The sequence below is a fragment of the Saimiri boliviensis genome, chromosome 1 (assembly GCF_048565385.1).
Source record: "Saimiri boliviensis isolate mSaiBol1 chromosome 1, mSaiBol1.pri, whole genome shotgun sequence".
Taxonomy (NCBI): Eukaryota; Metazoa; Chordata; class Mammalia; order Primates; family Cebidae; genus Saimiri; species Saimiri boliviensis.
The window spans coordinates 294,042,332-294,096,987 of record NC_133449.1 but is presented as its reverse complement, the minus strand read 5'-3'; the positions used below and the strand labels follow the sequence as shown (position 1 = coordinate 294,096,987).

The 54,656-nt window shown below is 39.4% G+C and overlaps 2 protein-coding genes across 3 annotated transcripts; one reads left to right on the top strand and one right to left on the bottom strand.

Moving 5' to 3' along the window:
- Nucleotides 1-5,620: 5,620 nt before the first annotated feature.
- FASTKD3 (FAST kinase domains 3) lies at nt 5,621-15,747 on the bottom strand. 2 transcript variants are annotated; one of them, XR_745441.3, is made up of 7 exons: nt 15,527-15,747; nt 13,117-14,576; nt 12,382-12,467; nt 9,499-9,673; nt 8,297-8,487; nt 7,872-7,986; nt 5,621-5,996 (listed from the first exon to the last, which is right to left on the bottom strand). XR_745441.3 is itself a non-coding variant. In XM_003932503.4 (7 exons), the coding sequence occupies exons 2-7, from the start codon at nt 14,552-14,554 to the stop codon at nt 5,901-5,903; spliced, it is 1,980 nt and encodes a 659-aa protein (XP_003932552.2). In that variant the 5' UTR covers nt 14,555-14,576; nt 15,527-15,747; the 3' UTR covers nt 5,621-5,900. The 2 variants fall into 2 exon arrangements, 1 of the variants encoding a protein (XP_003932552.2); XM_003932503.4 differs by having other exon boundaries at nt 8,297-8,366.
- A 44-nt stretch (nt 15,748-15,791) lies between these two features.
- On the top strand, nt 15,792-50,450 carry MTRR (5-methyltetrahydrofolate-homocysteine methyltransferase reductase). Its single transcript, XM_074387339.1, has 15 exons — nt 15,792-15,875; nt 17,883-18,036; nt 21,361-21,514; nt 23,051-23,168; nt 25,762-26,128; nt 29,507-29,626; nt 32,122-32,275; nt 33,029-33,117; nt 35,383-35,563; nt 37,659-37,701; nt 38,717-38,903; nt 41,694-41,812; nt 42,812-42,904; nt 43,013-43,195; nt 43,953-50,450. The coding sequence occupies exons 2-15, from the start codon at nt 17,908-17,910 to the stop codon at nt 44,095-44,097; spliced, it is 2,082 nt and encodes a 693-aa protein (XP_074243440.1). The 5' UTR covers nt 15,792-15,875; nt 17,883-17,907; the 3' UTR covers nt 44,098-50,450.
- Nucleotides 50,451-54,656: the final 4,206 nt, after the last annotated feature.

Genomic DNA, 54,656 nt, shown 5'->3' with positions numbered 1-54,656 from the left:
CTGTTCTGCAAAGAAAATAGCAAAAACTAACATGACAAGGTCAAGAGGACAAAAGGGACAACCTGAAGGGTATCCCACTGTGTCCTAAAACGGAACAATCTAAGCATCAGGAAGAAGACTGCAGAGGATTGATGCATGGCAAATCCACAGAAGTTCCTGAGTTCACAAACATCCTAGAACAAACACAAAGCTGACTAGACCACTGACCCCTTATTCTAAAAATACATACAAAGAAGGAAACCTTTTTTCCGAATAAACTTTGATTTCAGGGTACACAAATAGTTAAAAGGAGAAATTCCTTCTCTGTAGAAGACTACAAGCTAATACAAGTAGAATAACAGAATTAGGAAATGGTTTTGTTTTGCTTTTTTTTGTTTGTTTCATTTTGCAGCACCTAGTCAAATAATGGATCTTGACCACAAATGTCAGGAGAGAGGCTGTGGGGACCACACAGTGGAGGGATCAGGCTGACAACACAGGAACTCACTCGTGCATCCTAAAGACCATCACTAACAAGAAACGATGGCAATGCAGAGGGAATACAGCGCACCCCTCTCAAGCATCATTCCCAAGTCATTCAAGCTGAATTGAAGCAAGTCTCCAGATCTGCCCTTTGGTTTAATAGGAAATACAGCAGATAGATGGAGAAACAAGTTAGACAACACCAAATGTGTTGGTGGGACATTCTACAGGGCAATTGATCTAATTTCTCCAATAACTTAATGGCATGAAAACTAGGTGAGAAAGAGTGGCAGTTACAGAGATAAGATACTAAATTTAGTGGTAGAATCTCTGAAAGTCACATGTGGACTTTGGATCCTGATTCAGAGACATCAACAGTTAAAAACTATTTTTTAGACAGTACAGGAAATTTAGAATATAGACTAGACACTAAATATTGACAGGGAATAGTTATTAATTCTGTCTTTGTAACAATGGCTGAATGATTCGCTAAAAAAAGAAAAAATGCTTATCAGTTATAGATGAATACTGAAGTACTTAGGATAAAATCATATGATAGATTGGATTTCTCTAGAAACATTTCATTAAAAAAAAGAAAAAGCTATAGACTAGATGAAACATGATTGGAAAATCATGATAATTTTTCATGCTGAATAGGGGGATTTGTGAACTTATTATGCTTTTTGTTGTTCTTGTTGTTGTTTTATGAGATAGGGTTTTTCTCTGTTGCTCAGGCTGGAGAGCAGTGGTATTATCTTAGCCCTTGGCCTCAAGTAATCCTGCCTTGGCCTCCCAAAGCACTGGGAATATAGGCATGAGCCACTGAACGAGCTTTTCTTTCAATTCTTATACTTTTCTTTCAATTCTTATGTGTGTTCAAAATTTCCTGTAATGCAAGCAAAAACAGTAGGGTTATTAAAAGAGATTGTTTCTTGTAAACATTAGAACCCAAAATATCAGCTTAGCCCACACACTGTGAGCACTCTGTATTGGAGACTGTGGGAGTGAGAGGGAGATGTGGGCTTTTTTCTGAGATGGGATTACAAGTACTGGATGAAGGTAAAATTTCTTTTGACGGAGCCCAACAGGGGGAGGACATTAACATGAAGTCAGGTTTCCTGACTGGTGCAGCAAGGGAGACTGCACACCCCAGGAGCCAAGAGACATGGAGCCAAACACAGGACCAGACAGGGCTGCTATGGGGAGGGGTGAATTTAGGTAAAACTTAATGAAGCTGGGCTGGAGAGACTCTAGCACAGCCAGTTTGTATGCCAAAGAGTTAGCAGTAAGCTTGGCCTAAGAAGCTGATTCAGGTCCCTCAAAGGGAAGACAAATGTAGAATGCTGTTGCAAAATTCCCACATCTAGAGCTCTGCAATTGAGGGGGATATTGAAGTTACTTCTCCATTGGTCAGATTGGGCCATGTGGTTCAGTTCATATAGACAATAGTTTGATGTTCCATTTTTATCGACCTGATTTCAAATGACAAAGGCTTTAGAGAAGAAAGTTTCTTAGCACTATGTCCTTGATAATTAACAAAAGCAGTTGTCAAAGACTCACAGTGGCACTCCTGAAGTCCTGATCAACAACTCAGCCATGTTTCTTCTTACAGACTGTACCTTACATGAACTCTCACCATGAGCTGTATGATAAAGTTTAACTGAGAATGAATGAATACACATGTACCAATAACAATAATTGCACTCAATGTTCACTGTTTATTATTTTCCAGGAACTAGGCTAAACAGCTTACAAGATGTATCTCACATCACTCTCCACACCAAGTAATGGAGCTGGGTATAATCCCAGTTTAGGAGATCTCAGCCCTAAGGGGATAATTTGCCTGCTTCTTCACTGGGCCAAGATTCCTCTCTGGATTTGCACACAACATCTTCTAGTAGGTATACCTTTGTTAGAAGGAACTGACTGTTTCCCTGTTTCCCCAGAATTCTATCAAATTGAGAATTTTGCTCCTTCCTGTATTTTCCTCCATGTAACAAATACTAAGTGTACACATCTACCCAAGAGAAGCACATTCGTAACCTAGAGGAAGGTACAGAAAGGTAAAGAAGACTGGCTGTGTCGTTGAGGCAGAACTGTGAGCATGCTCTTCCACAGCTCCTGCCTGCTCGCCATCTACACACAGTCAAAAAGGATCCTCTTTTTCCTCCAGAGATGATCCAGTGTCAGCAGCAGCAGCGCAATCCAAGTCCCGAACTTTGCTGCCCCCTATTGATAGGTCCAAAGAATATCACTGTTGCTGCAAGACATGCTAGCAAGTAAAACAATTTTCCACTCACTTTTCTTGCTTTGCTTTACTTTTGAAAACAAGTTTATATAGCAAGTTCATGCAATTATTAAAAATACTGTCAAATATATAGTTGCAAGAGCCGTCATATTGGATGTGTAATTGCAATGACATATTCACACCAGTTTTGCTTGTACAGGGACAGACATACAAATTCTTCAGCATGAGAATTCAGTTTAAAAGGACTTGACTTTATGATCTGACAAAGCTTTTCAAAAAAAATTTGCTTGTTAGTGAAGCCAGCAACCTTATATCCATTAGCCTAAACTATTTTCATGTACTTTGTCAGGATTAAAATTTGAACGGGGCCAGAGGCAGGTCTAGCTTCCCTCCACGGCCAACCTTGTATGCTTTGCACTGGGTGTTCCAGCCATGGCAATTGCACCCCCAGACCCTCTTCTATTCCTTCTAAAACTCAGCTTACAAATCACTCTGAGGCTGTCACTGCCCAGGGGGGCCTGGTCTTTGCTTTCCCAGAGCCTTGTCTGTGAGTCAGGTGTGCCGGAGGCGTCACTACTCCCATTGCCTGCTCACGAATCTGTTAATCTCACCCATTTCAAGCCCTCCCCCACCACCCCCAGGGCCGGGACTCTTTCCTACTTGGCTCTGGAGCTGGAGTATTGAGTGTGCCCAGCATGCTCAGAGCTGTGAGTGTCTGCTGAATGCATACGTAAAGAGGTTTGGGGAGAGTCAAATGAGACAGGCTCAGCAGAGGCTGTAAGTGAAAACTGCAGAAGGAAGAGCATCTGATTCTGAGCAGGAAAAGGGTTGCAATGGACAACATGGACTTAGGTCAACAGCACACGTGAAGAAATCTTCGGGCTGTATTTTTCTTCATAGCATTTATAACAGACCGTCATTACCTCTTCGTGTGGCTAAGTTGGTTAAGTCCCTCTCTGCTCTTTTAACTGTATGCTTTTAACCTCACACCACATTTCTGGGTTGAGTTTCACACCAGGAATTAGCTGAGTCATGGGGAGAGGGTACAGCACAGTGAGGGTGGACCAGAGGCCAGGGAGGCCAGGGAGGGAACCTGAGTTCACAAAAGGCAGAAGACGACCCAGGAATGGAGACTAGCTGCAAGGAGGTGTGAAAGGGGTTTCTGAGGCCTAATGTGATCTGGAACAGATCTTAGGCTCAGTGTCAGGAACACCTGCTTTAAGTCATCTAACAGGCGTGAAAAAGTGTCAATCAGCTAATAACCTAGTTTCAGAGAGGTGTGACAATCCTTCCAAGCCAGGTCCCAAATGAGCAGCAAGGTCACCTAGGTATATGAATATATCAGAACCTACCTACCTATCTCTCGTTCAATCTCCATTGTGTCAAGCTTTGTCATTGGAGACAAAAAGTAATCTTAGCTCATCTAGTCTCCATTTTCTATTATAATAGGCCCCCAAAGCTAAAGTGAAGTAAGAAGTATGATGGGGTGGACATTCAGACTAGTACTAGCTAACTGGCACTGTGCTTGCTCTGCAGAAGGCACTTTGCTAAGTGTCTTATGTAATTTTCATCTCAGCAAGTTACAGGTTCAGCATGATTGTGTCCCTTGTCCCTCCTTCAAAAAAGACATGGCAGTTCTGAAGTTCTGACCCAGTATGTGAGAATGCCACCTTATTTGGACATAGGGACCTTAGAGATGTAATGAAGATAAGGCCACTAGAGTAAGCCTTCATCCAACATGGCTAGCATCCCTGTAAAAGGGAAATTTGGACACAGCCAAACCAGAACACCATGTGAAGAGAGAGACATGCACATTAACTGCCATGTGAAGACACAGGGCCACACACACACACAAAGGGAAGACGGCGCGTGAAGATGGAAGACGGTTATGTTGCCACAAACTAAGGAATGTCTGTTGTCACCAGATGCTGGAAGAAGCAAGAAAGGCTCTCCCCTCGAGGTTTCATGGGGAGCATGACCCTACTGACACCTTGATTTTGGCTTTTTCAGCCTCCAGCAATGTGAGAGAGTAAATCTCGGTTGTTTTAAAACACTCAGTTTGTGCCTTGCTACAGAAGCCATAGGGCTGTGACAGAAATTCCATTCTAATGTTAAGAGTAGCTCTCAGGAAACTGAAGCTCGAGGTCACAGTTAGCAGACGATGAAGCTGAAACTCAAACTCAAGCTGTAGGATTCCTGAACTTGAATTTTTAGCACTGTTTTACTGCTTCTTAGGGACAGATTCAAATCTGACATTCATCACTCATGATGAATGATCAGGTAGAACATTCACCCTCTCTAAGCTGGCCCACTACTCTGTAAAGTAGGAACAGTACCTAAATTAGAAGGCATGTGAGAGTCACACAAACATCATGCTGAAGTGCTCAGCATGCACTCAGCATAGTCGGTGAACGCTACACAGCAGCTGCCCGGTCCGAGGTCACAGCATGGCTTGTGGTGAAGCCTGAGTGTCCAACCCCAAAGCTCTGCTGCTCCAGTCAGCCTCATTATCCTCTTCTCCCCTGAAACTGTAACCTGACTGTAAGGAGGCAATGAAGTCTATGCAATGAATTACAATTTAATTCATTCTTGATCTAAAATTTAGAAGATCCTTCCTACAATCAAACACCTCCCCAAAAAATCTACCTAGATTGCTTTTCCACTTTTCTATATGTTTATTATAAAAAGTTCTCACACTAATATATCGTATTAACTAAAGGATTGTTTCTGTGTAATTCCATAGTATTTATATCCGAAGCACTGTACTCTATTTCACTGCTCCCTTTCCTTACGGTACATCTCACCTCCACTCACAGAATACAGAGATAAAATTTCTTCCTTACGTCTGCTAGAAAATAAAAGGTCTATAAAGAGCAAACTATTTTCATTTAGCAGATAACTATGACAAAAGATTTTAAAATAAAATTTATTCACTGAATTCCTTTATCGTACATGGTCAATTGTTTGATGTATATAAAGTATCTATGACACTAGCATTAAATTAAAATTAAAATTTTACCACAACAAATGTACATATAGTATAAGGAAAACTACAGATCCTTCCAGAACACCATTTAGAACACATTCTGCAAAGTGGCTAATTCACATTATATTCTTTTTTTAATATTGAGTTCCATAAAAATGCAAGTCCTTTCACCGTTTTGAGTTCTGAAGCCAGTATTACTTCTTGTCACCAATGAACAGTGTTTTGAGAAAACAGTTTTCTTTGTAAATATTCCACCACTTCGAGTCTTGTTGTTAGCATCTCCATCTCATGATAGGGCATCTGTCAAGGTAGAAAAGTAAAACTGGTCAAGATCTTTCAAATCTGAGGTTATTCTGGCTGTTGACTACCTTGTTTCCTACATGCTTCCCCACAGCAGAACGTAAGCTCCTGGAAGGCAAATTTCCCAAGCAGCTTCTTCATCCTGTATCCCCAGTGTCTGGAACAGTGCCTGGCACCAAGAAGGGGCTTGGTGAATATCTGCTGAATTAACATGTAGCATATGTAAATCAGAATGAAACATGATCCCTTGTTCTCCAGGAGCTTACAACTGAGGTGGCAAGTTACATTACACAATAAATATGAAAAACAAGCTGTAGGTTGGTGATCTAGTGCTGACAGGGAGCGGGCATTTCATTGATGAGGGGGGATGCTGATGAACTGCTGGAAAGCAGGTATTCAGAGAGCTGGAGGATGCAGCAGGGGCAAAGAGGGAACGAACAGAGAGAGCAGGAGGCTCAGTAAAGAAGAGAGCTACTCAGCTGGGAGCAGAGAGGCCGGCGAGCAACCACATGTCAGGGGCCTGGCTGCAGGCTGGCCACGGAGGGTTTTGAATGTTAAAATGTAGAGAAGTTTTTACTTGATTCTGTAAGCAGTAAAGAAACAATGAAGGCTTCTGAGCACACACTGGCATGATTAGTTTTATGAATACTCAGCTGGGGAGGTGCAAGATGGAGAAAACAGTCAGCAGATAGGAAATCAGAGTGCTGCCCAGTATTGAGAGCTCTCATTCACATGCACTGTTGAGCCTTCACATAAGACCTTATTACATTATCCACAGTGAAAACACTGAAAAGGTCTTAAATAGGAAGTGTTGGTGAAGCTCCTCGTTATAATGGATTATCTTGTCCATTATTATTTATTAAATCAAGGAGAAATTAAAACAGAATACATATTCCAACAATTGAGTAATTCTAAAAGCAGAGTTAAGCATATAATGAATATAGGTATGCCCCACTTTTGACAAATCAAAAATACAGCTCTGAAAATGCTGTATTTCAAAATATAAGACAAGAGATTTAAGCTGAATTAACAACGTTGCTATTTAAACTAGACATAAGATTGGTGGTCCACTGGGCTGGCAGGCCAGTTAGGACTGTTAAAGTAAATTAAAATAGAGCCTGTGCCTGAAAAATGTCTGAGCAGACCAAGCCAGTTAGGCCTTGAAAATAAACTTCATATTGCTTAAGAGCAAATGTTAAGCACAATTTAATTTGGGATATTTGTTGTAAAAGCTTCTACTAGAGAAAAACAGAACTTATGCTCAACCAATCAGAAGCATCTCACAAACTCATAATTACATAACTACAAACTGTCTATAGAATAATTCAAACAAAGCAACAAGAATATATAACTGTAACCAATCAAGTCTATTCTTTGGGTCCTTGTGTTCTTCCTATAAAAGCCTCCCTCATGTGTTCGCAAGCCATTTCTGTGCTGTCCAATTCATTAACTGCTGTTTCATCAAATTCTTTAAAATGTTATTGTGCCTCAGTTTCCTTTTTTTTTGAGATGAGTCTCACACTCTGTCGCCAGGCTGGAGTGCAGTGGCACAATCTTGCCTCACTGCAACCTCCGCCTCTCAGGTTCAAGCAATTCTCCTGCCTCTGCCTTTCGAGTAGCTGCGACTACAGATGCATGCCACCACGCCCAGTTAATTTTTGTATTGTTAGTAGAGGCAGGGTTTCACCATGTTGGCCGTGATGGTCTCAATCTCTTGACCTCGTGATCTGCCCGACTCGGCCACCCAAAGTGTTGGGATTACAAGCATGAGCCACTGCACTCAGCCTGTTTACTTTTTAACAGTCACCTGGAAAAAACAAATTTTAATGAGGATTTCCTTTTAGAAAAAAAAAAAAAAAATAGGTGAAATCATACCTGAACAACTTGATAACCGAGTAACCGTAGGTGTCTTTGTTTAATAGCCTCTTTTCCCAGTAAGTGTTTGCTATTAGAGCAAAATCTTTGTGGACCATCAATACACAGTGCTATCCTGAAAAATCAAAAAGAATAAAGAAACTTAATTTTTAAAATAATCCAAAATATTTACTATATATTTTAGTTAGCAAAGTTTATTTGGGATTTGGCTCTTACTATGTGACAACATTATTTTCAAATACCTGATGAATTTGATCTTATTAATTTTTATAAAATATTACAAGGAATTTCCAAAAATGACATTCTGAAAAGTAGTATTTTAATTTCCAGAATATCTATTTTTTTCACCTTCTTGAGAAAAAGATACCACTGCTTATTAGCCTCAATAAGACTTGTAATGTGAAAAGCACAACATTTTTCTGTACCTTTTATGGACATCTTCATTAACTGTGAATGGCAATACAAATCCTTCTTCATCTAATTTAATTTCAACATCTGGTGAGAGAAGAAAGGAAAAATTCCTCTTGTGATACCCTCACAAACACTATCTTCCTTTATTCATTTCTTTGCTCTGTTTTGATTCCTTCCACATTGTATTGGTCAATGGGACTGAAGGCTGCAAAGTAATGACCACAACCAAACAACGGTGAGAACTGTAATTTAATTGGCTTTTATGATCAATCAAGTCAGCCTTAAATTAAGAAGGCTCAACAACGATAAACCACAGAATGTGTTCTGAAGTTATCTGGGGTATGACAAGAACCATGCATGCTTTATCTTTCCCCTTATAACAGGTGGCAGAGATCCTTTAATCCAGACTGTGAAGAAAACCCTTAAGCCGTTAGACATCTATGCAACTCGGAACTTCCATCATTCCAAATCAAAGTGCCTCCACGGTTGGTAAGTGTGCTGCACCTGGACACCTGGTCTTCGAGCATGGAGGGCTTCCCTGTCCTTCCCCTCCGGTAAACTGCTGTTCTCTTTGTAAAGAGAAGTGACCATCTGAAGCCTGTGAACTGATGTCCTTTATGAGATGGCTTTCTTCTACCCATCGATTTAGGAGAATTGTAAGGACAGAGAACTGGGAGTGCTGTCCAGGAGAAATTTCTGGGATGTGGAAATCTTTACAATGGCACTGTCCAATCTGGCAGCCATGAGCCACATATGGCTACTGAGCACTTGAAATGTAACTGAGGAATGTTTTTAAACTTTTACTAATTTAAATAGCCACATAGTCTAGTGGCTACTATAGTTGGACAGTGCAGGCCTAGGTTTTAGTAGTAGCTAACAATCAGTGAGCATTTCCTATGTTCCAGGTGCTATTTTATTTAGTCTTTAAATAAGACTTTGAAGTCACTATTACTCTCATTTTACAGAGGAAGAAGCAAGCAGAAAAAGGTTAAATATTCTGCCCAGGACATTCTGCTACGTGGCTAACATGTGAGACTTAAACCCAGACAGTCTTGACTCTACGGTTCTGCTGCTAACCATCTGCTTCAAATTGCCTTCAGGGAGGGGACCATTCCATTTTACATTTCCAGAGACCTTCTATTGCTTCTAGGTCCCATATATCTTCAAAATCGAACAGAATGCTTAGGTTTAAAACAAAATTCCTTATATTACTTACCTATTGTATAACAATAGGGTGTCAACACTTTTGAAGCAAAATATAATCTTTCTCCTAAAAGGTCAATCAGCCCAATCTTCACAGAGTTATAAAGATGAAAATCCACAGGGGTCTCCATGGAACAGCATGGGGTAAGAAATGATTTCACTTGATATTTAGGAAGGAGTTTTGGACCCTAAAAATCATATGTGCAAACATGAGAAAGAAAAATGAGATATAAAACCAGAGAATAAACTGAAGGTTACCCAGGTAGAAAAGTTTGATATAACATTACCTTACAGGCATGATACTTTTCCAGGAACTGGGACAAGCATCTCTCTCAAAATGACGACGCAAACTTCTATTGTTACAGTTCAAGTCTAATAGTTCAAAATATCTTTTTTATGTGTTTTTAGTCACCATAAATAGAAAGTAAAGAAGGAAGGTAAAAAGGAATGGGGAGGGAGCAAGAATAAACTGGATTTCAAATTTTTGAATTAGGGATGCTGAACTGGTAAATATAATGACAATATTTTAAAATATGAAAAAAGCTGAAAGCTGAAACACTTCTGGTTCCAAGCATTTTAGATGAGGGATACTCAATCTGTAGTGGAAAAATGTGATAAAAGTGACATTCTAACTTAGAAAGAAAAGGACAGCAATATAATAAATGATGCTGGAAAATTGGTTATCTATTTGGAAAACAGATTTGGAAAATAACTAAATTAAAATTCTGTCATACATTACAGACTCTAATAAATTCCAGATGGTACAACATGCTGACTACAGTTAATAAGAATGTATTGTGTTCTTGAAAATGGCTGAGTACTTTCTTTTTTTCTTTAGTTTTAGATGGCGTTTCACTCTTGTTGCCCAGGCTAGAGTGCAATGGCATGACTTCAGCTCACTGCAACCTCTGCCTTCTAGGTTCAAGCGATTCTCCTGCCTCAGCTTCCAGAGTAGTTGGGACTATAGGCACGTGTCACCATGCCCAGCTAATTTTTTGTATTTTCGTAGACATGAGGTTTTACCATGTTGGTAAGGCTTGTCTGGAACTCCTGACCTTGGCCTCCTAAAGTGCTGAGATTACAGGCATGACCCACCATGCCCAGTGAGAGTACATTTTAAATATTCTCATCACGAAATAAAATGATAGGTATGGGGGTGATGCACATGTTAAGTGGTTTGATACAGCCATTCTACAATGTATACATATTTCAAAACATGAACACAATAAGTATATACAACTTTATTTTACTTGTTAATTAGAATACGTATATAAAAATAACAGTAAAAATAAATTTGTTTTAGATCAAAGGTCTAAATAAAATTTAAATATATTATTTTTAAAAATGTTGTAAAATATTCATGCTCTTAAGTGAGACAGGAAACTCAGAAGTCCTAAAAGACAGATTCGACTACAGAACATTCAAAAATATATCAAGAAATATTAAAAAGTAATATGAGTACAAATTAGGGGAAAATAAGTACAACATTCATAATAGTTAATATCTGTTTTACAATGAGTCCTTAAAAAAAGACAAATCATCCAACAGAAATAAATTAAGGTGTAGAAAGGCAATTCAAAAGAATTGTAAATGGCCAACATATATTTGAAAATATGCTAAACTTCATTAATGCTCATTAAAATGCAACTTACATATATGGTACGATACCCTCTTTCATTTAGTCGAGGAACGCAAACGGAAGAGACTACTAACACACTGTAATAGAAGTGGCGGAGACATGGCCACCTTCGTTCATTGCTGAGGAAATGCGACATCTGTAACTATTAAGGAAGAAAAATCTGCCAGTATCTATCAAAAATTAATCCAGTAATCCCATCTTTAGGAATCTAGTTTACATATGAGAAAAACCAAAAAGGCTCCAGTATGACAGGATTTGCAAGAATGTTTATTACAGCATTCCTGATGTAGACAAAAGTTGGAAAAAAACCTCAAAGTGCATCAATAGTGGAATAGTGAAATAAACACCATGAAATCTCATGGCTTTCTAAAAAGAATGCATGTGACCTGTGTGTAGTGGTCTCAAGGAATGTCCATGATATACTGGGCACAAAAGCAAACTGTACTTTGATTAGTCAGTCTCATTCCTTGACAAGAGAAAAAATAGACAGTGTTTATGTACCTGTATATATTTTGTAATAGAAACTGCTTCTAATATGGTTTGTTTAGTGATGGAAAGAGACTGGGGTTAATTATTATTTACCTTTATATAACTTAGGACTGTCTAAGCTATTTAAAAAGGGGGTATTTTTCCATTCTTACACCTTATTTCAAAAATCAGATACTCTATGATTCAGAATCAAGCATAGAGAAGCAGAGAAAGAAAGACATAGTCTGGTGTGCTATTTCTGATCCCACATAAGAAATGTGACAGATAATTGAATGAATCTTTATAGTACTTTATGGGAAGAGCAAACTCTAGGTAAGCTAAACTCTATTAGATAAAAGTGAAACTTCTGGCTTGGCTTAAAAATGTACTGCACTCGCAAATAATTTAGGTATTTGTTTAGTCCAGACATTCACACTTTGATAACAAACAGCTATGAGAAAGCTAGTACTAAACCTAGTACTAAAACCCTATAAAACCTTCAGAGAGACTGGAGAAATACTCTAACACACGTGCCTGCAGCACCTGATACAACCTCCTAAGAAATCTTACACAGAGAAAGTTGTTCCTTCCAGAACAAGAACACAAAAGTGGGGTCAATTTATCAAAGAAAAGCCTATCTGAGGGCAACTAACTCCAAGTAAATGAAATTCTGCTTTTTCATGAGGTTATTGAGACAGATTAAAGTAAAGGAACTTAAAAAGTTTCAGGGCAGACAAAAGGAAACTGCACCCATAAAGAAATAAAGCCACACACAGTTCATGCTTTTACCTTATAGAAAGGGCATTCTAGGACTGAGGTTAAAAAAAGTTGGGTCAGTTGTGCCCGACTCAATCTGTCCAAATGAGATTCTTCACCTGAAACAGAAAGCATCCCAGTCATAGTTATGTCAGAATTTTAAACATGTATGCAAACATCATGAACATTGAACATTGCCTTACACATGCTAGACAGAATTACTGTACTTTTAAATGACACTATGAAATTAACTTGTTAGAATTAACTATGCCCCTGCTCCTGCCACAGATGAAACTGACTTCCAAGAACCCAAGTTTCTAGCTACGGATAAAATTAAAAGAGATGAAAAATCTTCAGAGAATTAGTGGAAATTTCCTTTAACTATGGAGTTCCGGAAATTTGACATACTTGGGTGGCCTTGAATTCAGATGAGCAATACCATCCTCTCTCTCTCAAAAAAGATACAGTTGCTCATTCACCAAAAGTTCTAACATGTTAATGTGGCTAGTTCCACTGCCATCAGCTCACCGTATCTCATAAGAATGCTGCAATTTCTCAGCTAAGGCAAAAGTCACTTTATCTGAGACAGCTTTCCTCCCTCTATGCAACATCCTAGCATGCTGTTTTTATGCCAGCATCTGTTAACCTCAGATCTTATCACTATGGAAGAAAAAATAAAAGCAAGGCATTGCCTTTTTAAGTGACTTGAAACCACCACCAGTACAAAGGTTAATTTTTTCTAACTGTCAGAAGTTATAATCAACTCACCTTGCAGCCGCTGAAGGAAAAAAGGGTGGAATATTTTTGCCATAAAGTTGACTGGATGGCATTCAATAAGTGAACATGAATGAAGAAGTTTCAATAGTGCTTTGGGCGGAAAATAATTGAAATGAGTGAATATCATATTTTCCAGCTTTCGAAATAAAGCAGAGGCATTTGGTGGCAAATAATTGAGCTTTCCAAATGCTTCCATTAATATAGAAATCTGACTAGGTGAAAATTTTTCTGATTGGCAAACAAAAGTTTCTGCCCCTGCACTGAGGATGGGTTTTGAAAGAATCAGTTTTCTACTGCAGTACTCCATGATTCTGCTGACAACTTCAGGATCCAGCGTGAGATGGAGTGCAGCTACATGCTGCTCTAGGGCTTTTGTCAAAAATCTGTCATGGTGCCCAAAATATATGAACGCCTCCAAGACTCTCCCAAGCTCCTTGTGAGTGAAATGTGGGATATGCCTCACGACATATTTGCCCAGTTTTATAATCAGAGGAAGTGCTTGACTTTGATCAAGAACCACCAGGGCAGTGAGCATTTGGCTCATCAATTTAGGACTCAGGTTGGAAACTATTGAAAGGGAAAAGTTGTTTATCTTATTTAAAAATGGCTGGTGTTCATCCACTTTTTCGGCACATGCCTGCAAGATTCTATAAAGGGCCACAATATCCTCTGGGGTAAATGTTTCCAATTTTTCACCTTGCAGCTGACTTATAATCAGTTCTAGTGTCACACAACCCGGACTGTACAGTCTAATCAGACTTTCCCCAAGGATACAAAGATTGTGAACTTCCAGGCCACCTTTTTTGAGACGATTCTGGCATTCTGCCACCAGGTTCAGTAACAGGCTACTTTGAGGATCCACATGTAACAGAATCAGAGCTTGCAAAGCAGTCACCAAACTAGTGTTTGACAGCTCTGAGGGTTCCTGTTCTAATTGAAAGCATAAAGCTTGAAAGATGCTATTCTCCAGTATTTCTTTTGGCAGCCCTTGATCACCATCCTTTTTTTCCACTTCACAGATTCGTTGTAAAGCTCCTGCTGCCACAGTGTCAGGCAAGGTTTCCATCGTGCTTATAAAACTTAACACTTCTTTCGATGAAGTCAAGTTGCTTAATCTCTTGTAAAACCTCTGACTGTCCTCATTTTTAACGTTTTGGTCAAGCCCGTCCCAGTCAGATACTTGAGAGAATACCGGCCCACTGAGTGGATGAAGGTCATTTCCATTATCCAAATGAAACTTTTTACAACAGGCATGATGGAACCTGACCTTGAAAGGCTCAGGTTGTCGTGAACAGAACCAAGGGCACAGACGGTCCTCGACTACCTTGTGAACATGAGTTGGAGGTTGATTTTTTAAAGTAGCGAGAGTTCCATGCATTCGAAAATCAGATAAACGATAAAGGTTCTTCCTCAAGGTGATTAAAGCCATGCCATCAGATTCTGTTTGATAACTAAACAATTTAAAAAGACATGGTTAAATACATTGAGAACATGATTGACCCAACATCAATGTTTATGAAACTACAAAAGAGTACCCGAAAAAAAAAGTGGATAGATAAAAAAGGATAGATAACATGAATACCAGAGGAGCAAGGTCTCTGCATCCAAGTTAAAAAAGTGGCTGACATCTAACAATAACAATCACTACCACTTGCTAAGCACTGTTGCAGGTATTCTATGAACCTACACAGATTAAGTACCTTCACCATCTTTTTACTCAAGGAAGAAGTTGAAGCACAAAGTCACTTTGCTCAGTTTATGCAGGTGGTTAAGTGGCAGAGCCAGGGTTCAAACTCAGGCAGTGCAACTCTTAATGGTGGCTCTTAAACGTTGGTTGAAGGAAGGAATTGCATTTCGATAAAAATCAAATAAACCAAGAACAGGTAAAGTAGGCAAAATGAGGAGAGGCTAGGGCAGGGCAAGGGTTAAAACGCGTGGACTGGCCAACGTGGTGAAACCTAGTCTCTACTAAAAATAACAAATGAGCCGGATGTGGTGGCATCGCCTGTCGTCCCAGCTACTCGGGAGGCTAAAGTAGGAACATCGCTTGAACCCAGGAGGCGGAGGCGGACGTGAGCGGAGACTGCGCCGCCGCACTCCAGCCTGGGCGACAGGGCGAGGCTCCGTCTCCAAACCCACCCGCCGGACAGGCCCTAAGCTGTCGGTTTCCGCTCGGTGATCGGAGACGGTTTACTCAATCGAGAAACGATAGGAAAAGAAAAAGCCAAACAGAGATCTATGAAGGGAGAAGGTGGGGCGGCCAGTCCAGACCTAAAGACGCCGCGGGGGATCTGGGAACCCGAGCGTGCAGGACAGACAGGTGGGGAGCCCCGCGGCGCGTCCTCCCAGAACTGAAAGGGATTCGCGGGCCGAGCACACCCAGACCCAGCGCCCCGGGTACCTGAGCTGAGGCACTGGCCAGGCGGCGCAGCCCGAGAAAGCCAGCGAGGTCTGGGACACCCAGCCTGGCCAACCGCGCCGAGAGCCCGCGTGGACGCCTACCGCGCCCCGTCCGCCGATCACTCAAGGGGGTCGCAGAGGCGCCAGGACCTCGTGGGCCTCCGTAGCAAACGCGGGGCGAGGCGGAAGCACGGCTCCTGGCTCACGGCGGAGCAGTATGATTGGCCCAGGTCCCCTGCGGAACTTCCTATTGGTCCTAGGTACCGGGCGGGGCGCTACGTCCGTGTGCTCGGGCTCAAGGTTGGTGGAAGTCGCGCTTCGCTGGTTAGTCCTAGGCTGGCGCGGCGCAGGTGAGCTCTTTGGCGGCTGCAGTTCTCGGATTCCGGCCGCCGGCCAGCCCTGCACTCACCCCGAGAGAGAGGCGGTCCGGGGTGGGGAGCGTGCGCCCGTGGTTCCCACGCCCCTCGGGTTCTGGGGATCGCCGCAGACGCGGGCTCGGGCTTGGCCCTGGTGCCCCCGGGATCGCGTGCCTGGCCCCCGCGTCCGCCTCTGCTCGGGGAGGTCCTTGGGGGGTGTGGGGCCCGCCGCGTGTTCTGCCTTTGGTTCTAGGCGCTCTGCAGGCCTAGAGAAACCGCACTCGGTGACGTGGGGAGGCAGGGGCGTGCCGGGGAGGGGTGAGCACGGGGGACGTTCCGAGCGCCCACCCTGCCGGACGCGGCTGTGAGCTCCGCCCACCGCCTCTGCGCCGCCCCTGGGCTTGCTGGGACTCCGGCCTCCGCTGAGAGTCGTGGGAAGGTGGTTCCATGCTGTGGGCCAGTAGCAGGGGTGAGGGGTTGATTGATCCTGGGAAACCCTCAGGATGTGTGTGTTTCATGGGAGGTGATAGAAATTTTAGCTGTAGTAAGGTTTTCATGATCGTTTCCACCATTTTCTGTAAGCTGTAAATGTGTAGTGTTTTTATATTGTTTATTCACTCATTCAGATAACTTACCGAGTACCTGTTTTATGGCCGGTGCTGTTCTGGGCGGTTCATACACCAAAAACCAAGATTTTGGTTTTGTTTTCAGTTTAAATCTGACTTTACAAATTGACAGCCCTCCAGTTTTAGCCGTTAGATGAGTATGGAAAAAAAAAATCTGTGTTGTTTTACTACTGTTAATCTCTTCAGGAAAAACATGTGTTAGTAAAATGTTTAAGTGGATTGGAAATATTTATTCTTTATGTGCGCTTGTATGTGTATTGTACTGGAGCGAGCATAGAAAGTCAACACCAAAACAAAAGTATGCCAAATTGCAGGATCTTTATTGCTGCACAGAAGGCCTCCTGTCTCTCCAACCTGTGGCCCCCGAAGGAGGGTGTCAAGACCTTTTACACCCGTAAACCACCTCAGGGGTGGGGGTGAGGGGCTTCAGATATTCCGAGGGACAGTGGATTCTGTAGATCACCTCCTGGGCGGAGGTGACGGTGAGGGGCTCCGGACATTCTGAGGGCCAGGGGACTCAGGACATTTCGATTGTTACTTAAGTGGTTCACAGAAGCCAAGATACGAGTTAGTTTACACATTGCCTGGGTAGGGTGGAAATTACAAACCTTAGTTGCTTATTACAAGCCGCAGGGGGCCAAGATAGCGTGGATTTGGACTGCTTGCCTGTCACATCAGGGTTACAGAGAGCAGCTTCAATGGAAAGCCGAGGTATGGTTGAGGTATGCAGTTTTATGGGTCTTTTACCATGTCGCATTTGTACGTCCATACACTCACATGTTTTCGATTTGCATTAAGTAACAAAGGAAAATACGTGCTTCAGTTACCTTTAGTACTTTGATTAGTTTAATGTTAGGATCAAATAGGAACCAAGAATCCTATCATTTGAATATAATTTTTACTTTTTTTTTCTTTTAAAAAAAAGAGGCAACAGATATTTAACACTGGTGAGTGATACTGTGGCCTAAGCTTTTTTCAGGTTCTTGGCCTGTGTTGCATGCATCCTTTCTCAGGTAGATGGTAATAGTCCCATTTTTTGGGTAAAGGGGCTGTGGTAAAGATCATTTGGGGAGCTTGCCTTAATGGGTTGCACTTAACGAACCACAGATTCAAGCCCAAGTAATTCCGAGCTAGCAATCTGATTTAGAGCCATGGAATTAAGAGTTTCATTCCTATACTCCTTAATTTGATGAATTCTTATTTAGGCTCATTTAAGATTCATGCTAAAAACAAATTTAGAAAAGACTGTTTCATACCCGTATGTGTATATATTGTTGCAGTTTCTTAAAGATTGAGGGAGAATTAATACCTTCAGGTTGTTACTACTTCATTAAAAAGGCGATCTCTTTTTTTTTTTTTTTTTCCCATTTTTCAGTTTCTCTGTTACATGTCTTGGAGTTATGAGGAGGTTTCTGTTATTATATGCTACACAGCAGGGACAGGCAAAGGCCATAGCAGAAGAAATATGTGAGCAAGCAGTGGCACATGGATTTTCTGCAGATCTTCACTGCATTAGTGAGTCCAACAAGGTGAGAGCCGTTACTCTGTGGGTTTTACTGTTTTGTGCTTTGAAGAATTTTGGTTGGGAAGTGATGGTTAAGAAAAGGACACTAAATACCACCAGATAATCTTTGTTTTTTTGTTTTTTTTTTTTAACAGAAATTTATTTGTTCGATAGTATGGTAAGATTTCAGCAGCTTTTTTTTTTTTTTTTTTTAAATTTAGAAGTGTGCAATTGAATTAAACTAAATGGCCTCAAAAATTGAAGCAAGTAGCAACTCCTTAACTATAAATGGCAGAAGTAGCATATGCCTTGTTTATTTCACAGGGTGGCTGTTGAGAACAAGTGAGATGTGTGAGTGCCCAGGTGTGCTTTCTGCCTCATGAATCTCAGTACCCTACTTTTTTCCCCAAAAGAAAGGCCTTGCCATTCCTGTTAGAGTTCCTCCTAATGAAAGACTGCCTAGATTCTTTCGTAAAATAGAATTTAAAGTAGTAGTGTTGGGATCTAGACGAAACTCTTCTTCAGGGACTGGTTATTTAAATTCAGTCTCTGCAGAAGTTCCTACCTTGGGGTATATGCAACTTTACAGTCCTGTGTTCTTTTATTTAGATTGTCACTTCCCAGATTACACTATTTCAGACGATTCAGGTGTTAACAGTTGGCAGGGGCTTTATACCACAAGGTGATGTGCCAACCATTAAGCCGTTCAGATCACTTCAATACTTAAGAGATGTTGGGTACCAGCCCCAACCCCGTAGGTGGGTGCCCTTAGTCTCTGTGGTGAGGAGGGATTGAGGAAATACAGACATAAGAGTAGAATTTACAGCATGGGTCCAGGGGATCAGTCCAACAGTGGGAAATGCCTTGGCCCCAGCTCTGGGCTCCAAACACTTTTATTATGGGCATAATCTAATTGATCTAATGGGCATAGAAGGGGAGTGTGAAGGGGTAGGTAAGCACTTGTGATCCTTCTAAGATATGCTAAACTAGTGCTCTGAGCATTTAACAGCACTTGAGATTCTTGTAAGACTTGATAAACTAGTACTTTGAGTTTATCACTGATCATTACCGGGGTGCATCTACATCAGAAGTAGCCTTTGAGGAGCCGCCCAGTCTGACCACACCTGATGCATCAGGGGGCTTTTATCTCCGTAGCTTTGAGGACATAGAGCAATTAAAGTCACTCCCTATTCCCAGAACCTAGGCAGAGCCTGAGGCGTTCCATGATCTCTGCCCTGCAGGGCTTTTCTCCTCCTTGCCAGTTACCATCTGCAAAGACCCTCCCAGATCTTGTGAGCAGATGTTGCCTCCCTTCTCAGAGATCTTTGCATAAGCCCTCTTTATGAGACTCTCATGCAGTCTTCATGTTGAGAAGGCATTCATGGGACCAGAGCAGTATTGCCTGTTCTGCAACCACCCTGCAGTGTTCCCCGATGTTACTGCGCTCTCGGATGGTCTTCACCTTAGGCCTTCTGTTACTGCTTGATTTCTAATTAACTGCACCAATAATATAGTTTAGTTTGGTATATAAACTTCAGTGTACTCTGAACCAAGCAAGCTTATAATTTAGCTAGAATTAATATAGGTCTCCCCCTGGCCATCTTGACCCACAGGAGACTGCCCTGCCAGTATTCTCTCACTCATGTACACAACCCCCTCTGGCCTTTCCTGAAACTCTAGTTCAGAATGCTAGACTGTGTGCAGCTGAAGTGAATTATAAACCCAGCTCATAGGAGGCTCACGTAGTTCCTTTATGCAGCTCTGCCATGGTGACTCTGGAGGTAGACACTGGAGAAAAGGGAACTTCCCGCTCAGCAGGCCCTGTCATTCTATAGTAACTTAAATTCACATCGCAGTGTCACATGGTGAAATGTAATCTGAATCTATTACTTTGGACAGAACCAAAGTCATCAGTATCAAAACTAGCCCTGATTCGGCCCCTTTTGGACAGAACCAAAGTCATCAGTATCAAAACTAGCCCTGATTCGGCCCTTTGTGGTTGACCTCGGTAAGTTGATCAGCAGGTGTTTGACGGTCAGATGAACGGTGAATTTTTTTTTTTTAACACCAAGTTAGTCAGTCATGCTGTTTGTTCTCCCTGACTGAATGGTTTCTCTAGCTGTTTATGATCTAATCTCCTTCCTAGTTCACATAGTCCTTTTTAAAGGGACTGACATTACTTATACAAACTCTGCATACGGAGTTTAACACACAACTGTGTAGACTCTTGGAAGCATTAAATGTCTTGGTGAAAAGTTAGCGCAAGTCGTTAACTCTATAACCAGCATGAAAAATAAAGCGAATTATTTGGAGCCAAATTAGATGGCGTTCACAGGCAGCAGAGCTTGTGAAGTCTTTGTAAGTAGGACAGGGAAGTGCTTTATTTGAAATATTTAAACTTAACATAAAAATAAAGAAACATGATTTGTAAGAGTTTATAACTAGACTTATAGCTAATTATATTCTCAGCTCTCTCGAAACCCGAGGGAATAAGGAGCGGTTCTTAATAGCCAAGTCCCTGATGTAGAAGGGGTAACACTTTCAAGTTCCTAGCTTTAAAATGCCCCCTTGTCCCTCTGCCTTATTGTCACATGCAGTACACATGGCTGGTTTTATGTTTTGCTGAAGATTTCAGAGCTGGTGTGTTTTTATTGCTGTCATTCTTTACCACTGTATTCTGCTTGTTACTTCCATGTCTTGCCATGTTAACCCTGAATGCTTATGTATCTGTTCTGTTTATGTCTGAGTGTCCCCATCCCCATTTTAACATCTCTTTTCTTGCTTTTTTTTTGTTGTTTTTTTTGCTTTCTTATGAAAAGACGTTTCTACTCTGTTAGCTGCTGCTCCTCCTTAGCAGCTCATCACAGTGCGTAGCTGCCTGATAATTGGCTCTTAGCAGGGCTGGTTTGCCTTGCATATTAGAGCTCATGTTAATATTTGGCGCATGACTTAGTTGCAAAGAGTTGACTATATCCTGTTTCCTCTGATATTTCTAAAAATGAAAGACTCGACTAGATGGAAACCTGGGATGGGTCCTGTCTCTGCCTTTCTCGTCTCTGCCTCTAGTACACCACATAAGAGAAAGATATGTTAATCCTCCCAACCTCTTGATGATTGAGCATCAACAAATCAGATGCATGGTTTCCTTGAATGAAATCCTGCATTAGGAAACTTGATTAAGCTGAGAGCACCTAGTCATTGGGTTGGTCACTCTGGCATACATCTCAAAAAACTGGCAAGGAGGAAAATTGAGATACAAGACAGGAAACTAAGGTAGTTGCTTTGCTGCTGTGTTAAATCAAAAACGCCTGTAGTGTTAGGTCCTTGACTTGATGTCCTTGTTTTGTAGTATGACCTAAAAACCGAAACAGCTCCTCTTGTTGTTGTGGTTTCCACCACGGGCACCGGAGACCCACCAGACACAGCCCGCAAGTTTGTTAAGGAAATACAGAACAAAACACTGCCGGTTGATTTCTTTGCTCACCTGCGGTATGGGTTATTGGGTAATGGACTCTCTCTTCTGTTCTTACTATACTATTATTATCTCTGGTATCTGGATTATTTTTGAAAACTATGAAGTGTGATTATATAGGTTTTCTTTTTAATGTAAATATTGTATATATAGTATATATAAATGCATATAATGTGCTACCTTTTATGACTCTTTCCCCAGAGCCACACCTCTGCAGACCCTCTTGAGCAGCATTTTAATTACAGCACTTCAGATGCAGCCATGAAACGTTTTCAGAATAGTAGTGGCTGGGCCTTATCCTACTCCTACTAAAACAGTCTGTGAAGGAGCAACCCCTCATGCCACTTCTTTGTTTAGAAAAACAAAACAAAACAAAAAACTCCCAAGTGATTTTGATAATTTCTTTAAGAACCTAGAATGGTGATTTTCATCCCCCAGCTACGCATCAGGATTAGCTAGGGAAGTTTTTATTAAATTCTGTTACTTAGGCCCACCTCCAGTGATTCTGATGTCATTATTTCAAGGTAGTGGCCTGGCATCGTTATTTTTAAAAGCTCCCAGGTGATTCTAACATGTATCCCAGGTTAAGAAAAACTGACCTAGGACTCTTTGAAGCACAGTTTAAAAATCTTAAAGGATCAAAGGGATCAGATCAGTACAATACGATAGCAGAGGGGAATTGAGGGTCCACATTCCTGACTTGTGACCTGTATTGGCCTATCTTTGAGGATTATTTTTTGAAGAGGGTAAGAGAGAATGCATACTTGTTTGAAAATCTCTCAAAAAAAGTGTAAAGAAGGGACAGAAACCTATCCCACTGTTCTAGTCATTGTTAGGCCCATGTATGGAACCACTCATTTCTCACCCTGTTGTAGAGAAAGAACATGGAGATGACTAAACAACTGAGGAATTTAAGTTTATTTTTTACCATGAGACATAGAAGCAATTCTTAATTTCCCCAACACAGAAACATTTATAGCACATTGTTATTATGATTATTTATATGACAGGTGTACCTCTCTGTATCAGGAGTCAGTAAACTCTATAAAGGGCCAGATAGTAAATATTTTAGGCTTTGCAGGCCTGCTCAACTCTGCTGTTATAATTAATATGTACTCAAATGGACTTGACTGTCTTTTAATAAACCTTTATTTACAAAGAAAGGCAGTGGGTGAGATTTGTCCCAGAAGCTGTGGTTGGCAGACCCCTGCTCAGTATCAGAAAAATGCACACATAACAGATATTGTGGTTTTGCAACCTGTCCAATCCTGGTTTTAAGATTTCGATATTTTTACACATTGTCATGGAGATGAAAATGGGAAGTCTTTTCTTCCAACAGTGGCCAATAAGTATTTTGTTTCATTATGTCTGGTACTTTTATGTTTTAAAATAAAAGAAAATTGTCTGCATGCATGGTATTATTCAAGGAGAATAAAAGTGAAGCCGTACGTTATTAACTCCATCCATAAGAACATGGAATAATATTATTTTAGATGTTTTATTTACCTATTCTTTATGTCCTTAAATTTAAACCTTATTGTGCAGTAATTATGTATTTGTACTCTAGGTCTGGGGAATTCAGAATACACCTACTTTTGCAATGGGGGAAAAATAATTGATAAACGATTTCAAGAGCTTGGAGCCCGACATTTCTATGACACTGGACATGCAGATGACTGTGTAGGGTAAGGGCTGTGTTCTCTGTTTCTTCCAGTAAACCATCTACACGATGAAAGTTTGTTAATTTATAAAACATGTTGGCTTTTCATTTAACACTGAAATTTTCCTCATGTTTTACTATTGTTAGCTGTTTTAGCTTTAGGACCGGTGAGAGTCAGCCAGAGCTTGATTTAACTATTTTGCTGATTTTCTTTTGTGTCTGTTTCATCCTTCTCAGTATATGCTAATGGCAAGAGTTAGAAAAGGTGCTAGTACAGTTATCTTTAAACAGTGTAGGTATTTGCAAAAATCACCACATTTTTTAGGGACTTTAATAGTGCATGCACTTCTCTCTGCTGTGCACACGGAGCCATTAGATTGGTCTCTTCACATGAAGGGAGCCTGGCGAGCCTCTCTTCGCTGTTAGAGAACACGGGTCTATGGGCCTTCGCTGCAGACTGCATTGCTTGGCGCACTCCAACCCTCTGAATGGCCATTTGCCATCATGCCAGTCAGACATATACAGACATTTACTTTGTCTTTTCATTACTTTTGTTACTGTTTTTACAATTCAGTATTTCACCTGGTGTGCCACCTTTCAAATCATCCTGATGTGTTTATTCTGTGGTCTTACAGATACTGTCCTATAACATATTTAGCCTTTAACTATTTTAGCCAGATAACAGCACACACCCTTGAATTTTTTTCCACTAGGTGCATGGATTAATTTTCACTCACCGTGTTGAATAATCTGTTTATGAGAAAATGACAAATTCAGCAAATGTCCTGCTTTTTGGCATGCTGTATTTCCACTGAACTTACCCCGTGCCCACTAGTTCCATCTTGCCCTTCAGCTGTAATGCTTCGGGTTTTTTCCATATCCCCAGCACACGTATTCTTGATTGTGACAAAACTCTGTGACATTTCCTTGTAAATTCACTTTTAACTTTGTACCTTTATATTGAGCTTTTTTCTTCTGCCAGAAGCTCAGTGACATTAAATGCTTAGTCTTGAACAAGCTATCTTTAACTGTTAATGTAATGCTTATGCCATCCGTTAGGTCCATCCCTCATTTATATTTCACTTCTCTTCAAAGGCTTTCATTTTCTCTGTTGATTTATTGGTGTAGGTATTAAAATTCATGACTGTATATTTTAGTAGGCTATACTGCTTAGATTTTTCAGCCTAACTACTTTACTTGAATTTTTCTTTTTCTGAAATGAAGATATTTTCAAGACCTTCTTGCTTGATATACCACCATGTTACACAGGTTATGAATGCACAGTTGAGTCCAATACCTGGGTTCAAATCCTTGATCCCCTACTTACTAACTGAGACCTCGGTCAAATTACTTAAGCTTTTTGTTCCTTAGTTTTTGCCTCTATGCAATAGATAATAGTAATCTATTTACTGTGTAAGCTTCTTAGGAGGATCAAATGGATTAATACATGTCCTCTTAGAACAGTGCCCATCATGTAGTAAATAACATTCATTCATTTACTACATAAAAGTTGCTAAAGTTCACTCAGTGAATGCTAGCTCTGTGAATGGTTATGCATATTATCACCTTAATATTTCTGAGTTATGAGAGAGACATTTTAAATGTAGCTGTTATTATTGAACCTATAATTTTATAAACTTTTCTTCACAAAGGCTCCTCAGGACAGATATAATGTATGACCGAATTTTGAGCTGTGTACCACATGAGCACTTACTGAGCATGATGACATTACGAGAGTCATGAGACACAGGTCTGAACTGTGCCTTCCTGATACTCATTATCTTTATGAATTAGAATTTAATCGATACCTCCTTTGAGTTGTGATTAAAAGTGGTGTTATTTCCACAGCCCTGACATGGTCTTATCCACTGACTCTTCTTAAACTTGTCTGTCCAGGGAATGCTGTTGTTATCATACTTTGTTAATAGTAGGTGGACTGCCACATTTAAGAAATGTATTTAATGATGAATTCAACTTTCCCAAAGGATGATTGCTTTTTTTTTCTCCTGTGGTCAGCCTCCCTGGGAATTTTACCAAAAAAGAAAAAAATTGTTTAGGACTGAGAGAAAGGCTTTAACTATTGATTTAACCAAGAACTTGGCATTAATCCATAGTGATTTCTTGGTGATAATTTAATCTGTAGGAAAAATATCAGTAAATTGGCTAGGCAAAAAAAAAACAACCAAAATGGTGTATTTGATTGATGGAATGATCATTTGCAGCATTATGGTAGCCTATGGATTTTGGTTAAGTTCTGTTAGCATTATCAGAATTTAGCATGCCTGTTTAAAATTATGTCTTCTTAAAGTTTACCAATTCTAGGACATGAAGAGGAATTCTATCCTTATCATCTTATTACTAGAATATCTTCATATCCCTTTTCATTTCTTTTACCTATGTACATATTCATAGGTTTTCAGCTACAGTGCTAATGAACCCATAATATATCCAGCTTTTAAAAGCTTAATCATGAAGCATGTTTTGTGTTCCTAATGGTCTTCATAGCATGTCTAACAAGTGCATACTTAGCCAGATGAACAGACTGCCATTCTCCTGTTCTGCATTCAGATGGAGAACTTAGGCATTTGTTTTGTTTTTCCTCTGTTACTACTGTCCAGTTTAGAACTTGTGGTGGAGCCATGGATTGCTGGACTCTGGCCGGCCCTGAGAGAGCATTTTAGACAAGAGCAGATAAGTGGAGCACTCCCGATGGCGTCACATGCCTCCTCAAGGATAGACCTTGTGAAGTCAGAGCTGCTAAACGTTGAATCACAAGTCGAGCTTCTGAGATTGGATGATTCAGGAAGAAAGGATCCTGAGGTTTTGAAGCAAAATGTAGTGAACAGCAATCAATCCAGTGTTTCAGTCGAAGACTTTGAGTCCTCTCTTACCCGTTCAGTATATCCACTCTCACAAGCCTCTCTGAATATTCCTGCTTTACCCCCAGACTATTTACAGGTACAACTGCAGGAGTCTCTTGGCCAGGTAAACACATTTTTTTTTTTTTTAATGCTATGGATGTTATTTAATCATGGATGTTTGCTTTGAGTTTATTATTACTACCACATTAGAAGAGAGGTCAACAAACTATTGCTTACTGGCCAAATGTGGCCCATCTCCTTTCTTTTGTAAATAGATTTTACTGGAACACAACCATACCTATTCATTTAAGTAGTGTCTGTGACCTCTTTTGAGCTACAGTGGCAGAGTTAGTGGTTATTGCAGTTACCTCACTTGAACAATTTACAAAATAATGAAGTACAAAGCCTAAGGCATTTAGCCCCTTTCAGACAAAATTTTCCCACTCAGGTGTTACAAAAGGTCTTGTATTATTATTTCTGTATTTGATGAAGTAAAGAGTTAAGAGCTTAGTTTCATCATTATTTTGACAAAAATCACAACTTGGTTTCTCGTTTTAGATGAGTCAAACAGTGGTAAGTTGCGTGGGCAGTGAGTTGAGTATCAAGTTGCACAATAGCTAACTTCTCACAGTCAGTGCGTGGTACCCTGAAATCTTTCCTAACCTGCTTAAAATAAGTTTTCAGAGCGGCCAATCTTTTAATGCAGGGCTAAGCCCTCTTTCTGTTGAGCGGCTGTTTGGAGTTCCACATGGACTTTTCCTACAAAAACTACACCCTTACTGCAGCTATTACTGTGTTTAGTTTCTTGTGTTCTGTTTTTTAACGAAGACAGATTTGGACATTTAAGAAATAATTTGGATGCAGCATCTTTCTAGTATATTAGCACTATTTGTAAACGCCTAGTATGATAGCAGGTTTTTTTTAGCATTCATGGTGTCTTTCTAAAGCTTTCATGTAAGTGTGATTTTGTGTATGAACACCTGTGGGCTATTGTTTCTGCACTTGTACTTCATTATTTTGTGAATTGTTTAAGTGAGATAATTGCAATAAGCGTATCTCAGTCCAGTTTGGGAACAGACACAACGTGTGCCTGGACTGGTGGGATCAGAGCACAGTGACACACCAGCGAGTAGCCCCATCTGGGAGCCACAGCGTCAGCTGACGGCAGTGGGGATAGAGAGTACTCAATTTGACTAGTAGTTTTAAGTTAGGAGGAAGATCTGTTTAGAGTTTGTATGTTTTTTTCTTAATAGAAAGTGTCATTAAATAGGCTTGAGTTGCTAGTAATGTAGTTAAAAGGCTTAACAAATCTGAAGTATTTAAGGGAGACAATATAAACATAAAATAATGTACAGAGTACAGAATAGGGAAAGAATGTTTTGTAGGGCATCCTCTTGGGACCATCGCCTTGAGGCACAGAGGGGATGGAAGCAGGATTGGGCACGGTGAGAAACTGAGCTGCCATGCAGTCTCTGCAGAGGCCTTAGCCCCTCCATGTGGCATCTTCCTCCCATGTAGAAGTATTCCCGCCAATAACCAGAGGGTCTTCTGGGTTATGCGGTACAGGGTCAGGACCTGTTACTGATCACCGACTCTGCGACCTGCTCTACAGCCCTCTCCTGCTCTAGGCCCCACGCAAAGCTGGTACCCTTTTCTGTCACCTGATATTTGGGTGTAAGCAGTCCTCCTAGGTGTGGAATGTGCTTCTGCTTCTCTCTAGAGAAGTGAGGTTCAAGGTGCACTAGTGTGGCCTTTATTTGGGAGGGGATGTCCTGACATGTATCAAACTGTTTGAACCCAGAAAATTTTGCTGACAGTGCAGGCCCTTTAACTGCATAGGGCATGGGTCTTACCAGAGACTCCACTGTTCTGGCCACTCCTCATTTCTCATTCGGTCTGGATAGCACAGTGCCCCTGATAGAGTAGGCTAGTATGGTGCTTTGCAGGTGTTCCACATTTATTCAGACTCTTATAACAGCAGGCAGCACTTGTTATACCCCTGGGGCATAATTGTCTGTTCCAACTCCAAGTGAACTGTTTCTGGTCCTCTTTAGGGATAGGGTTGGGAGGCAGCACTTTGACTAAACCATTGTCCATGTACCTGAGGCCATGTCAGTCTACTCTGTCAAAGAAAACCAGCTTCCGTGGAGGTACAGCAGACCTGTTACTTGTTTGAGTCTCCAGTAGTTGAGTGTCGTTTCTCAGGATTTTTATGGTTTTTGCAGAGATCAAACTGGTAAATTCAGGGAAGATATGATAGAGACCATACCCTGTGTCTCAGCTTTTTCAGGATGTCTTTTCTCTCAGGGTGCTATTTTGTTTCTCATGTTCTGTCTTCGTGGTTGGGGAGGAGGATGGCGTCAAATTCAGAATCTTCCTGGCCTTCCTCACTGTGATAGGTCTTACCTCATAGGCCAGGAACTCAGTGTTGCCTGGTGCCAGCTGCCGAGTGGCCACTAGAGGTCCTGGACCAGGAGTCCATTTACCACCCGGCCCCCATGTGCCTTGCTGTCATAGATGAGCTGTCCTGACACCTTGGGTACCCTGGGTAACAACATTCATTTGAACCCCTTCTTAATAGACCCTGAAATGTTTGAGCATTCCCCTTAGCCCAGTGTCCATTTCTCCTTTGGGAGAAGGGCTGCCAAAGCCATTACCGAGAACAGTTTCTAGTGTCCCACAGTCCCTCCCCTAGAGACCTCTTCTTTCGTACAGTCAGGGGGTCACAGGTCCGGAGACAGGGCAGAGGACCATTTTTATTGGAGCAGCTGCCTACAGCTCGCTTGGCATGCTTCCTTGATTTAACTGATAAACAATGAATTAACTGATAAAATACTGATAAAATATTTTCTGTTTTTAAACTTAGGAATATTAAGGTAGAAAAGGAATAGGGATTAGTATAAAGAGTTGATATTTTTGCCATTTTTCAAGGCCTACTGTATCCAGTACAGGGGTTGCTAGCCGTATCCAGTACAGGGGCTGCTAGCCACATACAGCTACTTAAATTTAAATTAGTGAACATTTGTTAAAACTAAGAATTCGGTTTCTTAGTGACACTAGCCACATTTCGATTGCTCAGCAGCCATATGAACAGCATTGCCCCACACTAGGGGGTTCCTGTGACCATCTACACACACGTTGCAGCCTTGAACATCTGTCATTTCCTTTAAGCTCTCCTTCCTGAAACATTTGCATACATACTGTTTGCCTTTACATAGTTTGTTAGGAAAACTACTAGATCTTTACATGAAAATGGTAGTATTTTGTATTTTCTATGTATATTTCAGAAATTATAATGTCTAATAGACAAAGGGTTTGAAATGGAATTGAGCTTCTCTTCTGAAAAGCTAGCTCCATATGTCTGCACTCATTTACTTTGGAAATGAATGCTAAGTAGCCAGGAAGTTTTGTAAGACCCTATGGATCTTGCATAGTCACTAAGTGAAAGAAGGGGATAATTGAAAATTGCACTTACATTTTGTCACATTTGTTTCTCAAGTAGGAAAGCCAAGCATCTGTGATTTCAGCAGATCCAATTTTTCAAGTTCCAATTTCAAAGGCAGTTCAGCTTACTACGAATGATGCCATAAAAACCACTCTGCTGGTAGAATTGGACATTTCAGTAAGTTGCAAAATTTATTTCTCAACACAGTCATATTGTCAAGATGTGCAGAAGAATTGTGTGATGCTTGGTTATATATGCTCAGAAGAATGAGAGGTCTCTGACAGGACATCTCGCCATTTTATTTCTGACCCATCATTTTTTTCTTTCCACCCCTATTCTCTTTCCACTTCAAGGAAGGGCTAGGATGAAGAATAGCTAGGGGAGATTCAGCCTGAGACGATAGAGATTCTGCCTTACTCAATAAGCCATGAAAGAATAATGGGATCAGAACAGCATTTTATATATGCGAAGTCCAGGAAAGGAAGCTGTTCGCCTAAGGTCAGCCACATAATTAGAAATAGAGCCTAAGGCCAAGTGAGGTGGCTCTCCCTGTAATCCCAAGCACTTTGGGAGGCCGAAGGCAGTCACTTGAGCCCAGGAGCTCTAGATCAGCCAGGATAGCATGGCAAGACCTTGTCTCTACAAAAAAATACAATGGTAGCTGGGCATGGTGGCATGCACCTGTAGTCCCAGCTACTTGGGAGGCTGAGGTGGGAGGATTGCTTGAGCCTGGGAGGTCGAGGCTATAGTGGGTTGTGATTATGCCACTGTACTCCAGCGTGAGTGACAGAATGAGTCCCTGTCTCAGTTTTTTAAAAAAAGAAAAGAAAAATAGAACCTAGACAGTCAGATTAGGGTTAATTCCTCAGAGCAGTGGTTCTGATTTCTTTGAGAATCCAGAAAAAAATTATGGACTCTCCTGAAAAATAATTACACTTGTCCTTCAGTATCTTCGAAGGATTTGTTCCAGGACCTCTTTCAGATACCAAAATCCTCAAAGCTCAAGTCCCTTGTGTGAAATGTTACGGTATTTGTATATACTCTGTGTACATCCTCCCTTACACTTTCAGTTGTCTCTGGATTACTTACAGTCTGACACAATGTAAGTAGTTGCTATACTGTGTTTTAAATTTTACATAGTTTTTATTGTTATTTTTTACTGTTTTTTTCCTCCCAAATATTTTCTATCCAAGGTTGGGTGAGTCTGAGGATTGGGAACCTAAGGATATGGAGGGCCAACTGTACTATGGAAACATTTGCATACAGTTTTAGTGTGAGATGTGCCTTCGTGTGCCCCGTCCATGGGCCCCCTTCCCACTCTCCACACCCTGCTGTTAAGAAACTGATTGATAATCCTAAAACTAGTGCTTGAGTACCTCTTCAAAGATACTTAGTTCAGACCCTTTATTTTATGAAAGTCTTGAGAGGTAAGCCGGGTGCGGTGGCTCAAGCCTATAATCCCAGCACTTTGGGAGGCCAAGGCGGGTGGATCACGAGGTCGAGAGATTGAGACCATCCTGGTCAACATGGTGAAAACCCGTCTCTACTAAAAATACAAAAAATTAGCTGGGCATGGTGGCACGTGCCTGTAATCCCAGCTACTCAGGAGGGTGAGGCAGGAGAATTGCTTGAACCCAGGAGGCGGAGGTTGCGGTGAGCCGAGATCGCGCCATTGCACTCCAGCCTGGGTAACAAGAACGAAACTCCGTCCCCCGCCACCAAAAAAAAAAAAAAGTCTTGAGAGGTTAAATGGTTTTGTTTTTTGTTTTTTTGTTTTTTTTTTTTCTTCAGAAAAGCAGGGACACATTAAGGCTGTCTGTGTAGATTTAATTGAACTTCCTAACAGAAAAAAATCAATGTGTCAAAAATAGATGGTTTTGCATCCATAAGTATTAATACTATGTAGACTAAAATATTTTTTATTCTGGTATTTTACATTTTTGTCATAAAGAGGCAAGGGTTGGTCTGTGCCTAGTCTGGTCTGTCTGTCTTGCCAGTAAGAAATGTGAGCTTGTGTCGTGAGAGGCTCCTTCCCAGGGCTGAAGCCTGCGTCTGCGTCGCCCTGAGGCTTGGAGGCAATGGGCCTGGGAATAGACTTGACTTGGGAAGTGGCAGCTTTTCCAGCCCACATTTGCTTACAACCAATATCAAGCCAGGTGGTGTCATGTTTTATACTTCAGGAAAGAAGATCTTTTCCTATCCCCTAAAGGAAAAGGGGAAAGTAAGGAGAAGAAAATTGAAAGCCAAACATTTGATCATAATTAGTTTCATTCAGTCATAATGTATGTTTTTGTGTGTGTGCGCATGTATATTTTTGTAAGATGGATTTTTATATTTACATGGGTTATTGAAAACACCATAGGCCCTTAGTTTGTGAGAACGAGGAACGTCTGACTTCCATTCATTAAGTATGCAATGATAAAAGGCAAAACACTGGATAACTACCAGATTTCTTTTTAATAGTACTTGCTAATAATGAAAGTACATTCATTTGGTTAGTTGGGCTTATTTGTTAAAACAGTGTTTTTTTTTTGGAATTAGAATTATTTTGTTTCTGAGTTCATATATCAAACTCATAATATAATGTAAACTATATTTTTGTTACCCTACAGCTTAAAGTATGTAACACATAATGGAATTGTTGGGTTTTTTTCATTTTGGTTCTTCTCTAGAAAACAGATTTTTCCTATCAGCCTGGAGATGCCTTCAGCGTGATATGTCCTAACAGTGATTTTGAGGTACAAAGCCTACTCCAAAGACTGCAGCTTGAAGACAAAAGAGAGCACTGTGTCCTTTTGAAAGTAAAGGCAGACACAAAGAAGAAAGGTACAGCCCTCATGCTGTGACGTCTGGGTGTTGTGGGCCAGAGGACTGGAGCTTATGGTGAGAGTGTGCCTCTAAAGATCAGTGTCCTGTGTGGTGGCCGCCCAGATGGCTGGGGCTCAGCTGTGAGTCAGGGTCCAGGAGCACAGGTGTGCACTGGTATTGCTGGTTTCTTAACTTTTATGTTAATTACACTGAATACAAAGATAACGGATGTTGTGATTATTGGACATTTGTGGACGTGGACGTGAAAAGTGAGTGTAAATGCAGATTTTGAGAAGCACTGGGTCAGGTTCTTTTATAAAATTTTCCTATTATGTTTACTTCTCATAGTATATTTCTTACTGCTTATTTATTATATAAAATAATTGCTTTGTCCATAATTGAGAAGTTATTTTTCAAAATATAAATATATTAGTTATTTGCTTAGAATCTTGACCCTCAATGTTTTTTTGAGAATAATGCTAATGGAACTCTGCTGCCATTTTAGCTTTTTGTTCCTTAATTTTCAGTAATTTTCCTTTTCTTCTATTTGACCTATCTTGAATTTATATTATTTTTATCTTTTTTGTAAGGTAGAGTTTTTTTTTACTATATTCATTTCGGGAAATTTTTTTGGCTGAATAAACATTGCCACAATTGTATTGCACTTTGATGTGCTGTAAAGTATTACGGTAATTGTGTTTTGGGGAGTGTAAAACATTTTATTCTTTATCTTCTATGTCATGGACCCCTTTCCTGTCTTTACCTGAAAAGGAGCTGCCTTACCCCAGCATATACCTGCAAGATGTTCTCTCCAGTTCATTTTTACCTGGTGTCTTGAAATACGAGCAATTCCTAAAAAGGTATTTTTTTCTGTCTTCTTCAGGTAACTATTTTGAAATATGGTTATTAGCTTTGTTTAGGATTGATTGAATAAATCTATAATCTGCCCTTTGCAGTGTTAAAAAAAGGATCTTCGTAGCATGTTTTTAATATTAGTTCCCAAGGGTGTGTGCTATCATAACTGTCATATACAAATCTTTTTATGTTGTATTTGCATTAAAATTTTTGTTTTCTATTAAAATGAGATTGTTTAAATAGGGCTTTTTCTTAGTCTTATTTTTACTAGTCATTAACTGTAGCACATTCCACAGTGATGGAGGTGACTGCGGTTGACCTTGGGTTACCCAGCTACACATCGCTGCTGCTTCTTTAACTGGTGACAGAAAGCTAATGAGAGCTTAGGATTCTCCCCACCAGCACTTGCCACTTGCTACAGTTGTTAAGATCTCCTTTGTGTAATACTACATAACTGTTTATTGCTGTAACAGAATGCTTCGGGAGAAGTGGACGGGCTTTTGTAGGTAAGAATCAATTTTTACATGAACTTGGAGGTAGAACAGTCCACTAGATGTCAGTATTGTACCAGAAACTCTTTTTTAAAACTACTAGTAAACTGATTTCTTCTAACCAGTTCCCTGAAGTGGCTATTGGTGGATAAAATTTTTCACTTGTGCCTTGCCACACTTGTATTGTTATGAGCATAAGAGTGTTGTAATTAGACCATCATCTCCCCAGTGTGATTTTGTGTCATTTATTAATATGTTTATTGTATTTCTAGTCTTTGGGTGAGTAAACTGCTTTAGAGAGCGGCTCAACTCTCTCTAAATACACATAGGCAAACATAATTTTTTTTCCATCTTCCTTTCCTGGTAATCAGCTAGAGATGTAATTTGAGTAAATTTAGAATTAATTTACTTTGATGAGAGCTTACTGATTAAGTCACAATTTTGGTTCAGCTCTGCTTTAAAATTTGTGTAAAGTGTGTGTGTGTGTGTGTGTGTGTGTGTGTCTTTTTTCTTTTCTTCTTTTTTTTTTTTTTAAATAGTAGCTCATTGGAAAAATTCTGGATGTAGAAATAAATAACCCAGGAAACCAAAGTATTTTATAATCAAACTCTCAGAGTTGACACTTGAATTTTGTTTTCCGGAGGAAAAAAATGGGGGCCTGTATTACATGTGTTGTTCTATAACTTGCCCTTTTTATTTAACAAATCAAGTATCTGTATATTTCAGGATGGAAAGAGTTTCAGTGGTTGCTATGGATATGCCGTAATTTGTTGACGTAATTATGGACAATCGAGTCATTTTTGCTTTTTCACTATTAAGAAAGTGAGGCAAACATTCTTGTACTGTATTAATCTTTGCACACTTACTTGAAATATATTTGTAAAACAAAAATTCCTTGGAGTAGAATTGCTGTTCTAAAAATATTTATGGTTTAAGTTGTAGTAATGTTTGTCAGGTTTGTCAGCTTGTTCTCCAAAAATAGTGCAGTATTTCCTGTTTTAGTACCCTAAAGTTTTTGTTGTTCTAGAGTGAATAAAGCAAGAATTTTAAACTGTCACTGTTTTAGCTTTTAATATAGGAGATTGTATTAGCTTTAGAATTTACAAAGTGTTATTGGTAGATTTTTTATTATCTTGCCATAGGTCTATGCAGAGATTTGGGGTGTGCATTCAGCAGCCTTTCCTGAGTCCTTATTTTTGTTCAGCATTGAGTTTGGCACTTGGAGGAACACGTGTCATTTGTTAGTGTCTAGGTGTTTTAGACAGATTCTTCAGCCAAGCCTTTGGAAACCTGTGACTCCTTTGGGAACAGTGATTTTGTCCGCCTGTTAAGGCAGCCCGGGACACAATTATCTGAGCCAAGAATTTACAGTAGCAATACCCATTAGCATTTCACGTAACATTTGATGCAGATAATTACTGAAGTGCTTTGTTCCTAAAGAGCCCTTGGGAAATAAGCTATGTATGCATGTAATTAATAGCTTGTAATTGCATTGAAATAAAACGTTTTTATTAGCAAGTTTGATGTTTTGTCCAGGAGTCTGGACTTTGAGAATTGGAATTCAGAATTTTATTATTTTTATTTATTGTGGAATTTTTCTAACAGGTTAACATAAAAGCAAATGGTAAATTAAATTCCTTCCTCCTGACAACAGCTCCTAGTGGCTTCCTCATTTTTTCTTGGGTAATTGGGTACATCCCCAGGCAGACACTTAACTGAATATTCTAATAGCTCTGCCCACAGAGTGTGTCATGATTTAAGGTGGCCTCCTTTTTGTAGGCATTTTTGCGAGCCCTTGTGGACTATACCAGTGACGGCGCTGAAAAGCGCAGGCTACAGGAGCTGTGCAGTAAGCAAGGGGCAGCCGATTATAACCGCTTTGTGCGCGACGCCGGTGCCTGCCTGTTGGATCTCCTCCTCACTTTCCCTTCTTGCCAGCCACCGCTCAGTCTCTTGCTCGGTGAGTAGTCACTTTCACAGGCACCGTGGTGGCTGTTCTTGCACTGATAGGTGAACCACCTTTCTGCAGTAAAGAAAATGTGCTGCTCTTATCTTACGCTTTGTGCTCTGTGCATAGTGAGAATACATCTAAACGAATGGTGGTGATTGGTAAGTAAACATCGTAGGGCGCTGTGACATCTGTGCCGCCTTCTAGAAGTCACAGAATTCCCCTTCCAAACTTCTGATTTCCTCTTTTGTCTTCCAGCAGTGTCACTGTCGTTTTTTCTCCTAATATAGTCAGTTGTAATTCTCTTTTTTGGCTCAGAATTGACCATCTTTTTTAACTTAACTGTTTTTTTTCAGAAAGGTTGTTTAGCTAAATGTCTAAAAGTGAGCTTTTCGTTAAAAAGTTATCTTTTTCAAAGATAAGGAACATCATATTTAATTGATAGACGTTGATGCAGTCTGTGCTCTGTATGCAGAAATGGCCCCATCTGAGCAAGTCCAGATCAAGGGTCCTTCAGGAGCAAAAGGGGACTGTGTCATACCAGTACAAGTTGGCATACTCAGGGTACTGCCAGGCAGAGAACCATCACATTTCAGATAAAAGGTAACCCCCGTTTTTTTTTTGCCCAGACTGACTCTTCTAGTTCTCATACTCCAACAGAAAAGATGTCAGCATTGTCCCTGAGTAGTCAGTGTCACGGGGCCTTTCTGCCTCTCAGGAAAGGATTGAAAATGCTTGCTAGGGGCAAAGACTAAGAGTTTTGTAGGACTTTGAAGCCTTTATTACCTTCCTGTGCTTGTAATTTTATAATCTTTCCCATAGTGATAAGTAGTCATGCCTTAACATTTGCATTTGTCTTTGGTGACACCAAATTATGTATTGTCCTTTTTACTGTTAGGCCAGCAAGATCCTTTTTTATACCCAGTACTATTATAGGCACCCTCCTTTGCAATCCAGTCTCTGATTTTTCCTCCTTTTTCTTAGTGTTCTTTCCACGTAGGACCTCTCCAAAATGGTAAGACTGTGTTGCTGAGTGAGGCTGCTCTTCTCGCCATCCTGTCCTCAGGCTGGCCCTCTCTCCCTCTTCAGTGAAGTTTCCGAGAACTGTCAGCAGGATTAGGATGATAGAACACAGGGTGGGAAGTTCTAAGTAGTATTGGAAAGTTCTCTTAACATATGCTAATTCAGTTCAATTATTTTTGTAGATTTTTTTTTGTTACCTTTTAGAATGTTTATAACAATACCACTTATTACATAGTTGTATAAAAAAATTGAAGTCATTGGGATTTATAAAGAATTATATTATTTTCTAATTTCTTCAAGAAAAATTAAAATATTTAAAGTTTAATATTAAGTCAAACACCCTACTAAACCTTATTTTGATGTTTATTGAAACTCTAAGCCATTATAGATTTTTTTCAAATTTTCAATTAAGTAACTGCTAAAAGTAAAACATACCAAAACATAAACATTTTAAAGTTTATTGGTGGACAGTTAGATATTTAAATATAGATTCCTTAACCTGCTTTTGAAAGAATACCTGTGTATTTTGAAATCACTGAATGTTTTGATAATTTTTTAAAAACCAAACAAACACTTTAATTATATAAATGTAAGATGGAAAATATTTCAAGCCTAACTCTTTCAGTAATTCTTAAAAGAGTAGCCTTTAATGTTTTCGGGACCATCACTTTATTTTAAATCTGAAAACTGGACACCTTCCTGTAGAAAACTGCACAAACCAAATAAGGGCTTGCTGAGTTCCCCACCTCCGAAACCTACTCATGGACCCGTTACTAGGAGCCTTAGCTTTAAAAAAATCTACCATATGAGTAGAAATCCTGATTTAAGAATAAGGAAATGCATCATTTCTGTTTTTTAACTTGAGGAATTGAAGGAAAAAAATAGTAATATTTTACTTGAACACATATAGTTTATACATGCTCTTAAATAGGATTTAAAACTAGGACATGTTTTGTTTTGAGTGTTCTAAATAAGACATGGATAAATTTAGGCCTTTGGATTATTACTATTTTTTTTTTATCTTTTAGGTAAGGTTATGTTCAGTAGTAGTGAACTAATAGCTGCTGCTTTTATTTTTTTCTAGAACATCTTCCTAAACTCCAACCCAGACCATATTCATGTGCAAGGTACTAATATTTATTCACATAATATTAAGCATCATTTCTCTAAAATCTTAGGGCACTCAGGCTTCCAAATCCTTAGTTTACTGATTTATTCAGTGAAAGCTTACCTGATTTATGGAAGACAGTACCAGGCATAATGAAGCAGAAGAAGAATCACAGAGCTCCTGTCCTCTGGGACTTCATAGATTTTACCATCTTGGGTGGCTCCCCACGGTCCAGCACTGTGTTTCCCCACTAAGGAGAGTCTCAGGCTCCTGCACATGCTTCTCTGTTGATGTGCTTAGCCACCTTCACTGAGTGGCTGTGGAAGGGAGGGGAGACAGAAAAGTTCCACTGTAAAACATTTGATGAGCACTGGCTTACAGGATTCGCCCTCCAGCCTTTGTTTCATTGCAAAGCCTCTACCATTTTCCCATCTGGCTCTCTGTTTTACCTTTCAGTAATAATACAAGTAGGTGCACTATTCTTTTGGTTGAAAAAGGAATTAAGAATGAATTTGAGATCTTTCGCATTATTTACCCTGTAATGTGAAAAGAAATATGTTCTTGTAGGAATGTCTTTTAAAGATGTTTTTACTTTGAATTTTTAGTTTTCTCTGTTCTGGGTGTATACTTCAGTTACTTTCAAGTTTTATCATCTTACCAGTAGATAATATATGGATATTTGTTAGAATTTATTCCTATTCCTTCACCTGGTAAAAATTTTATAATAAATACTGAGTGAATGAATCTTTTACATGAAGATTGTTAGAACATACTAGTTTTTATAAATCTTATCTAGTCCTAGTGCAAGCAAATAAAATTGGAAACTTTCTTGAATGATAGCACAAAATGTGAGAGTATGAGGGTTGGGGGCAGATTTTATTTACATAATAATGACTTTCCTCTATGAGGATTTGGAAGGTAGATTAGAGCCTGTAAGGAAATATTTCTAAATTGAGTAAAAAAAAGGTTTAGTTTGACCCATATGTGTAGTAGTACTGATACCAAGTTCAAAACTTGTCTGTGTATCTTTGCAGCTCAAGTTTATTTCACCCAGGGAAGCTTCATTTTGTCTTCAACATTGTGGAATTTCTGTCTACTGCCACAGCAGAGGTTGTGCGGAAGGGAGTGTGTACAGGCTGGCTGGCCTCGTTGGTTGCCTCAGTTCTTCAGCCAGACACACATGCGTCCCATGAAGACAGCAGGCAAGTCCTGGCTCCTAAGGTACTAGCACCTTAACTTCAGCATTGTGAACTCATACTCTTTGTTTGATTAGAAAAACCAGTGTTACCTCGCCCACATCTTTCATTACTATCATAAGAAAATGTATGCTGTTCTTGAATTTTAAAATCCCTATTGGAAGAGCAGAAAACTGTTTACTTCCATGTACTCTTTAATTAGTGTGTGTATTTTTTGAATGTGTAAAGCATGAATTTTATGTAGTACGGTCTCTGCTTGTCCTGTTCGTGGAAAAGATGACCTTTTCTGTAGATATTTTTGGAAACTGGCCAAGGGAAGAGTGGAGAAGAGTCCAGCAAGTATTTAAGGGGGTGATTAGAGACAGTCTCATTTTATGTTGAAGCTGTATCCTGCCTCTCAAATAAGTAGTACTACATTAGGAGTCTGATGGCAACTAAAGATTAATTTTATGTTGTCCAGTTTTGCCTAGAAGGATTCCCGCATCCCTGTTTCTCTCCTTTTTTATCTGTGGTGTATGATATCTGAATTTGTGCTATTACTGAGAAGACATTATGGTGGTAAATACTTTTACAGCACCTAGGAGTAAAGGGCTATGTGATTTTCTGAACAGATTATAGACACATTTACACTGGGACTTAGTGTCACCTTTTTATGTTTTGATACAGCACTCACAGAATTTCAAGACCACGTGTATAGGGAACAATTTAAAGTTGTACCTTCTTGCCCAGAAGAATGGTTGAAATAAAGCAACATTTCAGGCTTTATCATAAAGTCCTCTTTCTTCATGGTAATGAAGAAATCAGTGATTGATTTGGAGTGTTGTCTTAGGACCAGTTTGGTTTTTTAAAGTTATTAGAATTGAAAGGTTCCTGGGATATACTTGAGAGGTTAAGGGATGATTGCTGCTTGAAATTACCCTTTAGCTTGATATTTTTCAACTCTGTGGCCTGGAACAGAGAAATAATTTACTGTGTTCATTAAACATCGTATATTCATTATACATCAAAATATTAGGAACCTTACAGAAGCTGTTTCTTTTTTGAGAAGAAGTATTATAGTACTGATATAAAAGTATATGACACTTGGTGATTGTATAAAGATAGCAGAAGATCTTCAGAACGTTAAAAACAATGTGTGTTTTTCATGTATCATAAACACTAAGCATGGGTGCCTTTCACCTGCTCCATCTTTCCTGCCTCCCTCTTTTCCTCCTTCCTTCCCCATTTTAACAGATTTTTATTGACTATCTAATCTGTATGCACTAGAAGTACAGATATCAAGAATATAGTTTAAAACCATCTGAAATTGCCTGTGTTTAGTAGTGCCGTGATGTATTACAAATTATAGGAAATGTAGACCTTTGCAAGACCTATCACACGCCCTGCCCTACTGTGGCAGATAGTACTCACAGATTAACCCTGCCGCTGATGTTCAGCCTGGCTGTGTGCATCTGCCACATCTTAGCTGGAGCACTAACCCTGCTGGCGTGGCATAGCTTGGCTCTCTTCCTCTTCCTGTCTGCCGTGATGCTCTCTCCACATAGACCCCAAGTGAAGCAGCACCACAGCCAGCCCGCAGCCTTCGAGGAAGAAAGCCCCAGAACCTAGAAATTGTGCTGTTGTCTCAGGATCTTTGCACATGTTTTTTCATTTCTGCCAGAGCATGCTCTGGCATGGCTAACTCACTTGATTTAGATCGTGGTCAAAGGTCTCATGGTAGACATGGGCCTTCTTTGACATTGGTGTTTGAATGAGCAGCTCACTGCCCACACTCGTCATTTCCTTACCCTCTGTAATTTTGCTTACTAAGACATTAGGAAGTCATTACCTATCATTCTGTGGATATACATGATAATGCGTGTGTGTATTTTCTTTTCCTCCCACTAGAATGTAAGTTCCATAAAGACAGGAGTGTTGTTTTGTTCATTTCTGCATCCCTAATGCCTGTCACAGTGAATACTTTCAGTAAATCTCTTAAGTAAATGAAGCAAATAAGGCTAATGTAATGTTAATTAGTTTCATTCCCAAGTAAGAGCAGTAATGAGACACAGCTCTGCCATTCCTTCATTTAAAAAGTATGGTGTTCAAGCTCTTATTACTTCCTACAGTTGTCCTTGAGTTAACAGTTAAAATGTATACGTTATAATACCATGCAAGGTGAAGGGGAGTCCTGTCATTCTTAAACCTTGTATCACTCAGTATGACTTTTGCATATAACAGTGAAACTGGAATTTTTTAACAAAATCTTTTTGTTAAAGATTTTATTTAGTTATAACAAAGATAATCCTTGGTAATAATTGGACCCAGAATAGCAAATACAACACCGTTATGCGGAATATTTGGAGCAGCCCCTTAATTTCTTTTTAAGGTGACTGATTTATTTAAAAACTTTCAACCTCATTGTGATACTAATCTTTATTGGCCTTCATCTACAAACATGAAGAATCATATCTTCACATTTGGAGTACATCTCTCCATAATATATACTATTGGTTGCCCTCTAGAAAGCAGATCTTACCCATGGACCAGGAAACCTGATTTGATTAATACCTATTTAGTGTTCTACCTAAAGACATGATACCTGTCATTTTTTAAAGCATTTTTTTATTTGAATAGAAAAGAAAAATTTGCAAGACAAATTTCTTTCTGTAGTGACAAATGTTCTCATGGTTTCAATAATATCAGATGCTGCTATTTAGTGATGTTTCTTTGATGGGAATTTGCCCTTTCTGATTTATTTAGCAAAGATCATCTTGGTTATATACTCTTGCCTCAGTTTTCTTTCATGCTTACCACATTTGGTTTAATATTTCAGATCTCCATCTGTCCTCGAACAACAAATTCTTTCCACTTGCCAAATGACCCGTCAATCCCCATCATAATGGTGGGCCCAGGAACTGGCATAGCCCCGTTTATTGGGTTCCTACAACATAGGTATGTTCTTTTTTTGGCTAATGGGAAAATGCATTCCTGAGTAGCCTTTTTGTTGTTGTGTTCATTTAGTCATATAGGATAATTGGACTTTGACCGTAAAATTTTTATTTAAAAAATTATTATTCCATGTGTGATAACATAATTTGTCACTATGGCAAAAGTAAACACAATGTAGAGGTTTTGCTTTGTCCTAGAACTCCCTTTTTTCCTGTGGCACTTTGAGTTTTTATTTTTTCAGCTATACTGTGGTTTATAGCATATATAGTTGGGAACAAATGTTGGGCATACCTTCATACTGTGATAATATACACAGCTGTTGCATCTATCCTTTAATTGGATAAAACTGGTAGTGACAGATCCAATTATAGTAAAAGTTTCAACATTAAACTCAAACATCAGTAAGTTCCAACGGAATATTAATAAGTGTAACTTTATATCAGAAGTATTTGATATGAAATAAGTAAATAAAATCATACTTCCATTTATGTTTGTGAAGTAATCAGCAACTACTGTTCCTCAGATAGTAGAGTCCTGTCCTTCAGACAGTTACTTTGTTTCATTTTAATTTTCTCCTTAAGGAAGCAAAAGCATAGTCACAGATGTCTCTCTCATCCCTGTGTTCATCATTTCATAGACACTTTGTACATTCTGTCCAGCCCTGTGCCACTTTTCCATGTTAAGAATTTATTTATTCATTAAATTGCTATTAACATTATTGAATGTAGAACTCCCTCTGGATTTCACAGTGTGATACTTTGAATTGTCCTCATTTCATGTGTGTCTTATGTAGCCACTTCTCCACACACTTGCCTAGCGTGATATCTGCTGGAGTGGCCATGACAGCCTGTGGAGAGTAAAATGTGAATTAAATGACTGAATGTTCAACTGCAGAGATGTATTTTACAAATGTGTCCGAGTTTGTCGGCGGTAGTTCCTAATGAAAGAGATTGGTTTTACATATTTCTTATATCACACACCTAAACTTCTTTTTCCACTTAGAGAGAAACTCCAAGAACAACACCCTGATGGAAATTTTGGAGCAATGTGGTTGTTTTTTGGCTGCCGACATAAGGATAGGGATTATCTATTCAGGTACTGAACAGTTCCAGTATTGTACTCAACCACTGAGTGTACAGTTTTAATTCTCAGACTTTTTCAACTTGACAACTCTTTAGTGATCTGTTACATATTATATTTCAGAAAAGAACTCAGACATTTCCTTAAGCATGGGATCTTAACTCATCTAAAGGTTTCCTTCTCACGAGATGCTCCTGTTGGGGAGGAGGAAGCCCCAGCAAAGTATGTGCAAGACAACATCCAGCTTCATGGCAAGCAGGTGGCGAGAGTCCTCCTCCATGAGAATGGCTGTATTTACGTGTGTGGGTGAGTAGTCATCGTGCTGCCCAGGTTGGGTAGGAGAGGGCCACTGGTGATGTCTGTAGAAGAAACAAAGGACTGAGAAGCCAGTAATCTAGATATGCAGGGAAAGACGTAATTCTTAAGTATATGACTAGACATAGAAGTTTTGAAATGATTTCAACATATTTAATAGCCCAGAAGTTGTTATTATCAGGGAAATAGTGGTGAAAGTTAATGCTTGCATTGTACACTCTTGGTACCATTTTACGTACCTGTTTCTAGCCCTGAAGAATTAAGATATAGAAGCACTTCAAAAGGACCTGGCACTTACTAACTCCTCAGTAAAGGTGTCTGTTTCTAACTCTATGTGTATAAAAACCTAGAAGCATGCGAGAGATCTGGTTCCCTTCGGGAGTATGAGTCCACTGTGTGCCTTGAGAGTGGAGGGCAGGAGGGGTAAGCCAGCAGGTGAGCAGGAGCGAGGTGGGGCCTCAGATGCTTCCCTGACACTAGGACATCCCTGGCCTGCTCTGAGGACCCAGAGCCTGTGGAGGATTGGGAGATGTGGAACCATGTGGTCAGCTCTGCCTCTTAGAGCAGGCAACATAGACGAAGGCCTGGGCTGGGCATGAGTGAGGCTGGGAGGTCTGTGTGAGACCTTCTGAGAAGAGGGAGGGAAGAACTGTGGTGGTAGAGTCAAAGGAAATGAGACTTGTGAATTAAGGAGGATTTGGTAAAAATTCCTGTTTGTAAACAATAATCTTATTACTTCCTTTTCTAGAGATGCTAAGAATATGGCCAAGGATGTAAATGATGCCCTTGTGGAAATAATAAGCAAAGAGGTTGGAGGTGACAGACTAGAAGCGATGAAAACCCTGGCCACTTTAAAAGAAGAAAAACGCTATCTTCAGGATATTTGGTCATAGAACCAGAAATTTAAAGAAGAGAATTAAGCTTTTTTGACTGGAAGTACTAAAAGTTGTTGGTTTTATCAGTGCTAAGACACTGAATGTTCAAAAGAAAATTTTCTTTTAACATTTTTTGGAGGAGATGGAGTGGGGATTGAATCATTTAGCAATATAACAACACTTACTGATTTGATTTAATTTACCTCCCTCTATGCCCTTCTTTTTTTTGAGACGGAGTTTCGCTCTTATTACCCAGGCTGGAGTGCAATGGTACGATCTCAGCTCACCGCAACCTCCGCCTCCTGGGTTCAGGCAATTCTCCTGCCTCATCCTCCTCAGTAGCTTTGATTACAGGCACGCACCACCATGCCCAGCTAATTTTTTGTATTTTTAGTAGAGATGGGGTTTCACCATGTTGACCAGGATGGTCTCAATCTCTTGACCTCGTGATCCACCTGCCTCGGCCTCCCAAAGTGCTGGGATTACAGGCGTGAGCCACCGCGCCCGGCCCCTCTATGCCCTTCTTATCTGTGACCTTCCCCAAACTGCCCTGTTGCCTGTGAGCTCTCCTGAGCTGAGAGGCAGCCTTCACTTCCCATCAGCGCCTCCTTTGCTTCCCAGAGAACTTCACAGACTGTCCTGATATGCGGAGGCTTCCTGAAGTAGGGAGATTCACTGAGTAGCTAATTTTTGTGAACTTACAGTGCCAACATTTTAAAAAAATATATAAAAATTATTTATTTTTATATGATGTTTATCCATAAAGAAGTCTCATTAATATACTTAAACTATACATGTAGAGTATATCTGTTACATGTTTATGTAATTATCAAATGGTTATTTATTATCCAAGCTATATTTCTGATAAATATTTTAGGATAGTCTCTTACAAAAGAATTTATTTTTATGATGCTAGAAATATGAAATGTGTTTTAAAATTTCACTCTGGCATATGATTTATCTATCATTGCTACTTTTTTTTATATTACAGTTTCAGAATTTGGGGATGTTTGCATTTAATTTACAGGTACCAGTATGCACGTATTTTAGTAAACAGATACAACCTTGTTCTTCTCTCATCTTTTATTTCTGCTTCTCGGCACATTTTTTAGTTTTCCCACATTATTTATCTCCATACCACTCAAGCTGTGTCCTGGGCCTGAAACACTGACTTTAGTTACTATCCTTGTATTTTTAGATTCCCAGTGTCTAATTCTCTTAAAATTTGCCTAAACAAAACAAAATATAAAGGGTTATGATTATTTTTTCACTGATTTAGTATATATTGTATTTTTATTTGATAGCTTGGCATTAAAAAAATATATTTGTTGAAGTCTTGTAATCCTTTTGAGAAATAAAGATCTGAAAGAAATGGCATCTTAAAATTTGGTAAGTTTTTGTGGCTATTTAATCTCATATTTTATTTTCATTGTGTATTTTTTAATAGAAACCAATCTAAAAATAAGGGATAGGAAAATATACTAAGCAAATACTATGTAACATACATAATTCTATGTCTAGGTTGTATGTTGCAGCCAAGATACACTTAAGATGAAATCATTAAAAGAGACAGCAAAAATAAGATAAAACAAGCAAGAACTTGTGTCTATATGCCAATACTATCTATAATTACATGACCCCAAATTTTTATCTATAAAAAGAAACTGACAAATAGTCATAAATTAGTGTTGGAAACTGCCCTAAACCAGTTTTGTTTATACACAACATCCAGGTTTTTTCTAGATAACTGCTAGGTAAGTTTTAGGTGAGCGTCATTCAGCTGTTCCCTGCAGCCTTACCAGCTAGTGATAGTGAAAATAGATATCATTATAAATGCTGCTGTGCATACAAACATTTATTAAACATACGTTTATTAGTAATCAGGCACCAAACAGTTCTAACAACCTAGTTGCTAAGCTTAATGAAGTTCCAGCTTACTCTTATAGGCACTCCACCACCTCCTGCAGGAGGAGTTTACTCAAGGTTGAGGAAACAACCACCTTGTGACTACTCTAGGGGCAAGATTTTGTTATCATGAACCATCTTCTAACCTGGTGATGGGAGGTGCTATTTTACAGGTAAGCCTGAGGCACCACCTAGAGCCTTGCTAGATAAAGTCTGTTAAAGATATAAGGGTAGGGAGTAGTCTCAATTCTGTCCTGATTCCCTGTCTTGAATACCACTGGTGTTAGCAGTGAGGGACCTTTTCTAACTTGTTATTCTAACAAGCCACTATTGCACTCATTATTTTCAGTGACCAGTCTTCATGCTGATCAGTGATAAAATTAAAGAGCTTGTAGTAGGCAGTTCTGCAGTGTGACTTTTCTGATTAGAATACTCACTGTACCTAGAGGGTTCCTTTCTGTGATTCAGACTTAACAGTGTTTGTAGATTATTCTAAAGTGAGTTACACTGTTATACTGAAACAATCATCCTATGTAGTCATAAGCTCTCAGATAAAAAATAAAAGGAATTTGGATTTCACAGCAAACTATATAATGTATATGCTACACCTGACAAACTGGGCAGCCATGTTGATTTCAAATACACTTGAACCATTTTAAAACTGACCATGGACTAAGCCATAAAGGAAAACTCAATAAATTACATAAAATAAAGCATTGTTCACTGACTCTAATGTAATAAAAAAAAAACTGCAAAACCCACAGCAGCCACAATGAAAAATTTTCAACACATGCAGATGATTCGTAGCTTAAATTATTAAATGTACACATGGAATTCAGGTGAATTGAAAGGGGAGGATTCAATCATCTGTTTCACAAAGTACTGTGCACCCAGTGACTAAAATAGTTAAAACACCTTTGTTCTCAGGAATCTTTACATTATGCTGAGGAGAGACAAAAAATAATAAATTGGTAAATTGCATGGGGTCTGAGAAGGTGATAAAGGCCATGGAGGATGACAAGTCAGAGTAAAGGGGATGTGTGGCCTGCAGTCTTGGAGGGTTGGGGTGACTTTATAGTCAGGGAGTCTCTGAAGGTAGACTTGAAAAAGACAAGGACCAGCCATCATGAGTAACTTTTGTGAAGGGAAAAGTCAGAACAAAGGCCCTGAGATAGAATGGTTGCAGGAAATGTGTCTTAATACAGACCCCAAGAGAGAGTTGGATCCCGCACAAGAAAGAATTCGGAGTCCATAGAGTAAGGTGAAAAATAAGTTTATTAGAGAAGTAAAGAATGGCGACTCTATAAAGCAACCTGAAGAACTGCTGAATATGACTTTTTGGTTATTTCTTGATAATATGCTAGGGCAGATTATTCATGAGTTTTCCCAAGAAGTGGTGGAGATTTCCGCACAACTGAGGGTTCCTCCCCATTTTAGACCATATAGGATAACATCTGGATGTTGCCATGGCATTTGTAAGCTGTCATGGTGCTGCTAATCCATTATAATTAGCATGTAATGGGCAGTAAGGACTACCAGAGGTCGGTTATTGCCATCTTGATTTTGGAAGGTTTTGGCTGGTTTATTTCCAGTATCCTGTTTTATCAGCAGGGTCTTTGCCACTTGTATCTTGTGATACCAGTCCTGCTGACCTCCTGTCAGACTGTGATTAAGAATGCCTAACTTCCTGGGAATGCAGCCCAGCAGTCCTCAGCCTCATTTTACCCAGCCTCTACTCAAGATAGAGTCACTCTAGTTCAAATGCCTGTGACAGAGCTGCCAGTCAAGTTAGAACAGCAAGGAGGGCATTGGATATTGAACAGAGTGACAAAGGGTAATAATAATAAGTGATGACTATAGAAGAGAAGTGGGGAGGTCTGATAATGGTTTCAGACAATTGTAGGACATTGGCTTTTACTCTAAATGAACAGAAAGCCATTTGGTCAGAGTGTTAACAGTAGAAGGTATTTGAGTTACCAGCAACCTCGGTTCTTGCCTTCTCTGAAGAAAGAATTCAGCTGACGGACATAAGGCAGAAAAAGACTGAGGCAAGTTTCAGAGCAGGAGTGGAAGTTTATTTAAAAGGCTTTAGAGCAGGGAAGAAAGAAGACTATGCTTGGAAGAGACTCAATCTGGCATCAAGGTCAAGTGCCCTGTTTAACAGTGATGTTCGGACTTACAGGCTGGCCCTTTTCCCGTGATTCTTCCCATAGGGTGGGCTGCCCGCACATGCAGTGCCCCTCTTATCCTGGAGAAGTGAGCACCCACAGTGTTTAGGAAGCTATACACAAGCCTATCTGAGGCTTTTTTCCATTTTCCTGTGGAGTGCCCTGAAGGTCAGTCTCTGCAATTTTGTCATTTAATGCGCATGCCCAGGAAGTGGCTTCTTCCTAGTGTCTGTATTCAATCACCACTTTAATGCAGCAGGTGCAGACCATCAGGAAATGGCCTCTCCCTGGCACTGGCTGCCAGTTTATCACTTTTAGAGAGGCATTGTGATCATGCCTGAACTCAACATTCCTAGTGGGTGGGAGAGCCCTCTTCTGCCCTGCTCATGCCTGACTACGTGTAACAGGAGGAGTAACATGACCTAGCTTGCATTCTAAAGGAAATTATTGTGGTTGTGGTTGAAGCAGGCAACCACAAAAGATCAGATTATCAAATCAGACATGTGAGTCAGAAATGTTAACCATCATCAAGCTTGACTAATAGCAAAGGTACAAGTAATTTTCTAGGACTGCCTGTCCCATTCCCCTAGTTCTTCTTTGCTGCAGCAGGCTCTTCCTAACAGATTTACCACGTGATGCCTACATTGCTTATGGGATATCACTTATTTAAAAAGGAGCTATGTCGGTCAAGAATGTCTGTATTTTATACCAAATATTGTCTGCATTATATGCCAAAATTTAGACAGCTGATAGAAAATTTTCTGGACAGCTATGTCCCATAAATCTGTATCTGACATTATTTACAGTTAGCACTCTATGCAAACCAAGTACATGTTGTTGAAAGCATGCAGTAATTATGTTATATATAATTCTACTAAACAATTCAAGTGAAAGATTGTTAAGCAAACCTACCAATATGTTGTTGAGAAGACACACATTTTAAGATTAAGAAAGTTTGCAAATTTGGAAAAGGATATACCATGCAAACAAGAATGTAGATGTAGTTATCACAGAAAGGAACAAAATATTTCCCTGAGGTTGGGAGTTCGAGACCAGCCTGATCAACATGGTGAAACCACACCCCTACTAAAAGTAAAAAATGAGCCGAGCGTGGTGATGAATGCCTGTAATCCCAGCTACTTGGTAGGTTGAGGAAGCAGAATTGCTTGAACTAAAAATCTATTTTAAGTTCACACAAAGCAATAGTAATAGAGATATAAAAGCAATGGTACTAGACACAAAGCAATACTACTACAGATATTTTTCACAGTGACTGTAAGTCAATTGAAGACATGCAAATTCTATGTATGCAGTTAATAACAAAGCTTCAAAATACATAAAGCAGAAGTTGTCAGTACTAAAAGGAGAAAAAGGCAAACCTAAATTAAAATGGAAATTTAACATACCACTATTAGTAGCAGAAAGGAAAAGCAGATAAAATGCTATGGAAGCCTTCAAAATCATTTTAATAATATAATTAGCCAGTTGAACCTAATTGACATACAACTCCAAAGCCAACAAATTCAGAATAGAAATTATCTTACAGTTTATACTGAATAATCACCAGTATAGACCAACTTTCAAAAAGATAGATTGCAACTGTACAGTGTAATTCTGAGAATTAAACCAGAAGTCAGTAACTAAATGAAACTAAGAATAATCACCAAATATTTAGAAAAGAAGCAATACACAGAACAATTTTCTGTGAGTCAAAGGAAAATCACAAGGGAAATTAGAGAATATTTTGATGAAGAATAAAAGGAGATACCAAAATTTGAATGATGCAGCTAGAGCAGTGCTTGAAGGGAAATTTATGGATGTACATGCTTATATCATAAAATTTTAAAAGCTTAAAAGTCTGTGATCAAAGATCCCATCTTGGGAAGCTAGAAAAGGACCAGCAAATTAAGCACCAGGGATAGAGAAGTATATAAAGATGAAAGAAGAATCCAGTGAAATAGAAAAAACAAAAAATACAATAGAGAAAACCAGCAAAACAAAAGTTGGTTAAGATTAATACAATTGTTATACTCCTAGCAAAAAATAAAGCAGAAAAAAAAAACGGCCTATTTCCAATATCAGGAATGAAATAAGAAACATTATGACACATCCTGCAGACTTATTAAAAATCAGGAGAAAACATAATCAACATTCTTATGTCAGTGATTTGAAAATGTAGATGAATTGGACAAATTCTCTGAAAAATTCACCTTACCAAAACTGATAGACAAAACAGGAAAACAATACTTTTAATTTTGTTGCCTTTGTAAAAAATGAAATGACTATAAATGCATAAATTCTTCCAATCCACAAGCATGGGCTGTCTAATATCCTTTTATATTTTTGTCTCTGCTTCAATTACTTTCATCAGTGTTCCATAGTTTTCTTTGTATAAATCTTTCATGTCTTTAAACTGATTTCTAGATATTTTATCCTCTTCATAGCTATTGTAAATGGAATTGCTTTCCTGATTTCTTTCTCATATTGCTTTCTTTTGGCTTGTGTAAATACTACTAATTTTTGTATGCTGATACTGTGTCTTGCAACTTTACACTAAATTTATTAGTTCTAACAGTTTTTTGGTTGAATTTAAGTTATTTTACATATAAGATTATGTTATCTGCAAATAAGACTAATCTGACTTCTTTATTTTCAATTTGTTAGCCCTGTATTTTTTTTAATTGCCTAATTTCTGTGGTCAGAACTTCCAGTATTATGTCAAATAGAAGTGGTGAAAGTGAGCATACTTGTCTTGTCTTAGAGAAAATTTTTTTTTTTTTTTTTTTTCCCGATTGAGTATGTTTTCTGTGGGTTTGTCATAAATGGCCTTTATTATTTTGAGGTATGTTTCTTCTATACCCACTTTGTTGAAAATTTTTTTCATAAAGGGATGATGAATTATATTGAATACTTTTTACTGTCTTTGGAGAGGATTATATGTTTTTTGTTCTTGCTTCTGTTAATGGGATGTATTGCATTTATTAATTTGCAAATGTTGAGCCTTGGGTTGCATATGTTGTATCCTTGGGTTGAATCCCACCTGATCATAAAGAATGATCTTTTTTAATGTGTTCGTGAATTTGGTTTACTAGTATTTTGTTGAAGATTGTTGTATCTATGTTGTATTAGTCTGTTTTCATACCTTATACTGGCTAATTTATAATGAAAAATGTTTAATTGACTCACAGTTCTGCATGACTAGAGAGGCCTCAGGAAACTTCCAATCACAGCAGAAAGTGAAGAGAAGGCAAAGCATGTATTACATGGCAGCAGGAAAGAGATAGAGTGAGGGGGAAAGTACCATACTTTTAAACAATTAGATCTTGTGAGAACTCACCACTAGATCATTAGCTCTTACTTATGAGAACATCATGAGGAATATCCACCCCCATGATCCAATTACCTTCCTCCAGGTCCCTCCCTTGATGTGGGGATTACAATTTGAGATGAGATTTGGGTGGGGACACAGAGCCAAACCATATCATTCTGCCCCTGGCTACTCCCAAATATCAGTTCCTTTTCACATTCCAAAACCAATCATAACTTTTTAATAGGCCCTTAAAGTCTTAACACATTCCAGCATTAACTCAAAAGTCCAAGTCCAAAGTCTTATCTGAGACAAGGCAAATTCCTTCTGCCTATGAGCCTGTGAATCAAAAAAATGTTAATTACTTCCAAGATATGGTGGAGGTACAGGCATTGGATAAATAAATATTCCTTTTCTATATGTGAGAATTTGGCCAAAACAAAGGGGTTACAGTCCCCATGCAAGTCTGAAAGGAGCAGGATAATCATTAAATCTTAAAACTATGAAATGACCTTTTTGACTCCATGTCTCACATCTAGGGCATACTGATACAAAGGGTGGGCTCCAAATGCCTTGGGCAGCTCTGCCTCTGTGACTCTGTAGGGCATAGTCCTCGTGGCTGCTCTCACAGGCTGGCGTAGAGTGCCTGCAGCTTTTCCAAGCACACAGTGCAAGCTGTTGATGAATCTACCATTCTGGGAGCTGGAAGATAGTGGCAGCTTTCTCACAGCTCCACTAGGCAGTTCCTCAGTAGGAATGCCATGTGGGAGCTTCAACTCCATATTTCCCCTCTGCATTGCCATAGTGAAAATTCTCCAGGAGGGTTCTGCTCCTCCTGTAGACTTCTGCCTGAACATCTGGGCATTTTCACACATCCTCTGAAATCTAGGTGGGGGCTCCCAAAACTGAACTCTTGTCTTCTGCACACCCACAGGCTCCACACCATAGGGAAGCCACCAAGGCTTGGAACTTACACTCTCTGAAGCTATGGCCCAAGCTGTACCTTGGCCCCTTTTAGCCATAACTGAGAGCTGGAGTGGCTTGGATGCATAGCACCATGTCCTAAGGCTGCACAGAGCAGTTGGGCCCTGCATAAAATTATTTTTCCCTCTTAGGCCTCTGGGCCTGTGATGGGAAGGGCTGCCATGAAGATCTCTGAAATGCCCTGGAGACATTATCTCCATTGTCTTGGCTATTAACATTCAGCTTCTCTTTACTTATACAAATTTCTGCAGCCAGCTTGAATTTCTTCCTAGAAAATAGGATTTTCTTTTCTAACAGATGGTCAACTTGCAAATTTTCCAAACTTTTATACTCTGCTGCCCCTCATTGTCCATATCACTTTCAGTATTTTGGCGAAAACCATTCATCAAGACTCTGGGAAGTTCCAAATCTTCCCACATTTTCCTGTCTTCTTCTGAGCCCTCCAAACTGATCCAACCTCTGCGTGTTACCCAGTTCCAAAGTAGCTTCTACCTTTTCAGCTATCTTTATAGCAGTGCACAAACTCTGGTACCAAATTCTATATATTAGTTCATTTTCACACTGCTATAAAAAACTACCTGAGACTTGGTATGAGAAAATAAGTTTAATTGACTCACAGTTCTGTATGGCTGGGGAGGCCTCAGGAAACTTGCATTTATAGCAAAAGGCAAAGAAGAAGTGAGACACATCTTACATGGCAGCAGGAGAGAAGAGAGATGTTTTATACTTTTAAACCATCATGAGAACTCACTACCATGAGAAGAGCATGGGGAAAATCTGCCCCCATTATCCAGTCACCTGAAACCATGTCCCTTCCTTGACGTGCGGGATTACGAGATAAGACTTGGGTGGGGACACATAGCCAAACCATATCATAACTTTCATGTGTTTGTGTGTTTTTCAAAGTTTTTTTTTTTTTTTTTTTTTTTTTGCTATTAATTTTTAGTTTTATTCTATTGTGGTCTGAAGAGACACTTGATATGATTCTACATTTTTGAATTTGTTGATACTTTTACTGTGGCTATTCTGGATTTTTTGGGTCTATTCTGGACCTCTATATGCTGATAAGAATGTGTTTTCTACAGTAGTTGGATGAAATGTTCTGTGCATTTTAGTTAGGCCTAGTTGGTGTCAATGTTTCTTTTTTTTTTTTCTGCCTACACGATTTTTTCCTTACCATAGGAGGAGTGTTGAAGCCCCTACTATTATTGTATTACAGTCTATTTCTGCCCTTTGGGTTTATTAACATTTGCTTTATATCCTTGGGAACTCCAGTGTTGGGTGCATAGATATTTATAATTGTCATATTATTGTATTGCTTTATTTTCATGTTTCTGATAAAGACATACCTGAACCTGGGAAGAAAAGAGGTTTAATTGGACTTACAGTTCCACATGTCTGGGGAGGTCAGAATCATGGTGGGAGCTCAAAGGCACTTCTTACATGTCAGCAGCAAGAGAGCATGAGGAAGAAGCAAAAGCAGAAACCCCTCATATCTCATGAGACTAATTGACTATAAAGAGAATAGCAAGGGAAAGACAGGCCTTGTAATTCAATTACCTCCCCTTAGGTCCCTCCCACAACATGTGGAAATTCTGGGAGACACAATTCAAGTTGAGATTTGGGTGGGGACACAACCAAACCATATCAATTATCTTGTTGATTTGACCCCTTTATCATTGTATAGTGACCATCTTTACCTCTTTTTTACAGCCTCCTATTTGTAGTTTATTTTATCTTATATAAGTATAGCTACTCCTGGTCCCATTTGGTTTTAGGATTGCATGGAATATGTTTTATCACTCCTTTATTTGCAGTCTGTGTATGTCTTTATAGGTGTAGTAGATTTCTTGTATGGAGCATGCAGTTCAGTCTTGTTTCTTTATCTGCTCAGCCATTCTATGCTTTTTGATTGCAGAATTTCATTCACTAACATTCCTTGCTATCATTGGTAAGTAAGGACTTACTACTGACATTTTTCCCTGTTTTCTGTTTTTTGTTTGTTTGTTTGTTTTTTGTGTTTTTTTTTTTTTTTTTTTTTTTTTTTTGGTAACTCTTTTCTTTCTTTTTAAAAACTCTCTTCCATTGTGGTTGAATGACTTTCTCTGTTAGTATGTTTTAATTTACAGATTTTTTAAAAATGTAAAGACAGGGTCTCACCCTGGCACCCAGGCTGGAGTGCAGTGATACAATCATAGCTCACTGCAGCCTTG

What these genes read in the sequence shown, in the direction of transcription:
- MTRR (XM_074387339.1), top strand. Translation starts at nt 17,908, where the DNA reads ATGAGGAGGTTTCTGTTATTATATGCTACACAGCAGGGACAGGCAAAG. An exon ending in GGCAGACACAAAGAAGAAAG is followed by an intron (nt 32,276 to 33,028) that starts GTACAGCCCTCA and finishes TTACCTGAAAAG; the next exon opens with GAGCTGCCTTACCCCAGCAT. An exon ending in ACCGCTCAGTCTCTTGCTCG is followed by an intron (nt 35,564 to 37,658) that starts GTGAGTAGTCAC and finishes ATTTTTTTCTAG; the next exon opens with AACATCTTCCTAAACTCCAA.
- FASTKD3 (XM_003932503.4), bottom strand. Translation starts at nt 14,554, where the DNA reads ATGGCTTTAATCACCTTGAGGAAGAACCTTTATCGTTTATCTGATTTT. An exon ending in AATGAAGATGTCCATAAAAG is followed by an intron (nt 7,987 to 8,296) that starts GTACAGAAAAAT and finishes TTGATTTTTCAG; the next exon opens with GATAGCACTGTGTATTGATG. An exon ending in TCGGTTATCAAGTTGTTCAG is followed by an intron (nt 5,997 to 7,871) that starts GTATGATTTCAC and finishes CTACCTTGACAG; the next exon opens with ATGCCCTATCATGAGATGGA.